Source organism: Amblyomma maculatum, chromosome 8 (genome assembly GCF_055883805.1).
Source record: "Amblyomma maculatum isolate TAMU_Amacu chromosome 8, ASM5588380v1, whole genome shotgun sequence".
Classification (NCBI taxonomy): Eukaryota; Metazoa; Arthropoda; class Arachnida; order Ixodida; family Ixodidae; genus Amblyomma; species Amblyomma maculatum.
The window spans coordinates 19,744,661-19,816,749 of record NC_139351.1 but is presented as its reverse complement, the minus strand read 5'-3'; the positions used below and the strand labels follow the sequence as shown (position 1 = coordinate 19,816,749).

At 48.1% G+C, this 72,089-nt stretch overlaps 3 pseudogenes across 1 annotated transcript; 2 read left to right on the top strand and 1 right to left on the bottom strand.

The window, feature by feature from the left end:
* Positions 1-24,159: 24,159 nt before the first annotated feature.
* On the top strand, positions 24,160-25,685 carry LOC146180670 (uncharacterized; annotated as a pseudogene). Its single transcript, XR_014700389.1, has 2 exons — positions 24,160-24,526; positions 24,791-25,685. The product of XR_014700389.1 is annotated as an uncharacterized LOC146180670 (transcript).
* Positions 25,686-30,716: 5,031 nt separating this feature from the next.
* On the top strand, positions 30,717-31,696 carry LOC146180669 (uncharacterized; annotated as a pseudogene).
* A 1,723-nt stretch (positions 31,697-33,419) lies between these two features.
* Positions 33,420-34,779, bottom strand: LOC146180668 (uncharacterized; annotated as a pseudogene).
* Between the last annotated feature and the right edge of the window lie 37,310 nt (positions 34,780-72,089).

Here is a 72,089-nt window from a genome sequence, read left to right as displayed (position 1 = left end):
GTCGAATGCCGCTTTGAGGTCGAGCGCGAGCAAGATGTTTTCTCCGTATTTCGGGACCGTGTTAAGCACCTCCTCCTTGATCTGCAGGAGGATGTCCTGTGTTGATGTTTTCGGAATCCGAACATAGTGTGCGGCATGAGGTCATTGTCCTCCAGGTGGGTCTGCAACCTCTGAAGCACAATTCTTTCGTGTACCTTTCCCAAACATGACGTCAATGAAATGGGTCGCAGATTTTCCAGGCTGGGAGTTTTTCCGGATTTAGGAATCATTACTATTTCCGCATGAGACCAGTCTTTCGGGATGGTCCCCTGCTCCCAGTGTGTGTTGATGAATTCAGTAAATCTAGCAAGGCGCCCGTGTGCTGTGCGTTGTCAGTGCACGTTAAAGAACCCCAGGTGGTCGAAATTTCCGGAGTCCTCCACTACGGCATCTCTCATAGCCTGAGTTGCTTTGGGACGTTAAACCCCACAAACCAACCAACTAAATCTGTGGATTGAATTCTCATCCATGTTCCTAATCATGGCGTTGGTAATGCGATCCTTGCCTGGGGTGGTGTTTTTTGTGGCAGACATAACAGTGTGTCTGACTTCTATAGTAATGGGTTCGTCAAGAGTGGGATTTGCTTCTCCCGTGTATGGCGAGCTGTAGTCGGCGCCCGTTTCGTCACCGTTGTATCGCTGCTTAATGTTCTCTAGCAGTTCCCGGTCTGTACCTTGGAATTGGTGCGCGATCCTTTGGATTGTCTTATGGTTTTCACATTTGGTCTTAGTTGGGTCTATGAGAGCCCTTAGCAATGCCCACGTCTTGGCCAAACCTAGAGTCCCCTGTAGATCGTTGCATTTCTGGTCCCAGTCCCGTTTTGAGAGCTCCATCGCATATTCTTCGGCTTGTTTTGTGACCTCGGCGATCTTTAGCTTGAGCTTTCTGTTGTGCTTCTGCCTTTTCCATCTCTTTAGCAACCCCCGTCTAGCATCCCAGAGGTGTAAGAGATGTTTATCCACGTTGGGCGTTTTGTTGGTGAGAGTGACCTTCTTAGTGACTTTTTCCCAGTCGGATTTGATACCCTCTACCCAATCCTTAATGTCCTTGATCTCTGTATCCTCGGAATCCGCCCTGGTCTTTCTATAGGCTTCCCACTGTGTGAGTCTAGCTTGGCCATAATTTTTCCTGATCGGAAGAGTTTCTATCTGGATGTGCAAGATGCAGTGGTCACTGCCTAGCGTCTCCCCGTCGTTTTCCCAACTTGCCTGCCTTATTCCTTTGACGAACGATAAGTCTGGGCACGAATCGCGGTTGATGCTATTTCCTACTCGCGTTGGCTGGGTGTGATCTGTGATTAGGCTGAGGCTTCTGCGATCAGCTTCTCTGGCTAGATCCTTGCCTTTCGGAGTTTCTCTGACATAGCCCCAGCTTTTATGGCAGGCATTAAAGTTCCCAAATATGAGAAGACCCCTCTTGCCTGCTGCTTTTTCTGCCTTGCCCAACAGGTCGCTGAAGCTAGCGTTCTTTTGGCTGGGCGGGCTGTATACATTAAGCAGGAAGATGCTTTCTTGGCTTCTCTTTTGTGTAATGACTTCGATAAGAACGTGGTCAATGTCCGTTTCGTCGATGTCGTGTCTGATTGCGGTGATAGTTTTGGCAACTAGCGTGGCGACCTTGCTTTCCCCCTGCCCCTCATATGCTGAGTAACCCGGGAGAGTGGGTGAGCAGCCGGTTTCCTGTAGGGCGATTATGTCTGGCAGTACTGTACAATTTGTGATATGTTGTTTAAGAAGACCCCGCTTTTTGCTGATCCCGCGGCAGTTCCATTGCCATATTTCAAGGGTTTCCAACTTGACCGAGCTCTTACGGTGCCTCGCCATGCTCGGTCAATGGCCTATTATAGGGGTTGCCTCTAGATTTCATGCTCGTGAATTGTACTAGGCGTTCTCTATCTCTTTGCGCATCTGCTTGGATGTTAGAAATGAGATTACTAAGATTAGCTAGTGAGTTGTTCACGGCTGCCATGGCAGTTGCGAATTCTTGCCGCCCTATGGTGGCTGGCTGAGTTTCATCTGTTCGCGCGTTCGTGTCGGTCTGCCCTGTTCTCTGGGCTTTGAGCTCTTCTATAAGGTCGTTAAGTATGTCTCAGTTCAGCATTTTCCGCCCTGAGTGTCTGAATGGTTTGTCTTAGTTCTTGCACTTCGTTAAGTTCTCCACTAGTGTTTTGACTGAATTGTGCCTGCGCGTTCTTGTTCTTTGGAACAGTGGGAGAAGCAGAGAAAAGCTGCGCTGCCCAGTTCAACTTACTCTGTTCCTCCTTTTTTATCTTCTGCTGCTGCCCCTTTTTTGTTTCTGGTGGCTCCCTGGTCCTTGATCTCGAGCTCGACGCCGACCTGGACCTGGATGGCGAAGTAGCATCTGAGCTGAACCAGCGTTTCCGAGCCCGGCCGCGTCCGCCCGTGCCGCCATCGCCCTTTGCTGCGCTGTCGGTTTCCTCTTTCGTTCTGGTCCGTGGACTCCTCGGTTTTCTTAGGCGTTGCTTGCACTCCTTTGCCCCTGTGGGATGCGCTTCCTTGCACAGCGCACACCTGGGCTCACACGAATGACCGTCCTCGATGACTGGTACACCGCAGTTCGAGCACACAACGGCGTCAGGTGTCGGGCATACGTCCGCCCTATGCCCAGGCTTGAAGCATATATAGCAAACTTGGCGCGATGATCGGTAAGGGTAGCAACGCGTCTCACCGCCGTAGTAATAAACGTAGCGGGGAACGATCTTGCCTTCGAATGTTATGACGGCGCTTTGAGATTTTCCAAGCATTCGTGCATAAAGGATTTTCACTCCTTGGGTGCGTACCCTAAGATGGGACAGCAATTCGGTAGGTGTTGCACCGACATCCAGTCTGTGGATCACTCCTTTGCATGAATTGTCCGGCTCGGCAACGTAAGCCGTCACAGCGTAGTCTTTTCAACCGAAGCGTAGTCTCGGAATGTTCTGTACAACGTTGGCAGTCTCCTTGCTTGGCGTGCTGATTATGGCGATGTTAGATCCGTTGTGCAGCCGTATAAGTAGGCTGCCTTCGTTGCAGTTGTCTGGGTTTCCACATGCTTTAGTTATAGCCCGGGCCATCTGATGCGTGCTCAGCTGGCTGATGTCGAGCCCATTCTTTGGTCTAATAATGATTTTGAAGTCTGCTTTCGGCAGTGGAGGTAGTTTGCCTTTGCGAATAAGATTTTCCTTTTGTTTGGGCTGGCTCGGTGGTGGTTTGCCTGCCGCTTCAGTCCCGGTCTCCGGAACGGCAGTCAGCCTCGATTTGTGGTATTTTGCGACGAACCATCCTCCGCTGTCGAGTGTCCTCTGTGAGTCGTTGGTAGCGTTCTCTTCGTGTTTTGTCTCTTGAGTCGGTGTTGTGGCTCCGGTCGATGCCGCTGCGTTGTCAGCAGCCATTCTTGGAGGCTCCCGCGTGAGCTTGAGCAGCGTTTCGTCGGGCCGATGGCCTGAAGCTGCTAGGATTAGCGCGGCGTTCTCCTCTTCGGATCTGCGAACGGCCAGAAGATGGTGAAATCTGGGCTTACAGATGAAAATATGGTATCAGCAGATTCAGCTTGATTAGTGGAAGCCGATGGAGTATCTCACTTTCTGTAGCGTTGATGTTTTCCGGGTAAAATACAGCGTCGAAGCAGAAGGTCATGTGGAGCGCGTCCGCTCCATCTGGCCCCCTAGCGGTGTTCTTCGAGCCCCCCGAACACTGCGCATACGACGAGTGTCTGCAAAATTACGGGGAAATCATCTACATTATAAATTGGGACGTAGTCTGGTACCACCGCCAGATGTTAGCCCAAATAATAGAGAAGCTGTTGCGTGGAGGCGACTACAAAGTAATACGTTCATGAACCCGGTCTGGAATTTAACGCGCTGCCAGACCTTAGGGACCATCATCTGTGCAAACACTGTGGGGCGAGAGGGACCCTCGACCACATAATTTAGGAGTACCCACATTCTCCAGGGATAGGACAAAATATTACGAGTAGCCTGAGATACCCTGCTGCGAAGCGCGGACCCTGCGATCTAGCACCGCACCATCCATGTGGCGGAAGAGGCCGAAACAAGCCTAGGGGTACCTGCCAGCCTCTAATCCGCGGGCGCACGACTGCCCGTCTTCAAGCCCATTTTCGATGGAATTAAGAGTTGTGCAACCAAGCAGCCAGACGCTACGTATGCGCCAATACAAGGGTGCTCCTGCCTATGACGTGCAGAATGGAATCATCCCCTCAACCTCCTACCGAGCTCGGTGTCATCATTTCGAAGTCAAATCTTCACTACTCTAGGTGGAGCCAGCCTTCGTATGATTGATTGATTGATTTATAGGAAGAGAAGGGCGCGCTGTCTCACTTTTTTCTGTGGACACCTCAACCGCGCCGTAAGGGAAGGGAGGAAGGTGGGAGTGAAAGTGGAAAGAGAGAAAGAGGAGCCGTAGTGGAGGGCTACGGGGTAATTTTGACCACCTGGGGATCTTTAACGTGCGCTGACATCACACAGCACACGGACGCCTCTTCGTTTCGCCTCCATCGAAACGCAGCCGCCGAGGTCGGGTTCGAAAACGGGTACTCCGGAAGAGTCGGGCGTCTTACTACAGCCTTCGTATGCGATTAAATTCAGCCATCCTTTGACATTCAAGGAGCCTTCTAAGAGTACAAACTTGCTATGCGGGTAGGTGTCCACAGAAAAATGTGAGATACTTGCCTTTCCTTTCCTATAAACCAGCATGCAATATCACCATGGGTTAACCATTGACCTTTAAGGAGCCACAGGACAAACTGTAGCTATGTTGTTGTTGTGGCAATAGGAAGAAGGAAAAGAAAATGCACGGGCCTGCAACTGGCTCTGTAGCTGAGCCACCTCCGCTGCCTCGTGCGGACAGAAGAAAAAATAGAGAAGTAAGGAAAAAGAAGAGGGAGAGAAAGACGCGCGCCGTAACAAAAGCCGTCGTCCACCACTGAAGCAGTGGCGAGTGCAATGACAGCCTACAAATAAAATTCGGTGGCTGGCTAGCCCCCGCCGCAAGCGGCGTTTACCTACTGTCACGCACTTCCCGCGGTCCTTATTGAAGGAAGATGAGGTTTGGCGGAATAAGGAGAAGAGGACGAGGAAGCTGGGTCTGTCCGCTGTGGTGTGCTAATCTCCAGCGTATCCTACCATCTGTGTAAATAAACGTCGTAACAAGTGTGGTGGAGGTGCGGGGTACAGATCACCACGGAACCTCTCCTACTTCGCCGGAGCAGAAGAATTGCTGGGCTACCCCCCCTTCGGACGGAGATGGCGCAAGCAGATGGTTCAATGCAGCACACGCCAGCAGCTCATCCGACCACCGCACAGCCTTATCGGGAACCCCGGCACTTCTATGGCAAGCCCGGGGAAGACGTGGATGACTGGCTCACCCACTACAATCGGGTGAGCAAATACAACCGCTGGGATGCGACTACCAAGTTGGCGAATGCGGTATTTTTTCTTGAAGAAACTGCGCTAACATGGTTTGACAATCATGAAGCATCTCTTACCACCTGGGATTGCTTCATGGAAGAAATGAGAGCGGGATTTGGTGATGCTCGAAAAAAAAGCGCCGAACAGACTCTGGCTCAACGAGCGCAAGTACCGGGGGAGACCTGCACAACTTACATAGAAGAAGTCCTCAAACTGTGCAGAATAGTTGATGTTCGGATGACTGAGGAAGACAGAGTGGGTCATCTCCTGAAAGGAATAGCGCAAGACGTGTACAACTTTCTTATCTGCCAGGACGATTTGAATACCACCGCCGATGTAAGACGACACTGCCGCACGTTTGAATCTCTGAAGCGACGCCGTATCATTCCGAAGTTTGGTCGGCTGCCTAATGTGACAACTGTCGCTAGTGTGGATGTGTCTGAAACGACAAGCCTGGCAGATACAATTCGCCAGATCGTCCGCGAAGAGCTTCGGAGGCATCAAGGTATTGGGGGCCACGTCACACCCGTCTACAGGAGCACCTCTTCGTCTGACAGCCCATCTTCTACCTGTTATGATCCCTCTGCTACGTCTCCTTCGGACACCCGATGCTCTGCTGCTCATCGCCCGAACACCCAGCCTCTCAACATCAACGCCTACAACAGCGAGCACTCTCGTCCTCCTCGTCGATCACATCCAGAGCATGAAACGTTTAATACAAGCGACGACGAACCTTATTGATCGAATGAACGTGAGCCGCCAGTGTGTTATGCCTGTGGGATGATCGGCCACATTTCCCGCTTTTGCCGCAATCGTCGTCCGTACTAGCAGTATCGTCGACAGTGGGTGAACTCCCGTACAAGGCTTCCTGCTGAAAATGATGATTCATATAGAAGAACACCTGGCCGGAATGAGTACAGATCAACAGCTAGCCGACAAGAACGCAGAATGGTGCTGAACAGAAACGAATCACCGGCCTCTGACCGTAGCCTGACACCACCATCTCGGCGCCTACGACAATCCCCTTCTCCCCGACGACGTTCGCCACCTCCGGGAAACTAGTGAGTGCGGCCGATGGAGGTGAGGTCGGAAATGATTCTAGCTTACCCATACCTCTGCCCGTTTCGATGTTAAAGAACCGAATTGAAGTGTTTGTGGAAGGTGGACGTGCTATGGCGTTGTTGGACACAGGTGCAACTATAAGTCTCGCTTTTAAAAACTACCTTGGTCGTAAAATTATGTTTGCTTGGGATAGTACGACAACATTATGTGGTGTTGGTGGCGAACCGCTTAACCCACTTGGAGTCTGTTCCGTGAATCTTGTTATCGCCGGCCACACATTCCGAACTGAATTCGCAGTACTTACTCGATCAACGCATGACGTAATTCTTGGACTCGATTTTCTTGAGCAATGTGGGGCCACTCTCGACTTTCGCAATGGAGACATTTCTGTGAGCACTCGAATTGAATCTGCTTTGCGTGAAAATTCGCGGACCCATCCTAGCACGCTTTCGGTTTCGGAAGACATAGTCATTCCTGCAATGTCAGCAGAGTTTATACGAGTTGTTAGTTCCAGCTGTGCCAGTGATGCGTTCGACGCTGTGGTTGAACCACTCACCCTCAACTGCGCGAAGAAAAGTATTCTGATTCCCCGCTGCATCATCTCAGTCATGAATGGCCATTCTTATTTGTGGACGACTAACTGCTCTAACGAACCTGTTGTATTACCACGTGGTCTAAAACTTGCCAACTTTGACGAAGACACTTTTAAATCAGTGGCCGTGCTCAGCACAGACAATCCCCAGCCTACCGCATGCTCAGAAGAAGATGAGAGAAAATTTCTTGCCATGATTAACAAATCCCTGCCAACAAGTGACCGTCACAGTTTAGTGGAAGTTCTGGCGAAATATACTGCGGCTTTCGATTTCTCTCGGGACTCGCCACCACGGATTCCCATGTCCCGTACTCAGCACCGAATCAATACAGGAACTGCTGATCCAATCCGCCAGAAGCCTTATTGTGTATCCCCATCAGAGCGCCAAACAATCGAAGAACAAGTTCGTGACATGCTGCATAAGGGCATCATTCAGGAATCGTCTAGTCCGTGGGCTGCCCCTGTGATTCTAGTCAAAAAGAAAGATGGCACATGGCGATTTTGTGTTGATTATCGACGTTTGAATACTGTTACCAAGAAGGACGTGTATCCCCTGCCACGTATTGATGACGCCATTGATTGCTTACACTCCGCCTCCTATTTTTCCTCAGTTGGCTTGCGATCAGGCTATTGGCAGATCCCCATGCACCCGGAAGATAAAGAAAAGACGGCATTCATCACCCCAGACGGGCTGTATGAATTTAATGTGATGCCGTTTGGATTATGTAACGCTCCAGCCACGTTCGAAAGATTCATGGATACAGTTTTGCGCGGGCTGAAGTGGCACATTTGTATGTGTTATTTGGACGATGTAGTGATATTCGGGACAACTTTTCATGAACACAACAGTCGATTAGAGATTGTCTTGGAGTGTATCGAGAAAGCTGGTCTGGTACTCAATTCCAAGAAATGTTTTGGAGAACGCCAGACTGTGGTACTTGGACATCTTATAGACAAGGATGGAATCAGGCCTGATCCGAAAAATATCGAAGCTGTCACTTGTATTAAACCTCCGAAATCGTTAAAACAGCTCAGGAGTTTTTTGGGGCTTTGCTCCTATTTTCGGCGTTTTGTTCCGAAGTTTGCTGACCTAGCATATCCCCTTACTTGTCTGCTGCAAAAAGATGTGCCTTTCAAGTGGACTGCCGATTGTGACTCCGCCTTTCGTCAGTTAAAATTTGTTTTGACATCAGGACCAGTACTACGCCACTTCTGTCCATCAGCTCCAACAGAACTTCACACTGACGCCAGCGCAGTTGGATTTGGTGCTGTGCTCATACAGCGCCACAATGGCGATGAACATGTTGCGTATGCAAGCCGTTCTTTGAGCAAGGCTGAGCGTAATTACACTGTAACTGAACATGAATGCTTAGCTGTTGTATTCGGTGTGCAACGGTTTAGGTCATATCTTTATGGATGTGCATTTAAAATTGTGACGGACCATCATTCCTTATGTTGGCTTGTAAACCTTCGTGACCCCTGTGGATGCCTTGCGCGGTGGGCTTTGCGCCTTCAAGAATTCAATTTTACTGTGTCTTTTAAGAGTGGTCGTAAGCACGGTGATGCTGACTGCTTGTCACGGTTGCCACTTGAAACTACTGATTGCGACAATGAGGTCTTGGATGAATATATAGCTGCTATCTCTACAAGTTTCCCTGATGTTGGTGAATTCAAGATTGCGCAGCGGCACGACAACGAGTTGGCGCCGCTTTTTGAGGCAGCAAGTTCCCGGAACCCTACGACCTCATTCTGCATTCGTGACGGTGTACTATACAGGAAGAACTACTCGTCAGTAGGTGCGCGGCTTCTTCTGGTAGTTCCTACAAGTCTTAGGTGTCAGGTTCTTCGGGTAATGCACGACGATGCCACAGCCGGACACTTGGGTTTCGCAAGAACATAGCACAGGACTAAGGAACGTTTTTATTGGCCGAAGATGCGTCAAACTACTCAACGTTATGTGGCCAGCTGCCTCCAGTGCCAGCGTTTCAAGCACCCAACCTGCTCACCGCCGGGTCATCTTCAGCCTATAACGCCACCACGAACCCCATTCGAACAGGCGGGAATTGATCTTCTAGGACCGTTTCCCCGTTCCTCCAACGGAAACCGCTGGGTCATAGTGTGCGTAGACTATCTTACGCGGTACTGTGAAACTGCTGCTATACCGTCAGCCACTGCTTCTGATGTCTCGGCGTTCCTCCTACGGTCCATCATTCTTCGACATGGGCCTCCTCGTGTGTTAATAAGCGATCGTGGCCGACAGTTTACGGCAGAAGTTGTAGAAGAACTTCTTCGGCTCTGCTCATCCCATTTTCGCCATTCAACTCCTTACCACCCACAAACAAACGGTCTTACCGAACGCACCAATCGGACGCTTAGCAACATGCTCGCAATGTATGTCGACTCCCGCCACAAAAACTGGGATGAAGTCCTTCCGTTTATAACATATGCATTTAACACTGCTAAGCACGAAACGACAGGCTACAGTCCGTTTTTTCTTCTCTATGCACGACCTCCACGAAGCACTTTGGACACGTTTCTGCCTTTCTCACCCCCTGCTGAAACTTCACTAGCGCATACTCTCTCTTTGGCTGAAGAAGCTCGTCGACTCGCTAGACTTCGCACTCTAGCCTCCCAGGAACGCTACAAGCAACGCTACGACAAGCGTCATCAAGATGTTAACTATGTCCCTGGTGACTTGGTGTGGCTTTGGACGCCGTTGCGTAGGCGCGGCTTGTGCCAGAAACTGTTGCACCACTATACTGGCCCTTTCGTTGTATTGGAACGCCTCAGCGCAGTAAACTTTGTAGTCTCTCGCGTGACCACCCAAGGACGTCGTTCTCGGAAGACTCAAGTAGTCCACGTGGCCCGCATGAAGCCCTTCTATCAACGTGACGAACCTTGACTCGCCCGGCGGGCATCGTCTGCGAAGGGGGCAGTGTCACGCACTTCCCGCGGTCCTTATTGAAGGAAGGTGAGGTTTGGCGGAATAAGGAGAAGAGGACGAGGAAGCTGGGTCTGTCCGCTGTGGTGTGCTAATCTCCAGCGTATCCTACCATCTGTGTAAATAAACGTCGTAACACCTACCGTCCCAGCCTCGTAGGGCCAGGATCTGCCGCTCTTCACCACCTTCTCCCCTCCGCCCGGGTCAAAGTGTAGCTATAAATATACTGTGAGTTGTTATCCAAAACATCCAACCGCTTGAATTGTAACCTTGTAACAACACCCTTCACCCTTTGGCATTTGAGTGTTGTGGCTGTAGAAGCTGCCATGATGTAAATCGATGAATATAAGAGCGAGGAGCTGCCCTGTCCCTTGAGAGCTTGGACTAGGGCTTTCCATCAATTACCTGCGTCAGACCCCTGTGAGAATAATGTGGGCAAGCCCTAGTGCGGCTGGCGCTATTGAACACGTATCGGTCCTTTGTCATATCTGAGGGGCTAACCAAAATAAAAAATAAATATTCACCCAGAGCGGCTGCCTGAATCTGTCCAAAGCAGGACCATCGGAGGAAGTTGGCGGGATGTGTCCTTCTGGCAATGCAGGAAAAATGCGGGCAGCTCCACAAGGGCTGCCTGCATCGGTCCCTAGTGGGGCCCATCGGGGCTTTGCCGACAGCTCCCCTCAGGCCTACGTCGGCCCCTCTTGCAGCACCCACATTGAGCCCACCAGGGCTGCCCTGCATTGCCTACATCGGACCCATTACCCCCCCCCCCCCCCTTTCATAGCCCACATTGTGCTACCTGGGATGGAAATCTTGCGAACGAGGGGGTTCCACGACCATATACTTTGGAAATGCCGTAAGCTTCCGGGAGCTAGGGACAACATTAAAAGTAGAGAAGCCTGGAGACCTTACTGCGACACGAAGTCCCCGCTGACCAGCAAAGAGCCGTTCGCCTGGCGGCTGAGGCAGCGCATAACCAATGTATATTGGGCCTCCTAACTCGGTGGAAAACAAAGTTTTAATCATCATCATGATCTGCCTTAATTAAGTACTTTAATCTTGGGTGCTTTCAAATTGCGCGTCAATGCCCATTTTTTCTCGACTTCCTGTTGCGTGACGTCACATCTTTTACGTCGCCTTCATTGACTCATATAATTAACTATTTTAGTATTTCGTACATTCAAATGTGGTGCCAGGTCATTGGCTAATGAGACCATTTTCGCCTTTACTTTTGCATTCTCTTACTCTAATTACTTGCCTAATTAACTTATTGGCCTAGTTATTTTTCGGGCACAACAGTACGTCACCCTCAATCGTTTGACACCACTCATTAATCTCTACCACTTCTCAATTACTCTTGACAGCTGCGTGCACGATTTTACGTATTTTGCCTCTAATTAATTACCCAAATAAATTATTGGCCTAATTATTTTTGGAATAATTTTTAACCTCTAACACTTCCCAAGCAGCACGCCGTTAATGGACCGCCACTGGTCCAATAATGGGTTATATTGGTCCCAATATTGGTCCATATTGGCGTCTGTTTGGGGCGCACAAACATCCAAGATATATGCCAACCAATTTGACTGGCTCTCCTATCAAAACCAGTATTGGCATACTACCTTGTTTACTGGCATTCAATGGCACTCAATGGCTACTCAATATCTTCCACCCCAGCTCACTCACTGGTTTTATATCACCGCTATCCCGCCAAGCTCACTGGCAATCCAATATCTTGTATACATGCTTATTCACTGGATATTCACAACTGGCATCCAGCCAGATTTATCGGCTACCCAATATTTCCAATCCAATCTTGCCCACTGGTTTTGCATTATTGGCATCCAGCCAGAGCAATTGGCAGTCCGGCACATTATAGTGCTGAATGTTTCAATAATCAGTACTACGGCTAGTTGCTATTTCGTGCTATGGCAAATAGGCAACTACAAAGCCATCCCATACGTATGAAGTGCTGATATTTTTCATGCAGCTTTTTATTTAAATAAAGCATGCTGAGAATATCCATGCACAAAAAATAATACAGCTGAGAGGTTCATTGCATGGTGATTTGTTAGGTGTGCATGGGTTACAGGGCTTGGAAAAATTTAGGCAGAACGCTTAGACTTCAGTGCTCCTCCTGTTTTTGCGTCCCTTGGAAAGGTGTTCTCAGGTCCAAGGTTGGAAGAAGGCGCTGAGTTCATCGCAGCTTCTTTCGTGTCCGGTTGTAGGGGCAGCAGCTCCCAGCAGCCTTTAAAGATATATGGACTTGAGCTGCGTGCATAACAATTTGTTTCCTTTCGCAGATGGCACCTGGAAATAAAAGCAACATTCATAAATCCCATTAAGAGAGAAAACGTTTGGAAAGTGGAAGTACAGCTATAGACCGTGGAATAAAAATGCAAAAAAAAGCACCACCTGTTGGCCCTCCGGCAACTTTCTTGTCTGGTTTACTCAGGTTGAAATAAGCTGCATACTCGGTGAGGCCGGCCATATTAACTTGGTTACACTGGTTTCGACATCTGGCAGAGCACGGCTTCCCATGTGGATGTGTTTTTGACGCTGGAAACATAAAACAAAATGATATTTGCCGTTATCTATGCGTTAAACGGTAGTCAGTGCTTGCGCTCTTCTACTTGCAGCGCCTTTGTGATCGAACACCTGTAGAAGAAAGACGTCGTCATAACTGCATGCTTCAAATCAATAGCTTTCCTTTGAATAGTTTTCGTTAGGTTAGATTGCCGCAAGGACTAAAAGAAACTACAAAAAAAAAAGAGACGCAAAAAATGGCAGTCGCACTTCGACCGCAGCTGCTAAAATTAAGTACACCGCATCATTACTGCAAACAGAACATTTTAATATTTGTCAAAGCTGCAGCCAAAACAACGTACGACACAGATGCTTTGGGGTTTGTACGATACAGTCAAATTGAAAAAATAAAGAAATCCGTAGCTTAGCATCACGTTTATTGTGGGAACAAGTCTGTACGTGTGGTAAAGTATAAGAACTATGGTAGCAACTGTAAATATGAATCCCCTTTTCAGAATTTTTTTTCACAGGGTTTTCGCGGGGACAGTAACAGCTCTTGCACGTAGAAGATAGTGTCATGTTTCAGCCAATCCCCTTTTTTCTGCGCGATATAACATTCTATAATTGTGGATAAGACCGAATTTTTATCTATTGTACGCCGTCAATGCACCCACTACCGCTTAGGTAGTGGACGACGGCTGTTGCGGCGCGTGTCTTTCTCTCCCTCTTCTTTTTCTTTTTTTTTCTGCTTTCTCTCCTGTCTGCACGAGGCAGCGGAGGTGACTCAGCTACAGAGCCAGTAGCAGGCTCGTGCATTTTCTCTTGCTTCTTCCTACTGCCACAACAACAACGCTGGAGGGGGGGGGGGGTCGTTTCGGAGAGCAATGGACCCTGGGAAGAGTTGAAGAAATTGTGTCGTTGGTTTTCACCAAGGACCAATTTTTACATCTTCTCGACTCGACACTGGGAACAGGAACGACGCCTCGTTCCTGTCAACTCGTTCGTGTCAGAGAGTCCGAAGTAAGCTTTATTTTTACGCAATTATTTCACAGCATACTTTTGTTGTTCTTATAATAACTATAAAAGGCTGCTTGCTTCTTACATGTTGCCGAGATTTCTGACTGAAAACAGTATGCCGTAATATCCTCGTTTCTTTTTCCCGGACTCATTTTTCAGCGACCTGTGGCAAGCGGTGCCGCTTATTCGTGTTTTATTATTTCTCTTCAAAGATGACGGAACAGAGTGGCAGCCTTCAATCCACTCAAGAATATGCAGCAAACATTTTGTTGGAAACGTGAATGCAAATAATACTTAATAACATAATACTTAATAATAATAATAATAATAATAATAATAATAATAATAATAATAATAATACTTTATTCACTTCAAAGAAACAATACAGGACGCGGACGCGCCAAAGCCGCAATTGGGCATGTAGGGCACCGTCCGGCAGCAGCAACAACCTCTGTTACCAAATCACAGAATTATTATTTTTTTTTTGTGGACGAAAACAGCATGAACTAGAGCTGCTCAAGCTCGGCAATAGCACCCCGTAACTGCCTGCGAGTGTTCAAGTTGAAAACGTCATCAGGCAGCTCATTGAATATACATGGGATATAAAATGACCTCACAGACATACCAAAATGAGTTCGTACTGTAGGCACGAAATATCTAGGAATGTTCCGTAGTGGAATAGGTTTAACATTAGGCAACCTAAATTCGGTGTTCAAGAAATATCTAAGTACAGTGATTTGTTTAAAAACAGTGTCAAAGGATGGCAGACCAGAAGAAAGGAATACACTTTGCAGTTTATGGGGTGTTGAATAAATTACACTCTTAGCCATATTCTTGAGAATACGGTTTATCCTATTTTTCCATGTTTCAGAACAGTTAAAGAAACAGCACATGCCATATCTCAGCAAAGAATATCCCTAGGACTGTGCAATTAAACGTCTTATGGCAAACGGCAGGTAGGCCCTTAGAGCATAGAGCAAGCATGCGACGCCTCTAAGCTTCCTACTGAGGTGCGCCATATGTGTGTTCCAGGATAAATCGCTGTCCATGTATATGCTAAGATATTTCACGGTCGGAACACATGTAATGGGACAGCAAGAACATGCAGTGCACCTGGAGCTGTGCAAAACAACCGCTGCGTTTTTAGGGATTGGTTTGTGTGCATTGCGAAAGCACACTAGTTGAGTTTTTTGGGGATTTATTTCAATCAAGTTACAATGAAACCAATCATATAGCTTGGTGGCATCCTCTTGAAGTTGTCGGAGTGCGCACGAAAAATCGTGCATTAGCTGAGATGAGGAGGGTGTCATCAGCATATTGATAAATCTGTGAAGTTATAACACTGGGAAGGTCATTAACATAAAGATTAAATAAGAGAGGTGATAAGATGGATCCCTGAGGAACACCACTATGTAAGTCTATAATACTGCTTTGCACAGGTCCAAGTTCCACCATTTGGGATCGCTGAGACAAATTATTTCTTAGTAACATTTGAAAAAGACCACGAAATCCATAGCAATACAACTTTTCACATAGAATGTCGTGGTGTACAGAATTAAACGCCTTCTTAACATCAAGAAAAAGTCCAAATGCCACTTCATTTTTATCAAAATTGGAATTAATAGAATCCGACAAGTTTTCTAATAATGTTTGGGTACCAGAACCAGCAACAAATCCGTATTGATGCGGGCTGAGCAAATTATGCCTCAGCAAAAATGCTGACATAGCAGATGAGATATGTTTTTCTAAGATTTGTGATATACATGACACGATAGAAATTGGGCGATAGTTCGAAATATCATTCCTTTTGCCACCCTTGTAAAGTGGAATAACACGTGCTTGTTTGAGAGAGTGTGGTAGGCAGCCACTTTCAATGATACTATTTAGCATAAAGAGGAGGACACACTTTAAGCTTTGAAAGTTTCTGGAAAGGTCGCTGATAAATATCCCATCAATTCCAGCCGATTTGTTGTGCTGTAGGCTGGAAATTATACCGAAAAGATCTGGCTCTGTTATGGGTGGAAGAAATGCCGAGTCAGCCACAGAAGAAGGAAGTAACGGCGGACGTGATCCGGCAAGGGTAATGCGCTGTTCCTTAGAAAAAAAGTTATTAAAATATTTGCCAAAGATGACGTCAAGTGACCAAAACTATGCTCTATTGCGTCCTTGACAGGCCTACGCTGACGCCCACGTAGTTCGTTCACGATAGCCCACGTTTTGGCCACGTCATGGTGGCAACTGTGAAACTGGCTAGCGTAGTAACGTCTTTTAGCGGACCGAAGAAGAGCGGTTACTTTGTTCCTAGCAACCCGAAATTCAATTCTTAAGGTTGTATTTTTCGGTGAAGCGCGGCATTTCGACCAAAGGGCTTCTTTCTCTGTGATGGCTGCGAGAATGTCAGGTGTAAGCCAGTAACATTTATTATTTCGTTTTTTGGTAATTATACTTCTTTTGCAGGATTCCTTTAAATTTTTAAAGACCAAAATGAAGTTATCGTACGCCGTATCTTTGTTATTTCCTGATAGAAATGAGTTCCAGTCGAAGGATGACACCTTTCTGTCAAACAGTTTTCGGTCTAGGAGAGTAATGACACATTTGCTATCATCGGGTTTCTGTGCAGAATCAACCTTAGCAACGTGGCATAATGTAAAGTAATGATCTGCTAATTTCTGTTGAATGACAGCTGCCATAGCGTGAGACAGGTCCGAGGCGCGAACATTAACGTGATCTATGCAAGTTTTAGACATACTATTATTTACGAACTCTTCTCTAGTAGGATCTGAAAGTAGTGCTTCTATACCATGGTCAGCAAGGGCATTTAGGTAGTTTTCCGCAGACGCTCTCTCAGGCTTTATTAGATCTATATTCAAGTCACCCATTATGCATAGGTTACCTTGGCTGAACCTCTGTTTACAAATGTCGTGCAGTTCTGTGATAAAATTAGACACGTTTCCAGACGGCGGGCGGTATATGATAAGGAGGTGACTCGAGATGTTGCAGTATGAAATTTCAAATCCCATCGCTTCTGCAGCGTTGAAGGAGATGCTAATATGGGAAACCGATAATGAATCTTTGAAGAAGACAGCAATTCCTCCACCTTTACCTACTTGACGGGTAAGGAAATGTTCCGTATAACCTGGAAGCTTGAACATGCAAGTATTATGATCAGCAATATTTATCTCTGTGAATGCAAATATGTCTACGACTTGGTAAAGGTCTTGTGCGACTACCAGAAATTGATTCCAATATTTTCGAATACTTCGAATGTTAATATGAAGAATTGTAAGTGAACTCAGTGAAATTGGATGGAACGATTGAAAACATGCATCAAAGCTTGAAAAAGAAGACATAGCAATAACAATCTTCCTACATCATTTTGTCAATGTCTGAAAGAGACGCGATTTTGATGGCGGAAGCCCCCACTGCTTTCCTGGCAAAAATTTTGCCATTCTTGACCTAGACAAATTTGAAAGATTTTTCCTTTCCTCGGATTCGAGTTTTCCAGAACAGCTCACTGTTCATTCGAGTCAAGTTTTCATTGAAGAAGACTGAAGAGAGCTTGTCGGAGTTGTTTAGCGTCCTAAGTTTGCCTTTAACCTGCAGCCATTTCTCCCGTATGGTCGGGGACGAAAACCTGACCAATACGACCGGAATCTTCTCTTGACGCGATGGCAGGCGGTGCACGGCGGTTATCTCCGAAGGATTGAAGTCACGCACTTCAAGCGCTTCAGCCATCTGCGCAATTTCAGCTGCAGGTCTTCCTGTGGCTGAACTGGCAGTCCGCTTATCTCTAGATTAGACAGACGGCTGTACTGTTCACTGTCATTGAGCTCTGACTGAATTCGGAGAATCATCGAAGCTTGTTCGCCAATAGTTCCTTCTAGAAATGCTACCTTTTGCTCCAGTGTTTTTGTTGCTTGCACGGCATCGTTGCATGTCGCAAGGAGCGTGTCATATTTGGATGCCAGGAATTCCACTGAAGTTTGAACCTCAGTTACTGTCGTTTGGAGGCCTTCAATTGTTGCGACAAGCTTCTCGAGCTGGACCGGTAGAGCCAGCAGGCTATCTATGCTTATTTTCAGCTCTGAAACAACCATCAGTTTTTTTTCCAAAGCAGCTACCTTTTTAGAAACATCTGATGGTTCTTCTTCCGTTGGCTTCCCATTGGAGGTCACCGAGATTAACTCCCCCTGACAGGCGCGACATCGCTATTTTTCACGTTTCCCAGGTCCCATGGATGAAAATGTACTCTCAGAAAGACCTGAACATTCACCGAGATGGTACCCAATGCTACATTCGCAGCAAACAGTTCGTTTTCCATCTGTAGGTAGAGCCTCATTACAAATCCCACAACGTGCCATTGTGAACAGTCGAGAACAACACTAGCAGGTCTAGCAAAGCACAAGTTATGACCAGGTACAACTTGCACACATTGCCCAAATTGCAGTCGGCGGCTTAATGAAACAAATCGCTAGTGATGAGTTGTCATCAATGCTCACCTGTCGTACACAAGAATAGCAGTCAGTTCGCGACACAGGGGTTGCCGCCGACTGCGAAGGCGAGCCAGGTGAACCACTGTTTTATAGCGGTCCAGCGGTAGCAGCGCCGTCTCCAAGAAGCCTGGCAGTGATCGTCCTTCCAGTCACGCTGTCCCGAAGTGGAACGATTCGCGGCGCCGAGCTGTCCAGTTCCACCACGATATGCGCAGGATAATGGTATCAGCTGGCCGTCCGAGTCTGTTGCCTGTCGTACACAAGAATAGCAGTCAGTTCGCGACACAGGGGTTGCCGCCGACTGCGAAGGCGAGCCAGGTGAACCACTGTTTTATAGCGGTCCAGCGGTAGCAGCGCCGTCTCCAAGAAGCCTGGCAGTGATCGTCCTTCCAGTCACGCTGTCCCGAAGTGGAACGATTCGCTGTCCAGTTCCACCACGATATGCGCAGGATAATGGTATCAGCTGGCCGTCCGAGTCTGTTGCCTGTCGTACACAAGAATAGCAGTCAGTTCGCGACACAGGGGTTGCCGCCGACTGCGAAGGCGAGCCAGGTGAACCACTGTTTTATAGCGGTCCAGCGGTAGCAGCGCCGTCTCCAAGAAGCCTGGCAGTGATCGTCCTTCCAGTCACGCTGTCCCGAAGTGGAACGATTCGCTGTCCAGTTCCACCACGATATGCGCAGGATAATGGTATCAGCTGGCCGTCCGAGTCTGTTGCCTGTCGTACACAAGAATAGCAGTCAGTTCGCGACACAGGGGTTGCCGCCGACTGCGAAGGCGAGCCAGGTGAACCACTGTTTTATAGCGGTCCAGCGGTAGCAGCGCCGTCTCCAAGAAGCCTGGCAGTGATCGTCCTTCCAGTCACGCTGTCCCGAAGTGGAACGATTCGCTGTCCAGTTCCACCACGATATGCGCAGGATAATGGTATCAGCTGGCCGTCCGAGTCTGTTGCCTGTCGTACACAAGAATAGCAGTCAGTTCGCGACACAGGGGTTGCCGCCGACTGCGAAGGCGAGCCAGGTGAACCACTGTTTTATAGCGGTCCAGCGGTAGCAGCGCCGTCTCCAAGAAGCCTGGCAGTGATCGTCCTTCCAGTCACGCTGTCCCGAAGTGGAACGATTCGCTGTCCAGTTCCACCACGATATGCGCAGGATAATGGTATCAGCTGGCCGTCCGAGTCTGTTGCCTGTCGTACACAAGAATAGCAGTCAGTTCGCGACACAGGGGTTGCCGCCGACTGCGAAGGCGAGCCAGGTGAACCACTGTTTTATAGCGGTCCAGCGGTAGCAGCGCCGTCTCCAAGAAGCCTGGCAGTGATCGTCCTTCCAGTCACGCTGTCCCGAAGTGGAACGATTCGCGGCGCCGAGCTGTCCAGTTCCACCACGATATGCGCAGGATAATGGTATCAGCTGGCCGTCCGAGTCTGTTGCCTGTCGTACACAAGAATAGCAGTCAGTTCGCGACACAGGGGTTGCCGCCGACTGCGAAGGCGAGCCAGGTGAACCACTGTTTTATAGCGGTCCAGCGGTAGCAGCGCCGTCTCCAAGAAGCCTGGCAGTGATCGTCCTTCCAGTCACGCTGTCCCGAAGTGGAACGATTCGCGGCGCCGAGCTGTCCAGTTCCACCACGATATGCGCAGGATAATGGTATCAGCTGGCCGTCCGAGTCTGTTGCCTGTCGTACACAAGAATAGCAGTCAGTTCGCGACACAGGGGTTGCCGCCGACTGCGAAGGCGAGCCAGGTGAACCACTGTTTTATAGCGGTCCAGCGGTAGCAGCGCCGTCTCCAAGAAGCCTGGCAGTGATCGTCCTTCCAGTCACGCTGTCCCGAAGTGGAACGATTCGCGGCGCCGAGCTGTCCAGTTCCACCACGATATGCGCAGGATAATGGTATCAGCTGGCCGTCCGAGTCTGTTGCCTGTCGTACACAAGAATAGCAGTCAGTTCGCGACACAGGGGTTGCCGCCGACTGCGAAGGCGAGCCAGGTGAACCACTGTTTTATAGCGGTCCAGCGGTAGCAGCGCCGTCTCCAAGAAGCCTGGCAGTGATCGTCCTTCCAGTCACGCTGTCCCGAAGTGGAACGATTCGCTGTCCAGTTCCACCACGATATGCGCAGGATAATGGTATCAGCTGGCCGTCCGAGTCTGTTGCCTGTCGTACACAAGAATAGCAGTCAGTTCGCGACACAGGGGTTGCCGCCGACTGCGAAGGCGAGCCAGGTGAACCACTGTTTTATAGCGGTCCAGCGGTAGCAGCGCCGTCTCCAAGAAGCCTGGCAGTGATCGTCCTTCCAGTCACGCTGTCCCGAAGTGGAACGATTCGCTGTCCAGTTCCACCACGATATGCGCAGGATAATGGTATCAGCTGGCCGTCCGAGTCTGTTGCCTGTCGTACACAAGAATAGCAGTCAGTTCGCGACACAGGGGTTGCCGCCGACTGCGAAGGCGAGCCAGGTGAACCACTGTTTTATAGCGGTCCAGCGGTAGCAGCGCCGTCTCCAAGAAGCCTGGCAGTGATCGTCCTTCCAGTCACGCTGTCCCGAAGTGGAACGATTCGCGGCGCCGAGCTGTCCAGTTCCACCACGATATGCGCAGGATAATGGTATCAGCTGGCCGTCCGAGTCTGTTGCCTGTCGTACACAAGAATAGCAGTCAGTTCGCGACACAGGGGTTGCCGCCGACTGCGAAGGCGAGCCAGGTGAACCACTGTTTTATAGCGGTCCAGCGGTAGCAGCGCCGTCTCCAAGAAGCCTGGCAGTGATCGTCCTTCCAGTCACGCTGTCCCGAAGTGGAACGATTCGCGGCGCCGAGCTGTCCAGTTCCACCACGATATGCGCAGGATAATGGTATCAGCTGGCCGTCCGAGTCTGTTGCCTGTCGTACACAAGAATAGCAGTCAGTTCGCGACACAGGGGTTGCCGCCGACTGCGAAGGCGAGCCAGGTGAACCACTGTTTTATAGCGGTCCAGCGGTAGCAGCGCCGTCTCCAAGAAGCCTGGCAGTGATCGTCCTTCCAGTCACGCTGTCCCGAAGTGGAACGATTCGCGGCGCCGAGCTGTCCAGTTCCACCACGATATGCGCAGGATAATGGTATCAGCTGGCCGTCCGAGTCTGTTGCCTGTCGTACACAAGAATAGCAGTCAGTTCGCGACACAGGGGTTGCCGCCGACTGCGAAGGCGAGCCAGGTGAACCACTGTTTTATAGCGGTCCAGCGGTAGCAGCGCCGTCTCCAAGAAGCCTGGCAGTGATCGTCCTTCCAGTCACGCTGTCCCGAAGTGGAACGATTCGCGGCGCCGAGCTGTCCAGTTCCACCACGATATGCGCAGGATAATGGTATCAGCTGGCCGTCCGAGTCTGTTGCCTGTCGTACACAAGAATAGCAGTCAGTTCGCGACACAGGGGTTGCCGCCGACTGCGAAGGCGAGCCAGGTGAACCACTGTTTTATAGCGGTCCAGCGGTAGCAGCGCCGTCTCCAAGAAGCCTGGCAGTGATCGTCCTTCCAGTCACGCTGTCCCGAAGTGGAACGATTCGCGGCGCCGAGCTGTCCAGTTCCACCACGATATGCGCAGGATAATGGTATCAGCTGGCCGTCCGAGTCTGTTGCCTGTCGTACACAAGAATAGCAGTCAGTTCGCGACACAGGGGTTGCCGCCGACTGCGAAGGCGAGCCAGGTGAACCACTGTTTTATAGCGGTCCAGCGGTAGCAGCGCCGTCTCCAAGAAGCCTGGCAGTGATCGTCCTTCCAGTCACGCTGTCCCGAAGTGGAACGATTCGCGGCGCCGAGCTGTCCAGTTCCACCACGATATGCGCAGGATAATGGTATCAGCTGGCCGTCCGAGTCTGTTGCCTGTCGTACACAAGAATAGCAGTCAGTTCGCGACACAGGGGTTGCCGCCGACTGCGAAGGCGAGCCAGGTGAACCACTGTTTTATAGCGGTCCAGCGGTAGCAGCGCCGTCTCCAAGAAGCCTGGCAGTGATCGTCCTTCCAGTCACGCTGTCCCGAAGTGGAACGATTCGCTGTCCAGTTCCACCACGATATGCGCAGGATAATGGTATCAGCTGGCCGTCCGAGTCTGTTGCCTGTCGTACACAAGAATAGCAGTCAGTTCGCGACACAGGGGTTGCCGCCGACTGCGAAGGCGAGCCAGGTGAACCACTGTTTTATAGCGGTCCAGCGGTAGCAGCGCCGTCTCCAAGAAGCCTGGCAGTGATCGTCCTTCCAGTCACGCTGTCCCGAAGTGGAACGATTCGCTGTCCAGTTCCACCACGATATGCGCAGGATAATGGTATCAGCTGGCCGTCCGAGTCTGTTGCCTGTCGTACACAAGAATAGCAGTCAGTTCGCGACACAGGGGTTGCCGCCGACTGCCCAATGAATAGATAGCCTCCTGGCTCTACCGGTCCAGCTCGAGAAGCTTGTCGCAGCAATTGAAGGCCTCCAAACGACAGTAACTGAGGTTCAAACTTCAGTGGAATTCCTGCAGCATCCAAATATGACACGCTCCTTGCGACATGCAACGATGCCCTGTAATGATTAATACTATCATTTTGATAAATGTCGAGGGCGCCGAGACCCACGTCTGTGCGATGGACCGGCCCGACACTTCGCTGCCATTTTTTGCCGAATATTCTTTTACATCGTGAGCATGTCCGGGTCCAAACAGCTTGATGCCTTTGGTTATGTTCACACCTAGAAAAAAAACTTGTCAGCCCTAAGGCAGGGTGCATACCGGCAACTATCAGAAGCGGCGCGTAGGCTCCCGTTGCTATGATGGCGAGATTAGACCGATCCCACCGACTAGTTTCACGGCGCCACCGTTGTTGCGGTGCATGCTGGTAGATGTAGTTCTCCGGCCGCTCCAGCCGCTCGGATTGCATATGCGTCGCGCGTCTGGACGATTTTTACTTCGTGTGGAGCTATCGTGCAATGGGAGGATTCAGTTCTTGCGTTCCTGGGTGCTACAACAACAGTGCAAGGGACAAAGGTCTCGGGTTTTATGTCTTTCCTAAAGACCAAAAACTTCGACAGACGTTGATTCAGTGGATAAACAGGGCCGGACAGTCTGGCAGATAAGAAAGCGTTTTACGATGTTTGGAGCTTTTTTGTAAGTAAATTGTGCAGCTGCTTGTATCGGAATGTAAAACTAGTAGTTGAACATTTCAAAGAATATAATGTTTGGGTGCCTTTGCCTTTGTAATCCTATTCCGGAATGGATCAACCATCGTTAGCACGGGTGTACTTGCACGCCGATGTTTCTTGCTGTAGGTCCTTCGTTTTTTTTTTTTTTTGCTTCATTTTCACTGCATGCTTTTATTACAAGTAGAGGACTTCTAGATCTGAACATGGCTTACGGTGTTTCATTTACGGCAAGCTCACTTTCGAGTTTACAGCGGAAACACAGATAAGTTTGAACTGCGCAGTGTCGGTGCGCTTCGCTGTTCGCATTTCTTTTCACGGTGCTTCTAGCCGTATCGTAAAAAACGAGGTTACAGTCATCCATGGCTGTGTCGTGAATGACTCTAGAGTCGTCTTTTCTTTTTTTGTTACCATGCGCCGTGGTACAAGCGCGGTTACAACCAGGCATAACATTTTCTAGCGAAGTAATATACTCGCTTCACGGGACCCTTGACAACAGCTTAGCAGGGATGTCATGGCCCGAGATTAGGTGAACCTTCACGTGTTATCATAGCGGCTAGCGGTATCTCGAAACCTCGCCTTTACTTCCGCGATGTTGTCAGCTAGCGTAAGCACGCAACCGATTTGAGTGTAACTATTGAGCTGTGTCTGCAGCAATGTATATTATATGCATTTGTAGTTTTGAAAAAAAAAAAAGAAAATTAAACCTTCACCATATTGACACCATCCTTATGTTCTTGATCAATATGTACTTTTAATCTAGAGAAAGTGCTACTGTATGAGCGCTATGAAGGCATACAGCTTGAGCATACAAACAATGCGTAAAGTGCAGTGCAGTAGCCCTGACCGTGCTTTGCTGTATCATGGTTGTACTGCTGAAACTCTCTGTACTTAGGTTTGCAAAGTTTGTGCCAACGATGGGACTGGTTTTGTAAAAAAAAAGTGAAAATGAAACTTTCATTATTTTGCTACCGTTCTGATTTTCTTGATCAATATGTACTTTTAATCTAGAGAAAGTGCTACTGTAGTAGCGCAATGAAGGCATACAGCTTGGGCATACAAAAATGCATAAATAACAGTGGAGTAGCCCTGGCCATGCTTAGCAGTATTATAGTTGTACTGCTGAAAATCTCTCTACCCAGGTTTTCAAAGTTTGTGCCAACGACGGGAGACAGAGTATGCAGTGCCCACTTCGAAGGGAGTAAAAAGACTTACATGATCCGTGTTGCCACAATTTTCCCCCTGAGACAGCAAAAAGTGAAGAAGAGGCGGCCGCTGAGATGAACTGAGGTAAAATAAGCACAAGGAGGAAATAAAAATAGCATGCCATGTTTGCATATACTTCATTTCTATTTTCTGGGGATAGTTTGACACAAGGAGATGGCTAGAATAATTGTACTGTTGAATAAAAAACAAGAGGGAATATTTAGTCAATGTGAAATCATGTGAAGCAATAAAAAAAAAATGTGTGTGCAAAGCATCACCTACAGCTGAATTGCAAACTAACATTTCTTAGGTTACTAAAACACATTGGTTTTTATTTTCACCTTCCAGCCTAAGTTACCAGCACCTCAACTGTACCTACCGAACAACGTGGGCAGGAACTCTTCACCTTTGCCAGCAGCAGCGATGACAGTAACTGTAATTAAGAGTCTGAAGCGAACATACTCTTGGACCACTCGTACAACAGCCAAAAAATAAGTTATGATGACCTCGTAGAGAAGTTTCTGAACAGAAGCACATTGTGACAGATCTCTTGGAACAAGCTGAAGTAGCAAATGCACAAGTGGCAGAGCTAAAGCGCCAGCTGGAACGAAGTCGGCTTGATCACACTGAAACAAAAAAGTTGTGTTACCGTCTTCAGAAGAAGAACAGGTGCTTAAAACGCGAGCTGTTGTCCATACAAAAAAATTAAGAACTTGCAAGGCTAAAGCCGCTCAGAATATGGAAAACGCGTATGAAGGGCTTGTGAAAGATGAGAAAAAGCTTCGCTTTTACACAGGCTTCACGTCCAGCGAGCGTTTGGAGGTTTTTTGGTCCTTTTTATAGCCAGATGTAAAACGTCTTCAGTTCTGGCAGATGAAAGAAACCAGCAGTGAGGAGAGAAAGTTCACCTTGCCTTTGAAGACCCAGCTTGTGCTTGTCCTGATGCGGCTACGGCTTGGTCTTGATAGCCTTGATCTTGCATACAGGTAGGCTGTCAACATTTAAAGAAAAATTTTTATTTGGCACTAAGAGCCATTTCCACTTAATTTTTGTTTGGTTAATAAGAGTACTCATCGAAATCTTTTCCCATCTGTTTATGGGGATATCGCTGCACCATTTTGTATGAACCCACTGTGCAGAGTAAATAGGCAAATCTGACCAGTCTTTATTTATGCCATTCCGTGGGTGTATCTTGTTGCACAGTCCAGAACCCATTATGATTGTTACTCTTGCTTTGATTCACATACACAGTATGCATGTAGGATTTTATCAAAAGGTCAGCTTCAGTATATGCAGTTACTCATTATACAGTAGTACCTCACTGTACAGTAGTACCTACCTGTAGATAGACGCAGCGGTGGCGTAGCGGTGGAACATCCGCCTCGCATGCAAGAGGACCGGGGTTCAAATCCCGGTGCCGCGCAATTCTCCACCGGATTAAAAAAAAACCAAAAACAAAAAATCCGCGTGTCGATGGAATTGCATAAACAGGTTTGGGGTGCGACCTGATGCCGGTCAACACCTCCGGTAACGCACTCCCTCACCAGAACAGGAGTTGGCCACCCTGGTGTAGTAATTGGCTGCAACCTCTTATGATAAGCTCCACAAAACCCCGGCCGTCACTGACCAGCGGCTGCGGAACAACTGACCATGGCGGCGGTCAGACCTGTGACGCAGCAGGGGGTGCTAAGAAAGCCTGGCTCCGCTGGACAGGCCGCCATTGGAAACTGACCCTGGCAACGTTTAATGCTAGAACCCTAGCTAGTGAAGCTAGTTTGGCAGTGCTCTTACAGGAACTAGAAGGTAGAAATGGGATGTCATAGGGCTTAGTGAGGTTAGGAGGCCGAATGAGTCATATACTGTACTGAAGGATAGGCATGTACTGTATTATCGAGGTTTACCGGAGAGGCGAGAACTAGGAGTAGGTTTCCTTGTCAATAAGTATACAGCGGGTAATATCGATGAATTCTATAGTATTAATGAGAGGGTGACAGGCATCGTAATTAGGCTTAATAAGCGGTATAAACAAGGTTGTACAGGCCTATGCACCTACATGTAGTTATGATGACCAGGCAGTTGGAAGCTTCTACGAAGATGTAGAATCGGCAATGCGAAAAGTAAAGACGCAGTATACTGTACTAATGGGCGACTTCAATGCTAAGGTAGGGAAAAAGCAGGCAGGAGACAAGGCAATAGGTGACTATAGCATTGGTTCTAGGAATAGCAGGGGGGAGTTACTAGTTGAGTTTGCAGAGCGCAATAACTTACGAATCATGAATACCTTCTTCAGCAAACGGAAGAACCGGAAATGGACATGGAAAAGTCCGAACGGGGAGACTAAAAATGAAATCGACTTCATAATGTGTTCAACCCCCGCCATTATGCAAGATTTAGAGGTAATCGGGAAAGTGCGATGCGGTGACCACAGGATGGTGAGGTCCCGAATTAGCCTAAATCTGAAGAAGGAACGCAACAGATTAGTAAGAAAGAAACCCATCAACGAATTAGCGGTGAGGGGGATGGCAGAAGAGTTCAGGATCTCGCTACAGAATAGGTATTCAGCTCTTACCGAGGATGGCGACATTACCCTAGAAGCAAGGAACAATAATTTCAGAGATATCATTACTGAGTGCGCGGTAGAAGTAGGCGGTAGGACAGTTAGAGAGAATACCGGTAAGCTGTCTAAGAAGACGAAAGATTTGATTAAGAAACGCCAGAGAATGAAAGCTTCCAATCCAACAGACCGGATCGAATTGGCCGAGATATCAAAGCTAATCAATAAGCGCAAAGTGGCCGATATAAGGAAGTATAACATGGAGAAAATTGAGCATGCTGTAAAGGACGGGGGAAGTCTTAAAGCGGTAAAAAAGAAATTGGGCATAGGCAAAAACCAGATGTATGCGATAAGGGACAAGGCGGGCAACGTCATCACGAATATGGATAAGATTGTCAAAGTAGCCGAGGAGTTCTATACAAATCTCTACAGTAGTCAAAGTAGTCAGGACCGTACTGAGATTGGTGGTAGGGAAAAACATTCAGACGTTCTACCAGTGACGAAGGACGAGGTCAAGAAAGCATTAGAAACTATGAAAAGGGGGAAATCAGCTGGAGAGGATCAGATAACTAAAGATTTGCTGAAGGACGGGGAGGATATCGCGTTAGAAAAACTGGCCACCTTGTATACGCAGTGCCTGGTGTCATCGATGGTACCGGAACCATGGAAGAATGCAAACATTATCCTCATTCATAAGAAAGGGGACTCTAAGGACCTTAAAAATCACAGACCAATCAACTTACTGTCTGTTACGTATAAGGTATTTACTAAGGTAATCGCTAATAAAATCAGGACAACCTTAGACTTCAATCAAGCAAAGGATCAAGCAGGGTTTCGGAAACGGTGCTCTACTATCGATCATATCCATACCATCAATCAGGTGATAGAAAAATGCTCGGAATATAACCAGCCCTTATACATAGCATTCATTGATTACGAAAACGCATTTGACTCAGTTGAAACCTCGGCGGTGATGCAAGCATTGCGAAATCAGGGGGTAGACGAGCCGTACGTGAAAGTGCTGGAAGATATATACAGTGGCTGCACAGCAACCATAGTTCTGCATAAAGAAAGTAACAAATTCCCATAAAGAAAGGTGTTAGGCAAGGAGACACAATCTCCCCAGTACTATTCACAGCTTGCTTAGAGGAAGTATTCAGAGACTTGGAATGGGAGCAGTTAGGGATAAGGGTAGATGGAGAATACCTCAGTAATCTGCGATTTGCTGATGACATTGCCTTGCTAAGCAACTCGGGAGATGAACTACAAATAATGATTGATGACCTAGACCGGAAAAGTAGAAAGGTAGGCTTGAAAATAAATATGCAGAAGACTAAGGTAATGTTCAACAGCCTCGGGAAGGAACAGCAGTTTACATTAGGTAGCGAAGTACTGGAAGTAGTAGGCGAATATGCCTACTTAGGACAGGTAGTAACCGCAGATCCGGACCATAAGATTGGGATGGAGCGCATTTGGCAAGCACTCGCAGATTATGTCTAGCAGCTTACCGGTATCGCTAAAGAGGAAAGCATATAACAGTTGCATCTTACCTGTACTCACCTATGGCGCTGAAACGTGGAGGGTAACCAAGACAGTTCCACTTAAGTTGAGGACAACCCAGAGGGCTATGGAATGAAAAATGGTAGGGGTAACATTGACAGATAGGAAGCGTGCAGTGTGGGTCAGAGAAATAACTCAAGTTACCGACATTCTAGTGGAAATTAAGAAGAAATGGACATGGGCAGGACATGTAGTGCGAAGAGAGGATAACCGATGGTCACTTAGGGTAACAAACTGGATTCCAAGGGAAGGAAAGCGTAGCAGGGGGCGGCAGAAAGTTAGGTGGGTGGAGGAGATTAAGAAGTTCGCAGGGGTCAAGTGGATGCAGCTAGCACAGAACCGGGTTAAGTGGAGAAATATGGGAGAGGCCTTCGCTCTGCAGTGGGTATAGTCAGGCTGATGATGATGATGACCTCACTGTAGAAACACTTTGATTCTTGAGTAAAAATGTTCAAAAAGTTAATCACATTGTATTCTTAAAACACGTTGTGATGAACAGCTGTTCAGTGCACAATGGCCTTAGTTGCTTATGCTCTGTAAAGCTGCTTGCTGAATGTCTTAGAGCATAGTGTAGTACAATGTACTCCAAATTAGAATTTTCAGCTAGAAGTTAATTATCCTTTGCTGTTGTTTAAGATCATGCAACCTGTTTTTTAATAACGCAGGGGCTTCATGGCTAGTGAGCACCGTGGGTAATGTGTTAGGTCTCCACAATATGATGTCGCTCTTTTGGCAAAGCAGGCCCTGTAAATTCTAGCAGTGCATGAGATGCCTGATGACTTCAATGGACCACGATGCTTCTCCTATACACGCATTAATATTCCAGGAAATCTTTGTCAATATAGCGCATAGTGAAATTGACATGGGGGGGGGGGGGCACATCGTACTTGTAAGCGTGCCAGCAGTAAGTTAAAGAAATGACCATTACTAAGTGCTGCTTTTGTTAACGATTACTTCCACTGAATGCCACATGGAATTTGGAGGCTAAGCTAAGGGTACCTTTGTTATATCTCCTGCCTCTGCAACTGAAGGTGTTTAAACAGCTGTTTAAACTGTTTAAACAGTGTTTAAACTGCACTAGTAGCTTCCTCTTCTCACTTATTTTGTTGTCTAGCAGCTGCCAATTGCTGAAGTGCACATTTTGATAAATGATGTTTTATTCCCAGGTTTGGTGTTTCTAAAACCACTGTCTCAAGGATCTGGGCAACATGGTTGGTTTTTTTGGACAATATAGGCTTTGCCAGGTATGTCAGCATTACTTATTTTTTTTTTTATGGCGTTCCTTACTGTGCCTTTTGTCTTCTCTATTTTTTATGGTCTTGATGAATCGCAACGTCATACCTGCCAACCTAGTAACAGGAAAATTCGGGAAACTGCTGGGGTTAGGGGGGGGGGGGGTGGAGGCATATCTTTTAATTCAGCAATTCGGAAATTATTGAGGCTGATAACTGAAAGAGGTGAGAGTGGCTGCCTAATAGCTTATTTTCAACTGATATCTGTGTTGTTGCATCGTCAGAAACTCTTCGAAGTATACTCGCAAGTACTTTTTTTTCTGTAACGACATTCTTCTTGGCTTTTGGTAGCACCATCAATCATTCCAACTCTGGGAAGCACAAAGAGTAGTTCAGCATTCCTCACTTCACTCAATGATCTGAAAAAGCCAACTGAAGCCTAGCAAATTGCTGGCGCCACAGTATTCCAGGCACTGTACTAGCGCACCCGAGATCATATAACTGGATTGCTAAATGCACCAGCCAGCCAGAGACCAGCCAGTCCGGAAAATCCAGCTCCCGTCTGTCGCTCACATTCATGCTGGTGGCCGCTACCTAGATTCAAGGTGAATGCTGGTGACTAACCGCTCCTGCGCTACTTTCCGGCATGATTGTATTATAGGATGTTATGGGATTATTGCTGAAGCATGCAAAAAAAAAAAAGAAAAACAAATGGTGGGCTGTGTCGGCCACTTTTCAGGAGATTTGAGCTAGTGTCCTTAAAATCTGGAGATGTAATCAAATTCGAGAGGCTCCCGGACAATTCGGGAGAGTTGGCAGGGATGCAACATCCAGAGGGGGCCTTATAATATTGCAATAAAATGGACACTGTAAATGTATGTATAGAATACAAATATAGCTCTTTTCATTACTCATTCTATAGGTCCCAACCTGGATGTCACCAGAACTATGTGACAAGTACAGGCTAAAAGCCTTCACCGACAAAGGCTACACAACTGTTGACGGCATACTTGACTGCACTGAAATTTTCATTTCATCCAGACACCATCTTCATTCCGAGTCCAAAGTGAAACGTACTCCACATACAAAAAACATAATACTGCAAAGCGACTAGTTGTTTGCAGCCCCAATGAGTTTGTGACATTTGTGTCAGATCTGGCTCCCGGGAGAGTGTCTGACAAAGCACTAACAAATTCTTCTGGAGTATTAGAGAGGTTTGCACTAGGGCGAAGTGTAATGGCTGACAGGGGATTCACTATTGAATAAGAGCGCAAGCAGCGGTCCTTGCAACTCAACATACCACCATTCCTGGAAGGACGGCCTCAGCTCTCAGAAGAAGACGAAAATGAGACAAGACTAATTGGTAGTGTGCGGATACACGTGGAAAGAGTCATCAGGAGGATCAAGACGTACAAAATACTCTCCCAAGTGTTCCCAAACAGCATGTCTTGGCAACTTAAAGTGTGGAACATTTGTGCACTCTTGACTAACTTCGCGGGTGAACCATTGCTGTGAGGCGGTGTGAATTCTCAGTGTTTGCTGTTTGATTTGATTTATGGAGATTAATATCCCAAAACAGCTCAGGCTATGAGAGATGCTGTAGCTAAGGGCTACAAAATAATTTTGACCACCTGGGGTTCTTAAATGTGCACTGACGTTGCACTGTATACAAGTGCCTTGTGATTCACCTCAATCAAAATGCTGCTGCAGCAGCTTGGTTTTGAGCCCGGTCTCTCGGGTCAATAGTAGAGTGCCCTAACCACTTAGCAACAACAACAGGCTCTTCATGTTTGCAATGCAAGGCTGTGCCAGTATGCTCGTGCATGTCTTCATCATGATCCATGTTTTTTGTTGGTTGACATGGCCATTATCAGCCTACACTCACTGCAGGGCAGACTTCTGTATTAATGTAAAGTAACCCTGTGCGGTGTCAACTGCACGCACCTGATGTCCCCAACTTCTATTCTCATCCTTCAACAAAACGGCACTCACTGCTGTGCTTGCCCCCCCCCTCTCAGAATATCATCGGCTGTTTTAAGGAACCGTTGGTGATGTTTCCTTTGCATTACGTATCCGGTCCATGCCCATTTCTTCTAGATTTCAACCATGATGTCATGAATCAACATATTTTCCCTGACTAACGGCACTCATTTCTTGTTTCTTGTAATCACACGATCAATACTACGCTACAGGAGAGGATCAAAGGAGGGCGGAAGGCAGGGATGTTAAATCATGTCCTCAATTCTGAAACTTCCTTAATGTAATTTTATCCCTTTCTCCATGGACTATCATGGCTGTGTAACTGAGGGTTTTGCACTACCTTTTTAGATGCCTCCTCTCCAGCTTGTTGCAGAATGTCTGCACAACCTCTTTGATTTTAACCAAGTCAAACGTTTTATAATTTATAAAGGCTGTACACAGAAGTTGGTTATATTATATGCACTTTTTTATCAACTCATTATTGTTGTGAGAATAGTCCTTTGCAGAACAGCCCAATTCTTTGGTTACTCCAAGTACGTTGACGATATTCATGTATACATTTGTATACAGAACAGACAGTGTGTTGAACAGTCCAATCCTTCAAGAGGTTAACATCCCCATCTTTTAATGGGCTAGCATCCCCCAAAGATTCCAGCATGCTCATGGTTGTGAGCCATCGTGTACAAAGCATGACAAGCTTTCTAGCACCTTGTTTCCATTTCCTTTCAATACACTGAACTTTTTATAGTACCAGTGCATAAAAAAAGAAAATTACTGATGTATGCAAAACAGACCTGATCAACCGTTGTTGTCGCTGTCGGTCTGTTTGAACATTGTCTGCAATCCAATGCCCTCGTAAAACTGTAAAAAAGGTAGCTACTTCTCATCAATATACTGGCAATGATCCAGCTCAGTGGGTGCCACTCTTTGACTTGGAAGTATGTGTAGAATATGCTCAGCTTTCGAGCACATAAGCCACTAAACAGTCTTCATGACTGGGCATGGTCACGTGGTTAACAAAACATCTGAAATCCAAAGAATGTTTTGTGGTTTGTTATAAGCTATTCAGTCTGTTAAGACATGTTTATGTAAAATTAATAAATGCAAGAAAGCAATAATTTTTACTACAGGTGTCTCTTGTGTTACCTAAAAATATCATTGACTTTAAGTCAACAGTGAACTTTGGAATTTTTTTGAATACTTGCACACAGCACTACTATGATTTGAAGATTGTATGCAACTTCACAGTGTCGGAACAACGTCGCTAATTATTCATTTTATACCGTCAGCCAGAAAACGATCAATTGTGCACTAGACAGAGGCTTAATACCATAATAAAGAATCCAGCAGTGAAATTTATTATTCCTGATTGCTTCAGTGTGCATTGTTCTTTGTCCTCTCAGTTAAATAATTTATTAGTGCACCTAGGCCAACGTACAAATGCTGCTCAAGAGTGCCCACAATACAAAGATGCTTTACAAGCACAGATGCAGCGGTGAGTTAGGCTACTTTAATAACAAGACAGCTTTTTAACAGCTAACCTGTCCTCCCAGATGCGTAATGCTGCTGATCATATGCAATTACACAAGGAAGTACAGAAGAAAAAAATCAGCAGTATTCATTTCTTGTCCAAACTTCAGAATACAGTACTTCAGCAGTTGCTGGAAATGTGGGGTAGCAAATACATAGTAGCAAAAAGTGTGCAATGTTTTGCTACCTCTGCAAAGAAGCCACTGTCAAAGGGCACGAGAATTTGCACACACCTTTCTTTGCTGTACACGAAGAGTACACAGGAATCCAGGCCAGTCACACCCATCCGGACTTGCACTTGCGTATAATATTTGCTGCTTTTCTTTAACTGTCCATCACGTAGATGCATTTTGGCAAAGTCTTCAACCTTGAGAGGACCTTTGATTTCTATTAGACGTTAGTGCACATCATTTGCACTTCCCAAGACCGTCTGGGCTTGCTCCTAGGAAGCTGTGCTCCCGAGAGAGGAAGAGCCCAGTCTCACTAACTTCCAGCTCCACATGGGTGTTATTTCGGTCCTGAAAGGCTCGTCGGGCTTCGGGCTCGCACAATAGTCCCCGCTTCATCGCAAATGTTGCCCTAACTTTTTTCCCTCCCAATGCTGTAGCAGTGAGACTTCGGGCATCATGTGGTCCCATTTTTGTTTGACATGTTTTGACCCAAGTGAACACTCTATGTGTCAGTGATGCTGTAATGATACCCTTCCTATATCTATGCCAAAGGAGGCAACCACTTTGAAGTCGTGTGGCTGCTTCTAAGGCTGCAACTTCTTCCTGCGTATACGGCAACAAAGCGTCCCCCTGTTTAACTCGCTCCAGCCCCCTTGCAGGTAGTCCAGGCACATCTTCAGGGTCTGAACTTTCAGCTTTCTTTCGTTTTAGTGGCATGAAGTCGTTGGCTTCCAGGACATCTGCGAAGCAATCCAATTTGCTTGTTTTAAACTTTCCATGCAGGTTTATAAGGCGCAATGTGGACAAATCCATGCCCTCACTTGGCAGCGATGAGTACACTGCTCTTCTTTTGTGATGCCTAGGTGCATCGCTGATACTTTCAGTGATGTACTTAGAAAAAACAATGTGCTGAAATCTCTGTTATTTTCTTTGGGTCTCGTGGATTGTACCACTGACGCTCGCCTTCGGTGCATGCCACAGCATCTGGTACATTAGCAATATCATGCTGTGCAATGTGCATCAGCCATACAAAACACAGCACACAAGCTTAAATACTCTGCCTTTCCCAGCAATACATGAACAGTTGCCACTTATCACTTCTCCATCACACTTAAGCAGCTTGACCCTAACATTATATGTTGTCCGTGTTGCCATAGATGCCAGCACTTGTGCTTTCACCACGGTCTGTGAAGTGTCTTCAGTTGAAAATGTCAAATTCTGTAAATGGCCTGATGTGAAAAGCCACAGGCCACTCTCTCAATGTTTTTGAGCGCCTTTGCTCTCAATGTACCTGCATAAAAAATGAACTTCAACATTAGTATCGCTTCCGAGACATTTTTTTCAAGCATGTACATCTACACATTCAAGCCACAGGTCGTTCGGTGAAGCTTCCTCAAAAATGCAATGAGGCCATTTAAACAGACCCCCCCCCCCTTTCTTTGGTCCACAAATGTCCACCTCTCAAAGTTTTCTGGGTAGAACCCTGATTACCTTGGATACTAAAGTTTTTAGCATTACAGAAACTCTAAAAATAGAGAAATTCCTACTTCCCATGAGCTTAAATCTGGTCTGTACATCAGAAAAAGGCAATTTAGGAGTACTTTGTTGGTTGAAGACGGACACCAAGAAACCTTAGTGCTGCTTATAAAACAGACAAATTAACAAAATGAGCACTTCTAAGCTTTACTTCATTTCAAATGAAAGGATGCCCATAGGATGCATTTCAAACAATCAGTAAAAAAGCGTCCTGCATAGTGAAACTGACACCATTATCATAAGTTAATAACGTTAGGTTCTGTAAAAACCTTGCAAACACTTCATAATGAAACAAGGAATTTGTAGCACCACACTGTTCGATTGAAAAAAAAAAAACTTCCTCAAACCTTTCGACATGGTCATGCTCCCTCAGGTTTCGAATAGGCGCTGATCAGTTTTAGAGAGCAATGACAGCTTACTATATAGAGTTCGCATAACTGACAATGTGCTCTTTTCCGAAGAAAGGGTTCAGTGACCGCGTTTCAGTGGTCCAGCCTGGACCATTGTGGCTCCGTAGTCCACATGACATGGCAGAACCGTGCACAGCTGTCAAAAAGGTAAAAAGTCTAGTCATACAACATGCCAGTGCAATTTTAAACCTAACACTGCATGCTCAACTTCCTGCTGTCTATAAACTTTGCGAGACTACATATTTTGACCATGGCATTTCCATTGTCATAAGTGAAATAGAAGCATTTACACAACATGCAGCACTAGGAAAAAAAGCCAGGTAGTACCAGGCAATCAGAGCCCCATAGTCTACATATATGCTAAGTTAATAAAGAGGTTCTATGTTTTGTTAACATGGTACAACCTTCATTTCATAACGTTTATACCCTACAGATATCAATTCAATCCTGTGTCACACTGTGCTGGTAATCTGATAACAATTATATTTTCCTAGAGCAGACATAGGCTTTAATGAATGCTATTTCTCATTTTCATTGATTTTATCATTCAGACACTGCCTAAGGTACTTTGAAGGTAGGTACTGTACAGAGGTTGAGGTGCTCTTAAAATGCTTGAAGAAAGCTGTAATAAGGCAAATCTAAATACGTTAGGTTGCATTTACAAGGAACCCTAAATATCAAATTAAATATAGGATAACAGTAGTGAAGAGAAAAAGGCAGGAATAAGACAAAAATCATAATGCAAAAATCAACCCAAAATAAATGCTCCACCGCGCATTGTTTCTTCTGTACGCTTACTTACAGCTTAGACCTAATCCGTCAGTATGAATCATTAATAAAATATTATTACGGCTACTTATATGAAATTTGACGCGTATTCCCCAGTGCGAAGTTGATATACTTGAATGAGGCTATGCAGATGAAGTTTTCGTATTAGTAACGAGACCCGATTCACTTTTAACACAAATAAAAAACGTCACTGAGCCTACTGACGGACCTCAAGACATCACAGCGGCTAAATATTAGTTATGCGCTATGGCCACGTAAATACTATCAAGGGCTCAAATTACTCGGCGCCGCATTTCAAGACTGTCGCCAACAAGTACGTGGTGCTCCTATATTCATAACTACGTTAACGTTACACTCATTGCGATGCACGTCAGCGAAAACAGTGCAGCAAAATCAAGTGCGTACATCAAAATAGTACTCATACATATCTCAAATTGTAGTGTTCTAGAATAACACTAGCTAAAACCAATGCGATACTCGGCTCATATCATCAACAGAAAAGGAAGAGCAGCAGACACTTTCAAACGTTGAGCTTTCATGAGTCAATACAATTTAGTAAAGTACTCAGATGACGAAATTTCCTCGATGGTGAAGTCGGAGAGACGTGCGAGAAGTTTGCGCTTGCTCATCGAGCGCTGATTGGAATGGTGCAGTGGTGCAGCTGGCTGTAGTTCTGCTGACGACTGGACTACAACTAGCATGGCGGCGGCGCGACTTCCGGAAAACCCGCGCATGGGTTTTCGCATACAAATGCATCAAGAAAAGCAGTAGCTTTTCTGATGCCATGAAGAAACAAAATCTGCAGTATTTGGTGAAAAATTTAGTTGTCAACGGCGTTCAGAAAAAGCTCGCGATTGGCTTTTTAATAAGCGTAGATATATGACTGACTATAGAACACGCGTGTGCCACATGTGGAAGATGGGCTTGAGACTTGGTCTTCTTCTTTTGGCAGCCTGTCGATCACTTGATGTTTGCGACTGGTCGGATCTGCGGCAGGTTCCATCTTGGTCAGCTGTACGAAGACAAGTCTTTTATTTAAATATTTCATTTTCGCCTAGACTTTTACATTGCAGGCAAATGTAGGGTGGAAAGATAGAATAAATAACTTCTTTGCTCACTGCCACCAACTGCACTATCACATCAATATATTTTATGCGCCTGACTTTCATGCGACCCGACTGAAATACATTAGCGCAAAGCCGCAATCAATGAATCCGCGAGAAAGGCGGGATCACTTCGTTTTGCTGGAGTCATGATGTTGCAATTTTCAACCGTAGCGCACTCAAACCTTACCCTCCCGAAGCGCGTTCTTGCATGCTAATGCTGCAATTAAAAAATTCTAGCAAAACCAAGTGTCCGCGCTTGTCATAGAGCGCGTATGAGGGATTCCAACGCGGCAGAAAAAATAGTTTCCGCGATATTTACATGAAACCTACAATAAGTTTATTCCGTAGAATACAGCTTAATTTTCTCAAACTAGATGGAACTTTTACAGCAAAAGCGACCGGATATTTAACGATAAGTCATCTGATTTATTTTCGTTATTTAACAACCGAGCATTATTTAAAAAATTGTCTTATCAGCCAAGACTACTATTTAGACAGCCCAACTCGTAGAAGCTTATAGATCCCGTTGTAAATTTTTAAAACTTGGAACAAGTTACCTGAACACCTCATGAGCATGTGAGCAGCAGGAAATAATCCGCACGACAAAAATACAACTGCTTGCCCAGAAAGCAAGCGCACAGAGCAAAATCAACCATATGGCAGTGTGAAACGGCTCAGATCTGTGTGCATCACATATATAATTCCAAAATCCATAAAATGAACGCGCTGGCTCACTTACTTTGCCAGCATACCGCATCACTCAATCATCAAATTTCACGTATCGACATCATTACAGCAGCAAAAAAACAAAACAAAAAAAAGCACTTGCCATAAATCTTGTACTCAGTGCTGGCACGAGCTTCGGCTTGGCAGCAGCGATGATGCTTGTACAGCTTCTGATCGCTCCTATGGTGAGGGGTGCTGCAATATTTATATCAGTGATAGCATTTGACATTTAACTGGGTTGAATGCGTCCAATCGATGTGAGTCGGATAATCGAATTTTCCGAACAAAATGAGCGCTAATACCTGTACGGCAAGTGCACCGCCATGAAGAAGTAAAAGACCAGCGTTTTAGTGTAGAGGAGACCAAGGACTTCGGGCTTCGGCGAAACGAGCTTCCACTGTCGCAAACAGTTTCCAGATCAGCTGATATCGCCTACCTGCACGATCAGCGCAAGGCGCGCACACCAATTTCAAAATATACATTTACAGTAACAAGATGCGCATAAGTCTCAAAACAATACATAATTAGTTGCAGTACATTATCTTATAGAATAAAATCAGCGCTAATTTGACTTACCTGATCGGTATACATGTGATTGCATGCACTTCGATATGAAGAAGTTAAAGACGGACGTTTTGGGGCAGAGGAGATCGGACCTCAGACTGCAGCGAAAAGAGCTAATTCCACCGCCGCAGCATTGTTTCCAAGTCGGCTCAGCACGTCCTCCTGCGCAATCAGATCGAAATGCGCACACATCGATTATAAAAAAAAGAAAAATGTACGTAGTGTTACGACCAAGCATCCGCAATTGCGCGCTCTATTGTTCGCCTGTGGGCATGGATAAGTTTTGTGAATATGTGGTGATGGTCCAATGGCTCTAAGTGAGCCTGTTTCCAGGAATCCTGTTTTGTAAGCATGTTTTGCTTTGTGGACAACCTGCAAATGCCAAATTGACCCTGTCAAGAGAACGTCTGGAAAAACACAAAGAAACGTCCCCCTGAGGGAAATAGCAGGAAGTGCTTTCTTTCTTTTGTTCACCCTTCCAGTCGAGAAGTGCTATCCTCCAGTGATGAATGCCTCCTATCCAAAGGAGACGACAGAGTGACATGTCCGCTGACGTGCAGGACAAGAAAGGAGCATGACTCATACGGCCATTAAGTGATTTCCCGGGAATGCAGGAAAGATTTGCAATTGTCGAAAAGGGACCATGTTGGGAGCCCTATGCGGCGCCACGTGCACTCGGGTTTCTGAGAAGTAAAACCCCTTGTCAGAACCAGCCTGTGGTTTCTTTGCTGAAGAATAGAAATGTACCTCCTCTCCTCGCCGTTCCCAAGCTTTTCCCGCCAACAAGTGATCACGCCCAACGAATGAATGCCGGACCAGTCAGTGCTTCAGACCATCAGTGCAGTGATGTGTTCGATTGGATGCCGATACCTGAGGGGCGTGCCCTGGATTTGGTTGGTCAGCATCTTCAGAGAGGGGCTGGACATAGGGGGGTTTTAAGGACGCTGCAGAGCACGAAATGTCGCTCTGGGCCCTGGGTAAACGGCTCATCCAGTCGCTTCTCGCTATGAACTCTTAACGCTTGTCATTTTACTGATGTACCCTTCTTTTTCGTGTAAATATTGTAAATAAGTTTTCTCAAAGTGCCATTAAACCTGCTTGTACATATTTCACCAACTTCGAAGATTCAATCCTACTTCAACCCCGAGTCTCTGCACGCTACCAAGTGAAGGCCGGGTCGACTTAGCCCCAGCGTCACGACAACTGTGATCAGCGGTAGGATCTGAATCTACAAGCACAACGACTGGTGACCAGCGTTGAGATCTGAAGCTACAAGCCACAACACCTTGTGATCGGAGGTGGCATCTCAAGCAACAAGCAGGAGCAACAATCGGCCAAGAGGGCAGCTCGGAACATCGATCGCATGTGTGGGTGAGTGCTTGGCTTTTCTTCTGATGTGGACCAGGTTCTAGAACAGGGTTAGATTTTAGAACTGGTAAAGAGAGTGTGGAAACGCCTTTAGGTTGGTAGTTTGCACAGTTGTTTTGGAAGTAGCCGACACTCGGAGCGATCATGGACCTACAAAAGCTGCAGAAACCGGACCTGTTGCTATTGTGTGAGGAATTGGGAATTGATACAAGTGGTTTGGCACGAAAACCCTTGATTATAAAGGCAATCACTGATCTGGGAACCGATGATGAGGAGCTCAGTGAAGCATGGAACCTCATCGGTCAAAAAAAGAAGCAGCTCAGACAGCAGAAAGAGCGGGAAAAAGAGGAAAAGAGGCGTGAGCGTGAACTTGAGAGGGAAAAAGAGGAAAGGGAGCGCGAACGTGAGTGGGAAAAAGAGGAAAAGAAGCGTGAAAGAGAAGCAAAAAAGCTGGACCAAGAAATTGAGCTCCGGAAATTAGAACTAGAGTTGAGCAAGAGGTCGGGCAATTGTCCCCAGCTAGCGGTACCTCTTCTCAACAAGGAGGCAGATTTCAAGATGTCAAAGTACATGCAGCCATATGTGATATCAGGGGATATCGGTCTGTATCTGGCTAACTTTGAGCGAACCTGCGAAAAACTGTCCTTCCAGCGAGACACTTGGTCTCAGAGATTATTGACGGTTCTGCCCTGCGAGGCAGCGGAGGTTGTCGCGCGGCTAAGCAAGGAGGACGCGGACAACTACGAGAAGGTCAAAGCTTGCCTTCTGAGAAAGTATAGGCTTAGCGCCGAGGCGTTCAGACAACGTTTTCGGAACGCTACTAAGTCCAGGGACGAGAGTTACCCTGAATTCCTGTACAATTTAAGAGTAAATTTGGGCGAGTGGCTAAAGAGCACTGATTCCTACAGTGATAGGGACGCTGTAATCGAGCGAATTCTTTTGGAGCAGTTTTATAGCTGCCTCCCAGAAAAAGAAAGAAATTGGTTACAGGACCGAGGCGACATTAAGTCGGCAACTGAAGCTGCCGAAGTCATTGAGGAGTACGCTTCGCGCCGACAATTCAGCAACCCAGCAGTGGATAGGCTCCGCAATCCCAAGTTGAGTGTGAATAACCGTCAGAAAAGGCACTTTGCTAGATTTGCAAACGAAGAAAGGAAGGCTTCTTCAGGCAAACGCCCTAGAAAGGACGGCAGTGAGAAAAGTGGGGAAGTGACCAACGCGCAGAACACAAAGAACAAGCTTGGGGCTAGGAAGCCGCTCACATGCTTTAGGTGTAATGAGCAGGGTCACATTGCCGTCAACTGCCGGAAAGAAAAGTTTGTTTTCTCGTATGTCAGTGACTGCGATGAAAATATGCAGCTTTTGGAACCTTACATGCATGACCTAGTAGTCAACGGGAAGCCTTGCAAGGTACTGCGCGATTCGGCCGCAACGATGGATGTTGTCCATCCGGCGTATGTATCGCCTTCCGACTATACAGGACAGTGTGCGTGGATCCGCCAGGTAGTGGAGGAACAGAGTGTGTGCTTGCCAATCGCGAACGTGGTCATCGAGGGCCCTTTCGGCAAGTTAACAACCGAGGCTGCCGTTTCAGGAAAGCTTCCTAAAAGCTACCCGTATTTGTTTTCCAACAAATCGGACATGCTACTGCGTAAGAGGGGCATCCTTTTCGGAGACCGAGTTGTGCAAGCCTTAACACGTTCAAAGGCACGAGAACTAGCTACACTGCTCATACCAGAAAATTCCACAGCGGAGGAAACGGCAGTTAAAACAGTGGTCGAAGCGGAAGACAGCAGGTCAGAAAACTTTGAGAGCGAGGCATCTCAAATAGGTCAACTTGAAAGTGAGCTTGATGAGACGCGGAACGAGGGCGTTCTTGAGAATAACCTCTTGCCGCCAGTGTCTAATAATCTCACGAGACTTCTAAGTGGAACCCGAGAGGACTTAGCTATGGAGCAAGCCAATGATCCCAAGAATAAGCTCGAAGTACAGTGGGAAGGACCTGCTAAAGTCGTTGCAGAGCTTTCTGACACTAACTACGCAGTGAAAGTCCCCGATAGGCGTAAAGCAGTGCGCATTTATCATTGCAATCTTATGAAGCCTTATGTGCAGAGGGAAGCCGTGGTAAATCTAACGTTAAACCTTCCCGAGGAGATGGGGGACAACTTGATTTGCCTCAGCGGAAAAGGAAGCAACGCTCAGGAGCTTCTCAAAAAGACGGAGCAGAGAGGAGAACTAAAGAAATCCCAGCTGTCCGATCTGGGCGAAATAATAACAGAGTTTGAGTCCTGCTTCGTGGACAGGCCAGGCAGGACTGATTTGACTGAGCACGATATTGAGCTGACTTCAGACGTGCCAGTGCGATCAAGGTGCTACCGATTCTCTCCAAGGCAAAGAGAAATTCTGGATAGGGAAGTAACTCGCATGCTGGAATTGGGAGTAATAAAACCCTCGGAAAGCGATTATGCTTCGCCTATGATCTTAGTAGAAGCTCCAGGTAAAGACCCTAGGCCTGTGGTAGACTACCGAAAGCTAAATTCTCTCACCAGGGATCAAGTGTATCCTATTCCGAATATTGAGGAGAGAGTAGAACAGGTCAGTAGAGCGGCATATGTGACTACGCTGGACCTTACTCGAGGATACTGGCAAGTACCGCTCACTGAACGCGCCAGCAGATACGCGGCTTTCGTCACTCCGACGGGCAGCTACCAGCCAACAATGATGAGTTTCGGGCTCAAAAATGCTCCATTTTGTTTTTCCCGACTCATGGATAGGGTTTTAAAGGGGTGTGAAACATTCGCAGTGCCTTACTTAGATGACATTGCGGTTTTTTCCGACTCATGGGCGGACCATATGGTACATCTAAGAGCTGTACTGAGCCTTTTGCGTCAAGCTGGACTAACCGTAAAGGCCGAGAAATGTTGCCTGGCAAGGGCGACCGTGGACTACTTGGGTCACAATGTAGGTCAAGGTTTCAGGAAACCTAGCGAGATTAAGATTTCTGCGGTAGCAGACTACCCGCGGCCGAGCACGAAGACGGAAATTCGAGCATTCCTGGGTCTGACGGGATACTACAATCACTACATCCCTAACTATTCATCTTTGGCTAGCCCTCTGACCGACGCTCTCCGCAAGACAGAACCGACAAATGTAGTCTGGGACGAACAAAAGGAAGCCTCCTTCGTAAACCTGAAGGCTGTGCTGATTAGCCGTCCGGTATTGCGAGCTCCAGACTATGGCCGAGAATTCACGGTCCAGTGTGATGCCAGTGATCGAGGGTTAGGTGCTGTTCTCTGCCAGAGAGATGACGACGGTAATGAGCACCCCGTGCTCTACTTGAGCAGAAAACTGAGTTCTAGAGAGAGGGCTTATTGCGCGTCAGAGAAAGAATGCGCTTGCATTGTATGGGCCATTCAAAAACTGCAGTGCTATCTTGGAGGGGCCAAATTCACCGTAGAGACGGACCATTGTCCCCTGGCTTGGCTGCAAACTGCGACATCGAAGAACAGTCGCCTTCTTAGGTGGAGCTTGATTTTACAGCAGTACAATTTTGAAATAAGGTACAAAAAGGGGAAGTTAAATGGGAATGCGGACGCGCTTAGCCGCTCTTTCTAAGCGGTCCGAGATGTTCCTCACCATGTATCCAAATTGATAATCAGGTTTTTTTTTTTTTTTTTCGTGCGCTTGTATATGTGTGACTATGTAAAGCAGCACGTTTGGTTTTCTAGGAATACGTGGGTCCTGAACGTCTTGAGAGTGGGCTTTTCTCGAACAACAATGGCAGTTTTCTTTTGACCTGGTCTCTTCAGACGGGAGCCGAGTGCTTGCTTCGACATGTGGTTGAGTTTCAGACAGCTCGAGCAATTTGGCCTACAACAATCAAGACAACGCGACAAGCAACAGCGAGCTTCAAGCGTTCACGTGCAGGCCATTAAGTCGTCTCTTCATGCAGCAGCTGGGACTGCTGCCCTCCGAGACTCTTCTGGCGGGGGAGGAGGCTGTTACGACCAAGCATCCGCAATTGCGCGCTCTATTGTTCGCCTGTGGGCATGGATAAGTTTTGTGAATATGTGGTGATGGTCCAATGGCTCTAAGTGAGCCTGTTTCCAGGAATCCTGTTTTGTAAGCATGTTTTGCTTTGTGGACAACCTGCAAATGCCAAATTGACCCTGTCAAGAGAACGTCTGGAAAAACACAAAGAAACGTCCCCCTGAGGGAAATAGCAGGAAGTGCTTTCTTTCTTTTGTTCACCCTTCCAGTCGAGAAGTGCTATCCTCCAGTGATGAATGCCTCCTATCCAAAGGAGACGACAGAGTGACATGTCCGCTGACGTGCAGGACAAGAAAGGAGCATGACTCATACGGCCATTAAGTGATTTCCCGGGAATGCAGGAAAGATTTGCAATTGTCGAAAAGGGACCATGTTGGGAGCCCTATGCGGCGCCACGTGCACTCGGGTTTCTGAGAAGTAAAACCCCTTGTCAGAACCAGCCTGTGGTTTCTTTGCTGAAGAATAGAAATGTACCTCCTCTCCTCGCCGTTCCCAAGCTTTTCCCGCCAACAAGTGATCACGCCCAACGAATGAATGCCGGACCAGTCAGTGCTTCAGACCATCAGTGCAGTGATGTGTTCGATTGGATGCCGATACCTGAGGGGCGTGCCCTGGATTTGGTTGGTCAGCATCTTCAGAGAGGGGCTGGACATAGGGGGGTTTTAAGGACGCTGCAGAGCACGAAATGTCGCTCTGGGCCCTGGGTAAACGGCTCATCCAGTCGCTTCTCGCTATGAACTCTTAACGCTTGTCATTTTACTGATGTACCCTTCTTTTTCGTGTAAATATTGTAAATAAGTTTTCTCAAAGTGCCATTAAACCTGCTTGTACATATTTCACCAACTTCGAAGATTCAATCCTACTTCAACCCCGAGTCTCTGCACGCTACCAAGTGAAGGCCGGGTCGCCATAGCCCCAGCGTCACGACAGTAGTAACAAGATGCGCATATATATACGCACTCCAGAAACAGTTGCAGTATATTGTCGTATCGAGCAAATTCTGTGCTAATTGGACTTACCTAATCGGTATAGTGAGTGTCCCTCCATATTAAAAGGCGAGCATTTTGGGGCAGGAGATACCCAAGGACCCAGACTGCAGCAAAATGAGCCAATTCTGCCACCGCAACCAGCCGCAGCCTTGTTTCCAAACGGCTCAGCAAGTCTTCCTGCGCGATCAGCGCACACACCAATTATATATATATATACGGGTGTCCCAGCTAACTTGAACCAAGGGTTACAAAATAATATATTTGAGGTAGGTCAGTGAAACCAGTTGCATACAACTACCAGCCTGCTTGAGCACTACAGGCAATTTTTCGTTTTGCAATTAGTTAATTGCCTAATTATGTTAACTTTTCTAATTTAACAAATATTCACCTTAGACCAAAAATGTGAATTGGAAAGTTGTAGAGCACCTTCAGAAACCCCCATTCTATTAATTGGGATAAAGAAAGTCTCACGTGTATCTTATTTTCCGGGCTCAAAAGAAAGCCCGCGAAATACAAATAATACCACGTGACTAGCGCATTTGAGCGCAGCGATTGTGGTGCTCTCAGTCGTGGTTTGAGCGAACGAAATCAGCTGCGGCCGTGACCCGATGGTCCTGTTGCAGCGGCAGGCAGAAATGTTGGCAATGGTTGGAGCGAGCTCGCGAGCTCGAGCTCACCCGTCGTCACCGCGATCTTGGCCAGGCCTGTGCACCGCAGCAGCCTACATGAAGACAGGCGGATGACGATAAAGAACCGGCAAATGAAGGTGCAGCGCTAATTCTAGTCGAGTCACATGATGTCATCTCGCCCCTTTACCCAAGCCTGTATGCGCAGATTCAGTGGCTGATATCTTATCGCTCATCCGTTTGCCGTAAAGTTCGCTGATGGGAGAGGAGGAGGGTTTGTTAGAATCCCGGTGGTGTCGGCTCACCGCTCTCGCTGCTACTTGCATCGTCACGTGGGCCGGCTGTCTGACGCGGGCGAAGAAGCCATCGCAGGCATATCGGCCTGCTGCTTTAACGGGGCCAAGGAGACACGGCCGCAGCTAATTTCGTTCGCTCAAAGAGAGCACCACCTGAGAGCCTGAGAGCACCACAATCGCTGCGCACAAATGCACTAGTCACGTGGTATTATTTGTATTTCGCTGGCTTTCTTTTGAGCCCGGAAAAAAAGATACGTGAGACTTTCTTTATCGCAATAATTGGAATGGGGGTTTCTGAAGGTGCTCTACAACTTTCCAATTCACATTTTTGGTCTGAAGTGAATATTTGTTAAATTAGACAAATTAACATAATTAGGCAATTAACTAATTGCACAACAAAAAATTGCCTGCAGTGCGCAAGGAGGCTGGCAGTTGTATGCAATTGGTTTCACTGATCTACCTCAAATATATTCTTTTGTATCCCTTGGTTCAAGTTAGCTGGGACACCCGGTATATATATGTATAAAGACATATGCAAGGAGTATATAACAAGATGAGCATATGTTCCAAAACAATACATTACTGTGTTCAGTATAATATCGAATCGAGCAAAAAGCTCCTCTGATCAAGACCGGAAGATCATGTACTTACGCATGTTTTGGTGAACTTCGGCACGAATAATCTGTACAGAGCGACTGCAATCATCAGCTGCGTATATGGGCTGTTCTTTTTAAACGCTGACTGCTGCAGGAGGTTGAGACAGATTGAATTTGCGTGAAATAAAAGCGGACGATAAAATTAGGCAGTAGGCATCGCGCCCACACGGAGGCTGGCCGTCGACTGAGTGGCGCCGCGCACTTAGCTCGCACGGAAGGTGTTTTCCCGCCATGTACAACTAAATTTAGCTACAAGATCCACCACGGTATGCACGGACGCGGCTCCGTATACAGGAAGCTCACATAATAGCGCCGTGGCGGTAGCTATTGATTCCAACCTAAAAGAACTAGCTAGCGCCTCAGTCAGGGAATGCACGGTAACCGAAGGGGAGGAGCTGGCCGTTGCTCTTGCGGTGGTAGCCGGGTACCGATGCAACACGTCCCTTACCATTCTTACAGATTCTAGAGAAGCGTGCCGTAACTACACGAACGGCCGCATAGGTCGCGCCGCCCTCAGGCTCCTCCATACCACGACCCCATCAAAAGTCAAGCACAACATCTACTGGGTGCCAGGACACACCGACATAGCGGGGAACGAACGCGCCGATCAGGTAGCTCGAGGGTACACGAGCCGAGCTTCCTCCCAATCGGACGATCTACCCGAGCGAGTCGGCCCTACGTACTCCGACATTCTTAACTACTATAAGGGGGTACGGATCCGCTATCCGCCGCCTCATCGGGATCTAAAACAACAAGAGGCCGTGTACTGGCGAAGACTGCAGACAGGAACATTCCCTAACCTGCATACCCTGAGCAAAATTTACCCGTCACAATATCGAGACACCTGCCCATGGTGTGGTAGCAAACCTTCGCTATACCACATCACGTGGCAATGTAAAAATAACGACAGCTTTCGTAAAGACCCGAGTGCGGAACAGTGGGAGAGCCGGCTCTCCAGCGGCGATTTGGATTGCCAACTAGGTTTAATCCAGCACGCCCAGCGAGCAGCGAAGCTCAGCGGAGCCTTGGAATAGGGGCACCGACCCTGTGAGAAGACGGAAGATGGAACTCTTCCGCTACTAGCACAAGACCCTCCCAGAGAAACTAACGTATTTCCTATCCTATCCTATCCTATCCTATCCCGCCATTTGGACACGTGACCTCAAGAAGAGGGAAGGGGGTGGGGAGAAGCTGCAAAGCAGGGAGAATCTCAAAATAACGGCTTGAGGGGCTAGTTGGTAGACATATCTGAATACAAGAATTAGGGTGGGCGAAGAAAAAGAAGGAAACAATAATTGTGCCCGGCCCGCACCGCATAAAGCACAACGGGCTTAAACCAATAAAATATAAATAAAAGGGTAAAGAAAATAATTTTGCATTGCAGAAAAGAAAAAAAAAAGAGGGGGGGGATCTACCATCATCAGCGAAACCACAGCCGAGGGGGGCCCGGCTCAGCGGTATTTATTTTCTACCTTAGAATCTCTCTGTGTGCGGTGCATGCAATTCTTTTTTTTTTTCGCCGCTATTTCTCTCCGCTTCGGCATTCCGTCGCCCCCGCGGTAGGGTGCCTCGATGCCTTTCGCCTCCCTGTGGTTCTTTCCGCTTTGCCGCAGGGAGAAGAGATGGACCGATGGGGGGCAGCGGGTCCCACGCAGCGAGAAGCAGTTTCCTTTCTTTTTCACGCCTACTCCCCCCCCCCTCCCTCGTCGTTCAAGACCGTCGTTCAAGAAGCGTCGAGGTCGTTTCTTTCCTTTTCTTTTCTTTCTTCGACGGCTTCTGTAGAGCCCTCGTCTTGATACCAGCGGCAGTAGTTCTTTGCATGAAAAACATATGGCTTGGAGTGAATGCATGTAATGTTCTTTTAACCGAATATCTTCCACACAAACCAAGTGTGGGGCAGTAGAACACCTGCAGCTTCATTTAGCCAAAATAGCAAGACCTAGCTACGTATATAGTGTTCAGCAACTTTATCGGAACAGTCATGGAAAATGTTTCCACCGGTCAAGGTGGAAAAATTTTTCAAGACGGTTAAGTTGCAGAACACTGCATATTATGAGTGCTTTTGCAGAGATTACATAGTCCATGCGGATTTATACTTACCAAAGCAGTACGTGGGTTATTTAGAGCACCTGGGGCTGTCATATCAATCGCAAACCACATTTCGTTTTCGCGTTTGGTTTTCCATCATAATGCGGCTTCTGCAGCTCGACTAAAGCCTGTGACCTCGAGCTCAAGTTGGTAAAAACCGATTGAACCACATAGTAACTGCTGCAAGTTTCTGACAAAAATATTTGTTCTAGGGATGCATGAAAAGCAGTAGAAGGTCGCAGCGCAAAGTGCACCGGATCCGTTTGAAAGCTCATAGAAGCTCACCGCCTCTTTTCTTGACCCCGTACGAAATGTAAACTCACTGAGGCTTATACCTGCGAAACGAATCTATGGGCGTTTAGATTTGATAGGTCTAGAGGGTACTGGCAAAGTTATTGACGGTTAACTTCTAAACCTTGAAGGCACGTGACCTCTTCGGTTTACCGTGCGTTTGCTTGGGGTTATGTTATAGGTTACCTTTATGATCAGGTTGATTTAATTCAGAGGTTACCATTTAACCACAAAAAAATGAGCAATTACATTCGTAGGTTCATAGCAGTTTACCATGCAAATCTTAGGCACTTAATGCTAGGTATGCTTCAAACAGTCAATCAGCGCCTACCAGTTCACAAATTCAAGCATATAAATTCATGACAACTACTCCCGATCAACTACAGAGTGTACCATCCCTGCCGCGGCTCAATAAGCACGCGGTTAAAGCTTTATTTCAAAATATGTATAAATAACAGTTAATTTCACCTTTTGTTGAGCGATGTATAATTATATCAGCAGGCTCAAATGACATAGTGTCAGTATATATCATGCACGCGGTATATATAATTCAATGTTGCATAAAAATAGCTGTTTCAATGATAAGAATTTTCCACTTTTCTCCTGCTAAGCCGACTGCCTAATGAAACGTAGAGGGGAAACCTGCTGTATTGCAGGAAACTTTACTTTGATATGCACAATGTTATTTAATGATATATTATAGCAGCAGTGAATACGCGGCTGGGGAAAAGCGGATTCGAGAAACATTATATATACGTATTCTGGCATTTCATACCATATTTCTGCGTCTGAGGCTGACGTTGAAGAATTTAACACAATATAGACCGCCACTGGTGCAGGAGCCGATCGATCCTCGTCATGCTGCGTGGGATTCTCAAAACGCAATCCCTTTGAATTTTCTCACGAGAACCAAAGGTTACTTCTTGCACAATGCTTGTGTTCGCAGGAAGTTGCGTTCGACAGGCGAATCGTCCGGGCGATCGGCTCTTTGTGTGCCTTCCATTTTTATTTGGAAACTATCAGTACCACATTTGTGTTCTGGACAAAGACAGTCGGCCTCGTCATATTGATATATCAGGAATAAAGCTTTCCTAATCCCCGTGTTTTAACTGAGGCGGGCAAATGTTTATCCCAAGCTGTTCCATTTATCCTCATGTCAGCAATATCCCCGAGTTTCGTCTATCGAGAGTGCAGCATATATGTATATATACGAAGCGTTACAGCTCATTTGGTCCAAAAGCCACATCGCTAACCCGGTGTCGCTTGAGTATTGTCGAGGTTTGTCTGAAATATTCGGAACGTGGTAGTAAAATGGAGATGTGGTTCAGGTTCCCACCGGGATCTGTGACAGATGCTGCGCCTTTACTTTCCTATAAACAATTTACAATTAACTGCGGTTCTCCACCGAAATAGAGAGATAGAGAGAAGAATGAGAAGGCATTGTATCCCGTCGAATGTTAAGGGGAAGCTTGAGCGTCCCCCTAATTTTTATTTCCTTCTTTCAATTATTATTAACTATTCCATCGTACCACTGTGCAAGGTCGTGGAACAATTTACTCTGTGCGAGTGCAGACGTGCGTAAGTGTGTGCGTGCACGTGCATGCGTCACACACGGCTTCGTGCCGATGTCGGGATAGACTATTAACTCAATAATCTGGGACATCTTGTTCATTCTAAAGTTATAGCTAATTAAAATATGCGCGAAACTTCTGATAAAGCCTAGTGCACACAGGTTCCAACTCTCCCATATCTGTGTTCCTTGATTGTTATTGATCCAGCCTCCCAATCATACGAACCTGCATGGCTTAGCACGTGTTTTCTTGTGTATTCCTCTTGCAAAGTCAATGTACTTTGATTATATTTTCACTATAGCTAGATGGTGGCGCCTATTTGGGTTCCGCCTTGTCTTCATTATGCTCTTTTTGGTGCGCTAATGGGTATCCGAGTTAGCGGATCACATAGGTTACGTTTGGCGGCCTTAACTTTTCTACTGGCTTGGAAGTAGAAGGCAGATTTTTGTAGTGCATGGTCAGGGGAAAGCCAGGCGCACGTGTTTGCGTAGTTAGAGGAGATGATTGTAGACGAAGCATAGATAGCCATAGCCGTATCTACTCTCTGCGAAGCGCTCTGCTATTCTGCGCCCCTAGACATATGTTCCAAAGGTATGCGAAGTGGGAGACGCCTGTTGCACCCAGTCTCCCGCATGCTGTAAGAGACTTTCGGTGGCGCACTGAGTGTGGCGTACTCGATCCCAACCAAATTAAGACAGGCTTTAAAGCTGGCATATTGATCCGCACTGTACCAACTTTGGTCAGGTCGAGTCTCACACATATGTGTCCTTAAGGACTGCGTCGCAGCTTGGACATTCCGCTGCCTAGCGCCGTGAGCTTTTTCGTCGCACGGAGAAAGGCCGAGCGAAGCGTTCGAACAACGTGTAGTGAAGTCCGTGAGGTTGATCATTTGGTAGAATAGGAACGCGGTCGATCGTATTCGGCGACCCCGTTGTCTACTGTTCCCTTGCTAGTGCGTCTCACCTGGATATAGCCAGCTGTTAGTTCTTGGAGAGCAAAGCTTTATCCGGAGGGGTTTGACGCGGCACATCCACCTCAGGAAGGTCACTTGTACATCGAAGTAATTTGAACACGGTTCTTGCCTGACACAAGCCTGCGGCTCACGCGTATATGTGTGAGCCCAAAGGTTCGAGCAATCGACTGCCTGGAAATTTGTTAGGTGGTGGAGGTGGTGGTTAAAACATTTATAAATGACAATTAAATGTTTACAGAGAGGTGTTTGGGTTAGAGACGTATCGGACTCCTCCCCTCACAATACTAGGTGGAGCCTCTATTCCGGGGCTCCATTTGCAAGCAACGCCGCCCGCGTCCGTTGAACCAAGACCTTTTGAGCCTTGAGGTCTTGACAGCCGAGCAGGGCCGCCTCCCAGTCCTCTCTAGTCGGGTTGGGGTTGGGGGAATTGATGGGTTTGACTGGCACGCCCAGACCATGTGGAAGGTGTCAGCCACCTCCCCACAGTACTGGCACGCACCACCAAAGCACGGGTTGAAATGTTTAAGCACCGCCAGGCACAATATAGTATTGGTAAAAATGTTAATGAGGAGGCGCTCTTCAGCGCGATCCGGTCCCTTACAAGGGGCCGGTAGCGCCGGTGCTCCTTCTTGTAGTAATCGGTGATGTCTTTGAATGTAAGAGCCAGATTGTCTGATTGGGAGTAGGCTTCCAAGGACAGGGAGATAGCCCGGGAGAGACTGCGCGGGCGGCCTGATCGGCCTGGTCGTTTCCCCTGAGTCCCTGGTGACCGGGTGCCCAAATGAGATTATGCGGAGTTGGGTCTATATATCGGCAGCTAGATTGCAGTATACGCCGGGCAAGCGGGGGAGCCCATTCCAGCCTACAATTCCGACAGGCCCCTCGCGAGTCGGTGATGATGTGTTTCGAATTGGGAATACTGAGAGCCAGAGCGATAGCAATCTCCTCCGCGTGAGTTGTGCTGTAGGCTTTGAAAGTTAGCCCGTTAACCGTGTTTGTGTTGTGTACGCCTGCAGCCGTATACCATCCCCCGTGGTAAGGACCGGCAACATCCACATAATACACGTGTTGCTGGTGACCATAGTATCGGTCCAACGCTTCTGAGCGCGCCTGGCGACGACCGCTATTGTCTTCTTTGGACATGTTGCGGGGAAGGGGCCGGACCTGGAGGGCGCGTCTCCAGAGTTCTAGCACTCTCATCCTTTCCTCAATGTGGTAATCGTGTTTGATGTGTAGCCGGTCCAAGAGGCGGCGACCGGACGTGGTCTGTGTAAGACACGTGTATTGGCTTAGTAATTGGGCTTCTCGTAGCTCCCGGAAGGTGTTCACCACGCCCAGAGCCAGAAGTCTCTGGTTGGACGTGCTGACCGGAACGTTGAGAGCCCGCTTGATGACTTTCCGGTGGATGGCCTCCAATTGATCCTCATCGTGTTTACGCAGGTACAAGTAGGGTGTCGAGTAGAGGATTCTGCTCGTTACAAAAGCATGGGCAAGCCGCAGTGCATCCTTGCTTCGTAATCCGCCCCGCTTGTTGGAGACCCGGCGGACCATACGGCCCACCTGGTCTCCCACCATGCGAAGTTTGGCCAGAGTGGTGTCAAATCTGCATTGATGGTGTATGAAGAGGCCAAGGACGCGGATCTCTTCGGCCTCCCGGATCGGTCCCGAGGGGAGACTGATGCGAAGTTGAGTTGTGTCTCGAGGGAAGGGATGTACGTGCACAAATTCAGATTTAGCTGGGGCGCACTGGAGTCCGCATTAGGTCGCGTAGTCGTCGACTACTGTCGCCGCTGCCTGCAGGCAGGACTCCATGTGGCCCAGGTTACCTTGCGTGGCCCAGATTGTGATATCATCCGCGTAAAGTGCGTGATGTATCCCGGGAAGAGAAGCCAATTTGGAGGGAAGATGAAGCATGGCTAAATTGAAAGGAGGGGAGACAAGACAGCGCCTTGAGGTGTTCCCCTCGAGCCGATGGTGTATGGCCCGTGTTCCGCATCTTGTATGCGTATGTAGGCTTGGCGGTCTCTAAGGAATTGTTTTATGCAATTGAATGTTTTGTTACCACAGTTGGTGTAACTGAGGTGATCGAGGATTACTTCGTGCTTCACATTGTCAAATGCGCCTTTAAGGTCCAAGGCCAGGACCATCTTTTCATTATGGGGACATTCGACAGGGTCTAAGATGTCGTGGTGGAGCTGAAGGAATATATCCTGTGCTGATTTTTGAGGGCGGAAACCGAACATGGTGTCCGCGAAAATGTGCTGTGTTTCGAGAAATGCGGAGTGTCTGCCGCGCACCATTGTCTCCATCAGCTTGCCTACACAAGACGTGAGAGAGATGGGGCGAAGGTTCTCCACATCAATAGGTTTGCCGGTTTTCGGGATAAAGGTGACGAGAGCCGACTTCCAGTCAAGAGGGAGAGAAGTGTCTCCGTCTTAAATACTATTGATGTATTTGAGAAGCACGACATATGCTGCATCGGGAAGGTTGGCCAAAAGCTTGACCGTAACCTTGTCGCGCCCGGGTGCAGTAACCCACTGCATTATATATTTCTTGCCGCTACCTTATATGTTGGGTACTGTTTGCTGTTTTACTGAAACATTATTTATTGTCCTAGTGTGCTTTGTTATTTCCATTTTTATCCATAAGATTTCTTTGGTTCCCTGCTATGTAGATAGTTGAAGTTCACGCCTATGACGTCATGATCGTTTCTACTCTCTTATCCCGGTACTTTTCAAGCAGAAGTCTTAAGTTTCTGGACTTATGCAGCATTACTTCCATATGCAGGGCTATTCTACAAGCGACCTCTCGGCTTAGTACGTACGACAGATAATTCGCTTTAACCACTTCCGATACATGTTTACGCCTTAAAACTAAAAGTTCTTCATATTATTAGTCTGCAAGCCACAACAAAAACTCGAAATTGCGGCAGCTGCTTCAAGAAAGAATTCTTTACAATTAGCCTTTTTAATTGCGCGTACCTCGTGTAGATCTCAATATTCGTAATTTTGAATATCTCTGTATAACCTAGGGGTCTCAAACTCATATTGATATGCAGAATGCGTTGAGAAAATATGTTTCTCGCGCACCTTGAGTGGACAATAACAAGCAAGAAAATATAGAAGCCATAATTCAAAACAATCTGTAAAACAAAAGCAAAATACTGATAAAATAAATTAAATTCAACTGTTTCCTTCCTATGAAACTACACTCCCATTATGTGGGGAAAAAAAATCAGGAAAAGCGGAGCATCTTCGAATGTTTGTGTCCAAACGCGCCGGAGGAGCGCGTTACTTCAGGGTGGCTTGGCGGTGTTACTGAAAGGATAACAGCGGTTGAAAACTACCACAGTCGCTTGTCCTGACAATGTATAAATGCGAATGAAAATGAGGTCTGGTTGTCCAGCGCCTAGTTATTGAAGGTAACAAAGTTGACTCTCATAATTTTCACTAATAACGCGCAACTTAGGAAAACGCGCTTGTATTTCCAACATTTCGTTCGCACGCTCGAGATCGTCTCTTGGTTCGCGTTCTATGCTTCTGCAACGAACTTGAAAGCATGCACCCTCGAGCACAAGCTGCCTAGTCTTCCAAAAATTGTTGACAAGAAGCGGGGGAGGAGAGGGGGGTAGTTTCCAGACCACTGTAGAATCGGACTGCTCGCTGCGAAAATGCGCCCCTTCGACTTCCGAAAAAAAAAAATGAAAAGAGCCGCCCGTCCCACCCCGGCAGGTCGTAAAAGAGGATGAATGGGCCACACGCAAAGAAACAAAACCAAATGACAAGGACGCTGGCCCGTTTTCTCGCGGCTCTTAGCTTTACCAGACTGCTTTGAGAAAAAAAAGTATGTGAATAATAACCTGGTCAATAATCATTTTCCTTTGTTTTTTTTTCATGTGTTTGATCGGAAGACAACTTTGTTCGTAAAGAGCTCCTTCAAAAATAGTATACAAATACCACAAAACTACATGCTCTCTTCAAAGTCTGAGTGTACACATCTCTTCTCTCGCCCAGTCAGGAACGCTCGCCACCAACTTTCGAGCTGCGGGGGTGACACAGTTGCCCCGCCCTTCCCACCATTTCCCCCCTCTTTTCCGTCCTTCCTTCGAAACGTCAGAGCGCGCGGTCGGTTTGTTTCGTCCGGGTCTCCCTCCGTGTATGCAATTCTCTTCTCCAGCAGCGAAGTCGTGTTTTTAGAATTTGCCTCTTTGCTTGCCTGCCGGAGCGTTCGCTGCGGCCAAGGCTTGCCAGTGCCCTGCGCATAATGTCTGCCCCCGTGTGCTTTTTCTCTTCTGTCCGCTTCTTTTATTTTACACAATGGCCTTTTCCCCCCTCACAATGCGAACTTGCGTCTACTCAAGTGCCCTGCCATATAGCGGACGAATTTCAGTGAGTGATACGGGCTAAATGGAGTGCACGGGAGCTTGTGCGCCATAATATAACTGATGTTACATCACCTACTGCTGCGCTTCGTAACAAGCAAACTGTATAAAGACATAATCTACACATGAAATCGCGCTCACCTCGTGGCTTGCTGTTTATCAGAATTCGGTAAATAATTTTACTAACAGCTAGGGTTCACTAAAAATGTGAGCCACAAGTTAAACAAACAATAGCATTAATTAATGTAGCAAAACATTTATACTAAATATCATGTATCATTTTGTTCCATACTAATCGCAAATTACGTAACATCGCGAAAAACCAAACCGAAGTAACAGGCAAGGTAAAAAAAAAGTAGCAGTCGTGCTCTTCATAACTTTTTTTCAATGCCCCGCCTCAACAGTCGGGCCGATGCATTGCCGCACTCTTGCCATTAACCTGGCGCCGTGCCCGGCATTTAGTCCGCCCGAGAAGTCGGGCCAAAGCCCGCTGCGAACTACTTGCCGAAATGGCTGGCGGCCACCTCCGGGCAGACCGCTTGCCGTGGTTCACTAGTCGACAAAGTCGGCTGCCGATCATTTGCCGAACGTCGGCCACACGTAAATTGTCGGTCAAGGATGCTTGGGTACAGAGCCAGTAGCAGGCCTGTGCATTTTAACGCGGTAGCGTTAAGGAGCTCGTGTCGCAGAAAAGCCGGTGTCGTCGGCGGCGTTGGCCGTGAGCAATAAATCCCGGCACGCACTTCATAAACGGCAAACACAGAAGAACCCCTTCTCGCAATGTGCGGCGCTGCCCCGACACTTGGCGCTCCACTCGCTCCTGACGTTTCGCCGTGCACCCTCACGGGTTGCAAAATCAAGCGTCTTTCCTTTCTTTAGATCACTATCTTCACTCACCCGCTTCTCCCCTTCGGGCCGCGCGGGCACCGGTGCGAGGATGCCCCAATACCCTTGCGTTTAATAAGTTTTCTCACTCTCTCCCCTTCCAACATCCAGCGTGCGTCACTCGAACAGTGGTGTTTAGGCAACGCGGCTCCTCTTTCGGCTCACAGCGCGATTGCTAGGTGCAGCGTCTGATGCCGGACGCCTCTGACGTGATCGCTGCGCCGTAGCGCTTCTGCTGGGAAAGCGTCCCCTGCGATGTGTGCCGAGCTGCTTCCGAGAAATCATGCTTCTGCGTGGTGCTCCCAAGCGAGGTAGAGGACGATCCCATCAAGGCGTCAGCCCCATGATCGCGTCCGCCTTCATGGCGCGTCGCTGCCCGGCTTTCTCCCTCCGAGACACCGAGTTCTTTGGTTCGTTCCGCTTGCTCAGGCGCACGTTTCGTTGCCGCGCCGAACACTGTGTGACTCAAGAGCATACCGAACGAATGAGTGGGCGGTGCGAACGAGGTGCAATAACGCTATCGCATTCCACTCTTGAAGGCGAAGCTTAAGCGTCCTCCAAATTTTTCTTTTTCTTCTTCCTACAGTCACAACAACAACTGACATCGCACAGCACACGGACGCCTCTTCGTTTTGTCTCAATCGAAACGCAGCCGCGGATGGTCCGGATCGAACCCGAATATTCCGGCACAGTAGCTGGGCATCTTAATCACTGCACCACCACGGTGGCGGAACGTTTCGATTGAGGAGAAACGGAAATACGTCCATGTACTGTGCGCCACCAGTGCACGTTAACTCCCAGGTGATCAATAATAAACAATAATAATTGGTTCACAGGGAAAAATCCGCAGTATCTGTTACCCTTGCTCTGTGAACACCTGAACCGTGCTGTAAGGAAAGGGAGGAAATGGCAAATAAAGAAGAGATAAAGAAGTGCCGTTCTGGAGGACTCCGAAGTAATTTTCACCATCTGGGGATCTTTAAGGTGAACTGGCATCGCAGAGCACACGGAGTGTGAGTGAGTGAAAACCTTTATTTAGCTCTAGATTGGCTTCTCTTCTTCGGTTTTCAGATGGCTTCGTCCATCTTCTAAGACAAAGGTCGGTTGCCCTTAGTCCAGGGCTCCGCTGGATGCTGCTGCCAGTTGTGCTCGCCGAATCAGACCTTCTTGGTCGACTGCGATCGCTGGAGAGCACTCCGTCCCATTGCTCCGCACTCGGGTTTCTTATAACGGGTACCACGCTTATCCTCTGGCATGCCCACGTTATGTGGTACAGCGTGGGTGGTTCTTGTCACCAAGGGCATTTGTCAATATACTGTGTGGGATAAATTTTGTTGAGTACGTGTAGGTTCGGATACGAGCCCGTTTGTATCTGCCTCCACGCGACTGAGTCCTCTCTGCTAAGGGAGTTGTGCGGTGGTGCGTACCGCTTTCTGCAGCCCTTGTAATGGTTTAGTATTGCCGAATAATCTTGGGGTACAGGTTCGTTCCCCTTGAGGTCGCCTACGTTGAAAGCTCGGTAATAAGTGTACCCTCAAGCTATCCTGTCCGTCTTTTAGTTCCCTGTTACTCCCGCGTGTACCGGCGTCCATACTATCGTATGCTTGATTGGGCTTTCGTTTGGTTGTCGTGCTATGTGGCCCCCAAAGCGGAGTATGTGGAGCGCTCTGTGCCCGATTCTGCCGCGAAGATAGTTGCGGCATGCTGTTTGTGAGTCTGTAATGATTGTTAGAGACCGTTTAGATCGATAGCCCTCCGCTGCCGCTAGAGCAACGGCCGCTTCCTCAGCCTCGACTATCGTTCAGTATTGTAGTGATGCGCTGGTGATCTCGCGTAGCGTCGACTCAATCACTGTTATTACCACATTGCTGTTGTGCTGCCCCGCTGTTCTGGTGCATGTGGCTGCGTCCATGTATACCGTCGTTTCTCTGGGTGCTAATGTCTTTTGCAGGTATTCAGCCCTTGCCTCTCTGCGGGCTTTGTGTAGGTTGGGATCCATGTTCCTGGGTATGGGCGTTACGTTTAGTGTGTGGTGATATTCGTCCGGGATTGTTTGTGTCCTCTGTATCTCTTGAATTTGATCACACAGACGCTTCTTCGTTTCACCTCCATTGAAACCCAGCCGTCGGCACTCGGGATTGAAGCAACGAACGCCACCAGGTGATAAAAAGCACTGCCTAGCATACCAATACCGCACCTCTTTTTTTCTGAAGAGGTGGTGTAGAGGGTGGCTGCTCCTGGCCCTATGAGGCTGGGACTGGTAGGTCAACGCCGCTTGCGATGGGGGCTAGCCAGCCACCGAATTTTTATCTGTTGTAGGCCGTCATTGCACCCACCACCGCTTAGGTACTGGACGACGGCTGTTGTTGAGGCGCGCGTCTTTCTTTCATACTTCTTTTTCTTCCTTGTCTATTTTCTCTTCTGTTCGCACAAGGCAGCGGAGGTGGCTCTACAGAGCCAGTAGCAGGCCTTGGTTGGTTGGTTCATAGGAAGGGAAAGGCGCAGTATCTGTCACACTTGCTCTGTGGACACCTGAACCGCGCCGTAAGGGAAGGGATGAAGGTGGGAGTGAAAGTGGATAGAGCGAAAGGGGAGCCGTAGTGGAGGGCTAAGAATAATTTCGACCACCTGGTGATCTTTAACGTGCGCTGACATCGCACAGCACACGTACGCCACTTCGTTACGCCTCCATCGAAACGCAGCCACTGTGGTCGGGTTCGAACCCGGGATCTCTGGCAAGTAGCAGGCCCGTGCAGTTTCTTTTCCTTCTTCCTACAGTCGCAAAAACAACCGCTTTTTTCTGCTTTCATTCCTGTCTTCCTCCCTCCCCTTACGATGCGCATCAGGTGTCCACAGCGTGACCGATGCTGCGTCTTTCCTTTCCTATTATCCAAATTAAATTCCTTAACATACCTCCGGCTACCATACTTCGCCTTGACTACTACATCGCGAAATTTAATATATAATGAAAGCTGGCTTCGCATCTAGAAAAACAGAGGTGTGCTCCAAGAGGTATAAAATTTTGCAGAGGATAATAGGTTAGATAGTAGTGCGCATATGAAAAAAAACATAAGCTGTAACATCCACATATGTTTTCAATTTGTGCGAGTTTTTTAGCGTGACACTTTAGCACAATGCATGGGGATGGCGGCTGTCACTGCTTCATTGCAAAAATATTGTTGCGCTGTAGTTCAGCTTGTAGCAGAGGGCGGACACCGAAGACAAGGCTTCCAAACAGACGTTCTCTATAGGCACCAGCCGACGCTGTCGAACGTCGTCTTCTCTCAAACTCACGAGAGTCTTCTTCTTTCCTTATGCGTATGCACCGCCTAATGTGACACTACCCCGCCTGCTGAAAAGCACCGTCCTGGTGCGTACTAGCGTCCAAACCAGGGTCAATGTAGTAAGGTTTTAGGCGTGCAACATGGACCGTCTCGGTGCGTGGTGTAGAGGCATGGGGGCCGGGATGCAAGGGCGCAATTTCGTATGTCACTGGTGTCACTTGTCGCGAAATACGTTAGGGTCCTGTATACCAGGGCAAAAGTTTTTCCGAAAGGCCAACGCGGCGAGCTGGAGTCCAAAGCAACACGAGAGAGCCGCAAGAATACTCGGTGTTGCGATGACAGGAATCATAGCGACGTTTCTGGGAGTGCTCAGAGGCTGCGAGTCGGTTGAGAGCAACAACGCGGGCAGCATCAGCTCGGGCTATGGCGTCACGAACATATGAGCTGGCAGTGGTGACAGACGGGAGCAGGCTGTCAAAAGGAAGCAGAGGTTCACGGCCGTACAGAAGATAGAAGGGGGAGTAGCAAGTAGTGTCGTGACGCGACGAATTGTAAGCGAATGTGACAAATGGCAGCATTATGTCCCAGTCACGGTGGTCATCAGAAACGTACATAGACAACATGTCAGTCAGTGTTCGGTTAAGGCGTTCGGTAAGCCCGTTCGTCTGTGGATGGTAGGCAGTCGTGAAAGAATGACGAACGTTGCACAGCCGTAGGATCTCGTCGACTATACGAACCAGAAAGCAACGGCCACGGTCGGTGACCAGTTGGCGCGGAGCTCCATGGACGAGTATAACGTCGTTGAGGAGGAAAGCAGCGACATCAGTTGCACAACTGGTTGGTATTGCTCGTGTGACCGCGTAGCGTGTGGTGTAATCAGTTGCCACCGCAATCCATTTGTTCCCCGATGCGGACAGTGGAAAAGGCCCTATAAGATCCAGACCCACTCGAGAAAATGGGTCTATGGGGATGTCAATTGGCTGCAGAAGTCCAGCTGGTAAAACTGATGGCTTTTTGCGGCGTTGACAGCGGTCACAAGCAGCTACGTAGCGGCGGACTGCGCGATATGGGCCTGGCCAAAAGAACCGACGACGCACACTGTCGTATGTGCGAGAGACGCCTAGATGACCCGCTGTAGGAACGTCGTGGAGCTGTTGAAGGACGGCTGAGCGTAGGTGCTGAGGGACTACTAGTAGAAGGTCGGGGCCATCAGGTCGCATATTGTGCCGGTATAAGGGGCCGTCGTGGAGCACAAACAAACGAAGGGAAGGGTCATGGCGATCAGCGCTGAGGCGATTGATAATTTCGCGAAGCTGAGGGTCTTGGCGTTGCTCATGGCGAATGTTGGAGAAATCAGAAATAGAGAGCACGCAAGCGTCATTGTCACATTCAGGTTGGCTTGGCGGGTCGACTGGATGACGGGACAGGCAATCGGCGTCTCGATGCAACTGGCCAGACTTATAAACTACTGAAAAATTGTACTCCTGAAGGCGCAAGGCCCAACGTCCAAGGCGGCCAGTAGGGTCTTTGAGTGCAGAAAGCCAACACAGTGCGTGGTGGTCAGTGATTACTGTGAATAGCCGCCCATACAGGTAAGGGCGGAACTTTGTAATGGCCCAAACTAGGGCTAAGCACTCACATTCAGTGATGGAATAATTTTGTTCGGCCGCAGAGAGGAGTCGGCTGGCATAGGCGATGACGCGAGGTAACCCGAGCTGACGTTGTGCGAGAACGGCACCAATTCCATGACCACTTGCGTCGGTGCGTACTTCTGTGGGCGCTGACGGATTGAAGTGAGCCAACACTGGCGGACCGGTGAGGTGGGCAATAAGAGCGACGAAGGCGGCCGATTGTTCGTGGCCCCAGGTAAAGGAGACCTCTTTTTTTCAGAAGCTGCGTGAGCGGACGGGCTATTTCTGCGAAGTTTGGTACAAATCGCCGGAAATATGAGCAACGTCCGAGGAAGCTACGCACGTCGCTGCTAGATTTCGGTTTAGGGAAATCCCTTACAGCGCGAATTTTGTCGGGGTCCGGCTGGATGCCATGGGTGTTGACTATATGTCCTAGGACCTTGAGTTCCCGGCGGCCAAAGGTACACTTCTTGGAGTTCAACTGAAGGCCAGCTCGTCGGAAGACGCCAAGAATAGCCGAAACACGATGGAGGTGGCCTTCAAAGGTTGATGAAAATACAATGACGTCATCGAGGTAGCACAGACATGTGGTCCATTTGAGCCCGCGTAATATGGAGTCCATCATACGCTCGAATGTCGTAGGGGCATTACATAAGCCGAAAGGCATCACCTTGAATTGGTAGAGGCCATCCGGGGTGACAAAAGCCGTCTTTTCACGATTTCTTTCGTCAGCAGAGATCTGCCAATATCCAGAACGGAGATCGACGGAGGAGAAGTAGTTAGCACCATGCAGGCAGTCGAGAGCGTCGTCGATCCTTGGAAGAGAGTACACGTCTTTCTTTGTTATCTTGTTTAGGTGTCGATAATCAACGCAAAACCTCCAGCTGTTATCTTTCTTTTTGACGAGCACTACCGGAGATGCCCAGGGGCTGCTCGACGGCTCAATAATGTTGCTTGCCAACATTTTCTCTACTTCTTCCTGAATGATCCTGCGTTCGGAAAGAGCAACTCTGTAAGGCCGTCGATGAATAGGTCGGGCATCTCCAGTATCAATACGATGTTTGACGACGTACGTTTGGACCAGGGATCCGTGACCGAAATCAAAAATGTCGCTGTATGATCGCAAAAGGCCGGCAAGGACGCTGGCATATTCGGGACGCAGGTCAGAGGCAACCATGGCTGAGATTCGGTCCTCCGGACTATGTGATGGGACAGGTTGTGCAGGTACGTCGGCGTGACAGTCGGACAGCACTGCAGAAACAGTAAAGCTGGACAAAGGCGACAGCTCGGAAAGGAAAATGCCCTCCGGGAGAACTTGTGAAGACATGCTGAAGTTGAGTACGGGAATGTAGATGAGGTTATTCTCGACGTGTACGATGTTACGAGGTAGGACGATGTTGCGCTGTAGAGTGACGTCGGTGATGGGATTGACAACGTAGTCGCCGTCAGGAAGGGAGGGAAAAGGTGACATGGGCACGTATACTGCCGCCTCGGGAGGTAGGCGAGTAAATGTACTGGAGCGGAGGCGAGGCTGGGATTGGTCAGCACTGGGGTCGTGAACACAATAGGGCAGGGCTAGGCGCAGAAGTCCGGAGGAACAGTCAATGAGAGCGGAATGGGCTGTTGAAAAGTGTAGGCCTAAGATCACGTCTTGAGGACAAGTAGTAAGGACGGCGAAGAGCACAGGGACGTGGTGGCCGGCGATGCTAACGCGTGCAGTGCACATTCCGATGATGGCAGCAGTGTTTCCATCAGCAACACGAACTGTAGAGGTGTTAGCGGGCGTAAGAACGTTTTTGAGGCGCTGGCGGAACGACGAACTAAGAACTGAAATATGGGCTCCAGTGCCAATGAGAGCGGGCACAGGGACTCGATCTATGAGGACATTGGTCAGGTTGCGGCGTGGTGCGATGGTCGAAACACAGTTGGCTGTCCGGGTTGGTAAAGCAGCGTCACGTCCGGGCGCTGCGTTGCCTAGTTTCCCGAGTAGGTGCCTTGGTACGTTGGGGACAAGCTGCGGCGACGAGTAGGTGATCGGGAATGGTAGGCTTGAGGCGATGGAGAACGGCTAGGACGACGGTCTTGCTCTGTGTTCTCAGTACGAAAATGTGCTGGGGTGACAGAAACGCGTCGTGGTGCATAATAGTTATGGCGGACAGGGCTGTAATAGGGTTGAGAGGGGGGAGCTGAAATACCCCGCACCTCCACCAAGGTGTTTCGGGGTAGTTCAGCTTGTAGCAGAGGGCGGACACCGAAGACAAGGCTTCCAAACAGACGTTCTCTGTAGGCACCAGCCGACGCTGTCGAACGTCGTCTTCTCTCAAACTCACGAGAGTCTTCTTCTTTCCTTATGCGTATGCACCGCCTAATGTGACAATATGTTCGATTGTTGTTGACATTTTGCTCGATGGCCACAAGGCTCGTTTTGTTAATGTGTACGCGCGTTACGCGTAGTTTGACAAACGAGTTCTTCCGATCCATCATGACATATTTTCTCGACGACGTGCCCCACTTTCTGCTCGGGGATTTCAATTGTGTTTTAGACACAATGCGCGGCATCAGGGGGCCTGGTCAGGGCGCCTCCAATTACCACGCGAAGGAACTTGGAAAACTAGTGCGATCATTACGTTTAGAGGACGCGAGGGTCACTCTTCACAGAGACCATTTCGAGGCAACACGAGTCTGGGGCCAGAGACTTGTTACAGTGCGAGGCATTGTCTTTCCCACCAGGCCTTAAACTAAGTGATCACTTCCCGGTCACGGTTACTCTGCGAGCAGCCCCGGGCCGTACAAACAGCCCCCTGATGTGGCGCATGGATGCAGCGGTACTACGCGATGAACAGTGCTTCACTGATATACGCCGAAAGTTGTGCTTGTCTATGGCAGCAGTTAGTGACATAACACCTGTTACCTGGGACGCGCTGAAAACACGCTGGCGCGATGTTCTTGTGCATGCGGGGAAGGCGCGGCGTGTGGTGGTGGTGGTAGTGGTTATTTATTGTATGCACAAAAGGAAAGAAAACATGTTTGTCAGGCCCGGTATCTGCTATCTGTTATCTGAAGCACCTGAACGGCGGCTGCGGAAATAAAGGAATAGCGAGGAGAAGGTAGAGGAAATCAAAGAGGTGAGTGATAGGGAGAAAGTAAAGGGTAGGTAAAAATAAAATAAATATATACACTATGGTACAGTGTACAGTAGTTTGCTTGAGGCCCACCCACAAATGTCTTAGGTCACTGAGCACTTGGCACTTTGGGCGCGGCGTATCCGCATTACGACCATGTTGAATGACATTCTGCGCAGTATGCGCATCGTACGAGGCGGCGAAACGCTTATGTTCGCGATGCGCGAATATCCCGAGACGCTGCACGAGCGTTATCACCGCATCCTCGAAGACAGTTCTCGTGCATCACTCTCAGCGGGACCATCAAACGTGCCGCTTGAGGATGACGCGGACATCGGACACGCTCGAGCCATTGGCCAGCGCAGTAACAGGCGAACGCACGTGGAGAGCGTCACGTTTGCGGACGGTACGACGTCTTCGGAACCCGCGGACCTCCGCAACTCGTTTACCGTGCATTTCGCGGCCCTCCTTTCGTCGCAAGGCCTCAACCAGGAGGAGCATTTTCAAGAAGCTGTCGGATCCTTCTGTGGGCCTCTCCCTACACTTCCAGAAGACGCATACTTGGCGCTTAAGGAGCCGGCAACTTTGGAGGAGGTGCGTTGTGCCTTAGGCGCCATGAACCAGTCGACAGCTCCCGGTCTTTTCTGACGTAGCGCGTTTTAACCTCCCGCTGGATGCTAAAGTTAGCGTCGTCAAGACACGAACGCGCGCTTTCACCTTTTATGTGGCGCGTATCGCGACAATCCCGCGCCGGGTGGTGAACAGACTCGCGTCCTTAATAGGGACTTTTGTTTGGGATGGCAGGACAGTGCTATACGCCCGTCACATCCTACAAATTCCGAGGAGCAGGGAAGGCCTTGGCCTTCCGTGCATCCCGACAGTGGCTCGAGTGCTCGCGTTGAGGCTGTTAGAGAGGCTATTAGCTGACGAGTCTTACCCCCGTCGCTCGCTCATCCTGTACTGAATGAGCACGGCTCGTCGTGTGCTTACACCCGAACAATACCTCGGTCCACAAGCGGACAGACCTCTGCCTTTTTACCGCGAGGTTGCCGAGATAAAGTCGACTCTAGATGCAGACCTGTCAGATGTTAATGTAGGCGACCTACCAGCCATACGCATCAGCGAATTAGTAGCCGTTCGCAGGCTTTCAGCTGATGAGCAACGAGAAACCGATGTACGCAAATGGCGAGTGTCGGCAGCTTGTCGGCTGCCAAATGAAGTGCGAGATTTTTACTGGCTTAGGCGCTGGGGCGTCCTCCCCACGAGGCAGCGCCTTGCCAGATGGGATATTGTACCCAATGACCAGTGTGCCAACTGCGGTGCTCCCGATAGCCTCGCGCATGTATTTTTTTTTTCGAATGTGTAGTTGCGAGAACAATGGGGCGGCTCGCATATAGGATGTTTAACGTCCGCATGAACCCCGGCGTCAGGCGCCGGCGCACCCCTTTTGAACACCTTGTATTCAGTGTGGTTATATTTGTGTTGTGGCGTCGCAGGTGCCTCGCTGAGGCGCGTCGAACTCCCGCCCGAGCAATGTACCCAGACTTGCAGAGGCTGCGCCTCGTCGTCTGGAAGTATCTCTCTGGACAGTTAGAAACAGACGGCGGGACGCGGTTTCTGCGGCGCTGGCACACGCGTTTCTATGTTGTACGAGGCAGCAGACTTGAGATGCCTGTCGTCCTTTATTAGAACCTTCCTCGTTTATACTGTTTTCCCCTCTCTGGGGAATCATGTTATATTTAGTTTATTATGCATATGTAACCTATACTGTTTTGTAGCGCTTTGTTTTGTGAGTAATGTGTGTTTTTGTATGCATGTATGTATCCGATAAATTCTCTTTATATGTGTTCATTTGGGCAGGTCGTACGGAAGTAGTATGCCCTGCTGCACTCGGCCAGCCACGTTTGAAGGGTGGGTTTGCCTTCCCTTCTTTGTCAGTCTGCTGTCGGCTGCTGGCTCTACGCTTCCTTCTTCGTTTGCTGCAGGGTGATGAGTGCCCAGCACGGGTACCTGCCTTCTATTTGTTAGACACAAATGTGAGCGAGCTTGTCCCTGACATACCACTCAATAGGGGACCCCAGGATCTCCTGATACCTGCTTTTTTATTCGTGTATGGTGGCATTTCGTCGCCACGTCCGCCATGTGAGCACTGACTTAGACGTCTCGGCGAACAGAGTAGTGGAGTCAATGGGAACGTTACTACTTCCGCTGGTGCCTGCGGAACGTATGCGAAGGGCGGATTTCACTTGTTGGTTACCACTCACTGCGCCGTTTCTGCCAGAGCATTTACGTGACTTTATATGGCTTTTGGAGGGGGGGGGGATTTTGTCTACACGAGATCAGCTGCAGCGATGGGGCATTGTGCGGACAGCGCAGTGCCCCATCTGCCCACTTCAAGAATCCAATCGTCACATGGCCCAGCAATGCGTCGTTGCTCGTGTTTTTTGTAGGGCAGTTCATGCCGGTTTCAGATGTCTAGATATTAATCGATTTCAGATAAATGGTAGATGCCCTTGCGGTCGCTTTGCACGATTGCTGATTGGAGCTGGCGCTTTCGTGTTATGGCGCAATCGTTGTGAGGCTGTCGCATCGAGCCGGCGCCGACGTGCGCTTTTCCCAGTCCTGGCGCGTCAGCGAAAGGAGATCGTAAGCTTTCTGGCTGAGGAACTGTTCTACCTTGGTGAACGAGAGTTCCTTCGCCATTGGTCTTGCCCTTTTGTTTCCGTGTCGGATAGACATGTACGGGTGGTTTTTAACCCACTTTGGTACCTGTAATATAATGTAAATATTTATGTAAACTCACTCCTATATGCAACGCAACACATGTGCATCTAAACATGTCGAATGTACGTGTATTGAGTGATTTTTAACACACCTTGGTACCTGCAATATAATGCAAATATATATGTCCACTCACAGCTGTTCACATCGCAACCCACATGTGCAATACATGCTGTACATGCGATTGCAGTATATGTTTATATCTATTTTATTTGGCAAATTATTCTACACTATACCTTCATGTATATTGTCATTCAAAATTGTATATATCATCATTACAAACTGCCAAATTTTATTCTATATGTAAATACTGATTTGTAATGAATTTGTTCATCAGGATGTATTTTATGAGCACTTTCCTTTGTTGTCAATCATGTGCTTTTCCTGTTTTAGTCATTTGTCGCCGCTCGTGTGAATGTCAAATCTGAACGCCTAATGTCTAATAAAACTTTTTCTAAACACTGATCGCTGATGTCCGCAATTTCATTTCGTTAGAAGAACGGGTGGTGGTATAGAGAAAGGGATTTGCTAAAGAGCGGACACTCAGCGAACTCTGGCCCCAGGAAATGAGGAGCTTTTTTTTTTTCAAAATGAGCCAGATCCACGAAAACCAACTGCGAACAGGGCCGTATTTTCTTGTTTGGAGGGAATGCGCTGGTATTCAACCTAGTACCTCAGACGTTTTATGGGTAGAAAGAGCACTCAAACAGCATTAATCGCCAAAACTATACGTGCATAGTTTGGCCTGTGCAACAATAGAAACATTAGATTTGGCACATATCGAAGCGAAGCATTGGATTCGACCCGGTTTTCTTCTCGAAATTTTATTATTACTGAAGTATATTTCAGGTTACATTCAATACGTTTTTAAAAATGCTCGTGCTGTGATTTCAGCAGCAAAAAAAAAATACAAGTATGCGTCACCCGCTTTAGTCTCATGCATGGATAGCTGGTCTGTCTTCCTGGCAGCATAAGCAGCTTTCTTCGTAATCTTCCATGGGCTCCTTTTCTTTGACCGATGTTTCTGTCACAAGCGCACACTTCACACTTGACATTTGCATTTCGGAATCGGCAAATTTTTGCGTGCCCCGCCGCGGCGGTGCAGTGTTTAGACGCCCGACAACTGTGCCGGAGTACCCGGGTTCGATCCCGACCGCCGGCGGCTGCGTTTCGATGTCAGTGCACGTTAAAGATCCCCAGATGGTCGAAATTACTCCGGTGCCCTTCTACGGCACCCCTTTCTCTCTTTGCGATTCCGCTTCCGCGCGGTTCAGGTGTCCATAGAACAAGTGTGGCATACTGCGCCTTTTCTTTCCTGTGAAATAATTATTAGTATTATTGTCTTGCTTGCTCGGCGTCTTCGCGGGCGATTTTTCTTCCCTCGTCTGGGCACGGAACGTTCACCGATCTCTTCATACCCGTCGCAATCCACGCGGAACTCAGTCCGTCAAAGCAAAAGGCTTAAAAAACAAACAAACAAAGGAACTCGCGAAACAGACCTCGTAGTCCGCGCTATCAGGCACGAGCACCACCTATAAGGAGACTATGACGAGGCTGCCATGTTGGCTGAATCGGGTCAGTATCCTATTTATAGTGCTCTAGAATTCCAATCTTCTATAGCACTATATCCTATTGGTTGAACGGATATGGCTCATATCGATCCACGCAATATTCTAGACCATTATAACGCAACGGAAGAATTTGGCTCGTTTTCGATTAGCTGGTGTGATTTGAGCCATTTTGTTCAGACTTGTTTTTTAATGGAAAGTTGACTGGATTAGCTTCACACTACAGTTGGGTTTGCGAATTAGTTTCGGTTTGTGGACTTGGCTCCCCCCCCCCCCCCCCCATTTCGAAAAAAAAAACTTCTAAATGACGCATGACTGATAACGTTATTGTAATCCCCCGGCACCACGAAATGGAAGGCGCCACCAACATTTGCCACGCCGCGCGCGCGGGTGCCGCCGGCGCCGACCAAAGCAGACTCTGGAAGGGCAGGGTTGTCTACGCGGCCTGAGTGTTTGTTCGTGAGGACAGACTGCGAAATTTAGTACGTGTTTACTCGCATAATCCTCGCACTTTTTTTCGCAGAAAATCGGTGCGAAGTTAGGGGGTGCGATAATTACGCGGGGAAAATTTTTGAACAATGCTTTGGAGTGTTGAAAGCAAATGTAAATAGGCTGTGAACCGGGGTTCTCAAGCCAGCTATTGTAAATTTAACCAAAACTTCAATTGCAAGCAGGACTTACGTTTGTAATAAAACCACAGAGACGACAAACACTAGCTGCAGAAACACTTTATTTGCGAAGGCTGGCCGCCCGCAACATCACCATCACTCAGAGTCCACGTCGACATTGCCATCGCTATCGCTGGTCGCTGCTTCGTCCTCAGCTTCACCCTCTTCGTCCCACACCAAGTGGTCTTCTGTCGCGTCCAGGGCGTTGGAAATGCCAGTTTTCTTGAAACTCTTCACGACCACGTCAGCGCCAATCATGCTCCATGCATCTGCTACCCAGTTGCACAGCAGCTCCACAGATGGCCTCTTTATCTTGCCACCCGGCGTAAGAGCGTGTTGGCCTTCGGCCATCCATTCTGCATACAGCCTCCGAACGTTATCTTTGAACGGCTTGTTCAAAGACACGTGCAGAGGCTGCAGCATCGATGTGAGGCCACCTGGTATTACTGCGATGTCCGTACGCAATTCCGTCAACTTCGCGCGAACAGAGTCCATGAGGTGACCGCGGAAGCTATCAAGAACGAGAAGCGACGGACAAAGAAGTGCTCCCGGTCGCCGTGCCCACACCGTCTTCAACCAGTCGATCATCAATTCTGCCGTCATCCAACCTTTCTCTTGCACCCGCACGTGTATTCCGGAGGGCAGCTTTCCTTTTGGCAGGGTTTTCCGCTTAAAAATCACATATGGTGGCAGCTTCCGCCCGTCCGCAGTCACGCCTAGCATGACCGTGCATCGTTGTTTTTCGGCACCAGTCGTCCTTATGTGCACAGACCGCGCACCTGTCTGCTCCACTGTAGTGCTGCTCGGCATATCAAAATTGAGGGGCGTTTGGTCCGCGTTTCCGATCTGGGAGAGCAAGAAGTTTCTTTCCTGCCGAATTCGTATCACGAAGCGATGGAAGTCCACAATCTTGTCTTCATAGGCTGCAGGTAGCCGCTGGCAAAGCGTCGTCCGCCTCCTGAGCGAAAGTCCATTGCGCCGCATGAACCGCGTGGCCCACCCGTTACTTGCCTGGAAATCTTGCGCCGAGATGCCTTCTTTCCTTGCAATTACGCGCGCCTGGTTCCGCATCAGCTCTATTGACACGGCGCAACCATCCGCCCGTAGAGCCTTAATGTAGTCCAGGAGTGCAGTTTCAACCCCAGGAAACTTTCCCGTCTTCGGACCACGGAAGGCACGCCGAGTCTTGCTGGTTGCCTTGAGCTTGTCGTGCTGCCGTCTCCAGTAGCGGACACAAAACTCGTTGACTCCGAAGTGTCTGCTGGCAGCGCGGTTGCCGTGCTCCAAAGCGTACTCGACAGCTTTTAGCTTAAAGGCAGCAGTGTAGCTTGCGTATCGCCCAATGGCGAAGCGGCACAGAGAGCACGGTGACAAAAGTAGCACGCACTGAGCGAGGCCTACGAAAGTCTTCGCAAAATGGCAGAACTATGCGCGGAACTCGGGAGAACGTGCGGCGGTACCAGCGGAACAAGACTGACGAAACACTTTGACGTTTCCTTCTCGAGGCGCTCGAAGTGGTCGGAGCTGGTGATGATGATCGTCGGTTGGGTCGGGTAGCGCCTCCTGGTAGCGCACGCACCTAACGGGGCCAGCTAGTTTCAGTAGCACTAGAAAGATGGCGCTCGCTACGCGTAGTCGACTGCCGCGGTGCAACATGTCGACTCTCGCGGCAGTGATGTTGGGGGTGCGATGATTATGCGAGGAAAAAAAAAATTCCAATTTTCGATAGGCAATGTGGGGGGTGCGAGCATTATGCGAGTGCGAGCATTATGCGAGTAAATACGGTATAGTGCCTAGAATATTCTAGGCACTGTAGTTTTAGGGATTCCTTGGCCTTCGAAGTGGACCTACTGCAGTTTGTCAGGACAAGGTGAGGAAAGTTATTTTCGCTTAAAACGTTGCATTTCGAGCAGTTTATGCCGACCGACCGGCCAGTTTCTTGAATTGCGCTGCTCGTGAACAGGCGCCGGTGTGCACGCCATGGGTCACCCAGTTCGTGAAACCCGGCAGCTTCCAGCAAAGGCAAGGTGAGAAATGTTTATTTGCAAGCTACGCTACAATTCAAGCAGTTTAGCTCAGCACTCTGGCTGGCGCGGTTGTGAAGAGAAGGCCTCTATGTGCTCGGTAATGGCGCAACAACGGCTCGCCGGTTACTGCGCAGTTAGATAAGAGCGAACCCACGCCTGACGCTGTTTGCTTGGTTTGCCTAGTTGTTACTTTTGCGTGGTTTCTCGTTGAGTTTTACGTGTTGGGGAGCTTTTA